This window comes from Cryptomeria japonica, chromosome 10 (genome assembly GCF_030272615.1).
Source record: "Cryptomeria japonica chromosome 10, Sugi_1.0, whole genome shotgun sequence".
Lineage (NCBI taxonomy): Eukaryota > Viridiplantae > Streptophyta > Pinopsida > Cupressales > Cupressaceae > Cryptomeria > Cryptomeria japonica.
In genome coordinates, this window is record NC_081414.1 from 492,424,659 (window position 1) to 492,496,747 (window position 72,089).

The following is a 72,089-nucleotide window of genomic DNA, read 5'->3' on the forward strand; positions in this document are numbered from 1 at the left end:
ATTGCAAGTGGGATGTGTCGTCGCGATTCTCTATCACTTGCTTGTTCTATATATGTATATGTATATGTTGTGTTATCATTTTGTGGTTGCAGGATTTTGCAAGTACCAGACATCGACTCCACCTGGCTTCACAGGTCTGAGCGTGTCTTTAGTTCCAATGGCTTATGTGGTTTGGAGATGGCATGAGTTTCCCCTCACATACTCTAGGTCTAAGTTGTTCACCATGTTTAGTCAGCGTCTTGGCATAATTCACCATGTCAGTTAGTAAACTTGGACCTTTGGTATTGTGAGTCCAGTTTATGCCGATTGATTTACTTGATGATGTTAGAATAATTATGTGTAGTTTTCTATTTGGAAATGTTTATTTTAATGTATTTAATTTATAAGTTTTCAATATTTAATTATTTGATATTTATATTTATTTGATAATTAACATTTATTGATTTTATGATTATTTTAATATTTGATAAGCTTTATTGTTGTTTAATATTTATTTAATATTTGTGATTTAATCTTTAATGGTTTTTGACTATTTAATTATTTATTTGACTTTCTATGGTTTAACATTTATTTGATATCTTTTATCTATTTGGTTCTTTAATTTATTTTATTAGCTTTTGGTTTATTTGATTTTAATTCCCTTTTGGATTAAATTTATTTTCATCTTATATTTATTTAATAGTTTGAATTTTTATTTCTAAGTGGGGTATATGAGTACAATAAATTAAATAAAGAAATAAAAACAATCCCACTTACTTGAATAAGTATATTTTATTTACTTTACCTACCCTTCACTCTCATTGGTTAAATTCAAAATGGGTGAATAAATTATATTATATGGTGGGTTGGTAAAATATACTCCAAAATGGAATATTTTGATTGGCTGAAATTGAGGCTAGGGTTTTTGGATTATTGTTGCTTTTAATTTTCATTCCCGTGAAGTTTTTCGGTGGGATTTTTGCTATTCTCTGGAAATTTCTCCAGAAAGTTTTCTTCCTTGGTTTTGGATTGCTGTACTCTTTTTTTTTGGCTGGAGCTTGATTGGATTTTGGTTTGGCTTGTGGGAGCTCTTCTTCAACTACAAACCATCACACAGGTTGCAGGTTGGAGGCATCTCCTTTGGTTTCTTGTTTTGCTTTCAAAGTTTGAAACTTGTATGCTCCGTGTTTGATTTGATAAAAAAAAAAAGATTTGGGTTTATGCATTCTCTTTAGTATTTCTAGATTTGGAATGGGTAGCCATGGGATTTTAGATTCTTTGCTTGGTTTATAGTTCTGGAAATAATGCTTCATGTGCATTGTCGTGAATGTTCAACATGAGGAATATCTTGCAGATTTTGTATATGTCTTGTGTGAACTATTTTAATAAGATTTCTATTGTATATTAAGGATATTTTAACTTGGTAGATGAGATCTTATGGAGATAGTGAATCTGGGAAAGAGGAGAGTCTTTGTGAGCTCCCAATCTGTCTCTGTTGTAGAGGAGACTCACAGGACCTTTTCCCCTTTTTATTTTCACACATCCCCTTGTGTATGGATGTTATTGGTTATGTGGAATGTCTTTTAAAATGTATTTGAGTCATATATTATGCTTCCTATATTTTAGATTCAAGGTTGTAGTATTTCCTCAGTTTTTGACAGTGCTGGAGATGTTGTTCCTCCAAAAGTCTGCATTATTTTTTCAATTGGAGTTCCTTGGGTGAATTTTATTATTTTATTTTGTTCACATATTCTTATAGTTTATTTCGTGCTAATTCCAATGAGTATAAATACATCATATTTGGCTATTTATATTTTGAGCAGTTTTGATTTCGCACTTAAGTAGTTTTCTGCGAAAATTTACTTTTTTTATGCGCTAAAACATCAGTCATATGTGCCATTATGTGTATTTTTAAGGTTTTGTCTAGTTTGAGGTCTGTTTGAGGTCAGTTGGATTTGGGGTTATACCAGAGGCTTTTTTAGGGCATTTATGATGTTGTCTAAAATTATTTATGATTGGTGATGTCTTCATATGATTTATTTATTTTTGTTTTGTATGCATTTTACTCCATTTGAGTTGTTTGTGCTTCCTCTCTTGTTGATACACCAAGAGAGAGATTGAGATTCTTGTGATTATGTGCCAGCAAGTGGATAGGCCTTTCTGACATTATGTGATGATTCATTTCAGATTTGATGGCATTTCTTATGGCCTTGATATGTTTATTTGGCCAAGAGGCTCATTGATTTTTGGTTCTCATGATGTTAACTTTCACATGTTTCATGATTATGAGATGATATTGTTGTTTGCATATGGATTATTTGTGATTTTAGATTTATGTATGTTCTCAGATCCAATTATGATTCTAGAGCCTCTTGTGTTTTCATGTTTGAGACCATGTTAGGGGAGAGTGGGCTTCCTTGTGATGACCGAGGTCACGAGAGATAGACTTGCATGAGGTTCCTTGTAAGGATGCATGAAGTCTAGACCACCAAGGCACATTGGAGTTTTCCGTGATTTATAAATAAGTGATAACCTAATAATTGATGGGTTGGGTAGTTAGATTAATTAATAAGATGATAAATTGATTGTGCCTCATGACTTAGTCCTAGGGAGGATGTTTTAGGACAAGCATGAGAAGGCTGTGAAGATGGTAAGCTAATCTCCCTTAGTCTCTCATAGGTTGAGATGGCTCCACATGTCCATCAGGCTAGCGCCTTGTGTTATTATGTTATTGTGTTATTAGGATGGCATGTGATGACACTCCACTCCTACATGTGTTTCCCCTTTACAATTTATGGTTATTCTTATTGGATGCACTTATGTCTTGATGAGTTTTATGCCTCTGGGAGTTCATTCTTGTTATATTGTGTAAGTTCTTGCTTGAGAGTCTTTGTGTGGTTAGTCTCCCTGGTTTTAGGTTCCAGCTTAGGTTTAGAGTGTGTGTTGGGACCTTGTGTCATCTCCTAGCACGGGGGGCAGTTCCTTTGGTTCCACATGGTTGGGAGGTTGGTGCTTTTTAGCCATTGGGATGTTCTTTTGGATTCTACTTGTGTGGACATGGATTTTGTTGGCAATATTGCATTATAATAGACAATGAAAGATTGTTGGTATTTCATGAGGATATTGAGAAGGTTGTTGATAATTATGGATATAACTGATTAAAGATGTTTTACTATCTTGATATTATTATTTTGTCATTGATGTCAAGAAATTAATTTTCTAATTCAGTATGATGTTGCCATATCTTGAGAAGTATGATATGAAGATTATAAAGATGTCGGTAAAAGACACAAGAAAGAATATGATGAATAAGGGGATGAATAAGGTATTCAATGGGCAACTACTACCGAGTCAGACAATGATGAGATCATGATGTTTTAGATTGTTTTAACATCATACATATGTTGTAAAGTGTAAAGGTTAATACTATACTATGTTATCAACCAAAGAACCTAGTCGGTAAACCCTAAGGAACCTAGTCGGTAAACCCTAAGGTTATCACTATCGGTTAATGAAGGCAGAATGTCTACTGAGTGAAGTTTAGTATTCACCGAGTTGTAACCGAGCTATAATAGAATGCATTAAATGTTTACATGCAGTATTTAATGAAGGAAGCTGATGAGCTGGAGCGGATTAAATGATTGGTATGCCGTGGAAGAAGTTTGTTAACGAATGTAAGGCAATGAAAAGTCGACATGAAGATCTACAGCTCAAATTGAACCGCAATACCCTGGCACACGTTCCAAGACTAGTATGCAAGTTCCAAGGTGGGGTAAAATGTTTTCAGATCGAAAGATGCATTGAACCTGGACAAGATTGAAGATCTGATGGCTATGATTGATCATGGGAAATGTGATCAACGAGATTAAGCGGTTCTCTAATTGTTTATAAATAGGAAACTGTTGATAAACAATGTATGTGGACAAGTGTATGCACAGAGATGCTACATAGTGATTACTGAGCATAGAAGCTTGAAGACCTGTTAGAATAACAGAGTATAGAAGCCCAGCAGATAGACAAGATTAGTTCTATGTCTAGATTGTATTGAACAAATAGGAATCTGCTTTAGCATTTTAGATGTGAAGTTGCAGATAGATTTTATTACTGTTATTTTGTGAAAGTGAAAGAAAATCTCTTAATCGAGTGGACTTAACAGTCTTATTTGTAAAACCCTCTAGCAAGGTGACATTCTGATTGAGTGTTTGAAATCCTTTAACAAGGTCACTTCTAACAAGGTGAAGATCCTAACAGATCTGAGGGAAATCCCTTAACCGGGTCACATCTAGCAATGTGTTTGTAATCTTTAACAGGATTTTCTTTTTACCGAGCATACTCTAGAAGAGTATATTTCTTAGTGGGTCCAAAATCCCACAGTGGTTTTTCCCTATTTGGGTTTCCATGTTAAATCTGGTGTTATAAGGTTTATATTGTTCATATGCTTTTGAGTTTGCATGTTTAACAATTTTGGTTATATTGCTGATATATATGCTACCGAGGTTGAATCTGATGTTTTATGGATGATTAAGTTTGTATGATTCACCCCCCCCTCTCATCTTGTTGGCTATTGGATCTGTACTTATATTAAGTATCAAAACTATCAATTGGTATCAGAGCTTTGGACTCCGAAAGGAAAGTTTAAAGGCACTTGATTTAAAGATCCAAAGATGTATAAGAGGGATGCACCAAAGCTAAACAAGTCAAGTTTCTCTACATGGCAGGAAAGGATGAAGCTACATCTATCAGGAGTTGGAGAATATGTTGTATACTATCTGGAGAATGATTTTGTTGCACTGAGCACCTATCCATTGACTATGGAAGAGATAAGGGCAAAGCAATAACATATTCAAGCAATGATTGAAATAACATCTTCATTGACCGATTCAGAGTTTAATGATCTAGAAGGTTGCAATGATGCAAAGGCAATGTGGGATAAGCTCATATTAGTATATGGAGGAGATGAACATGTTTAAAGAGCAAAAGTAGATAGTCTGAGAGGACAACTTGAATCTATGAGGATGAATAAAGGTGAGAACATAACTCAGTACAGTACAAGACTAAAGGAGATTGTCAATCAAATCAAAGGAGCAGGTGGAACTATTGAAGAAAAGGATATAACAAGTAAGTTGTTCAGAACCCTTCTACTAGCTTATGCAATCTGAGTCTCTACAATCAATGAATTGAGGTCTGTACCTAATATGCCAGTTTCTTTAGATGCTACTATTGGTAAGCTACATGCATTTGAGTTAAGTAATTTTGATAACAGTGGATCTTCGGTAAATAAAGTTGAATCTGCATTTAGTTCTTTTCATCTTGATGAATCTAATGATTACAATGAAAGAAAATATAAGTACTCTGAAGGAGATCATAGTGGAGCAAGTGAAAGATTTCAGAAGAACATGGAAGAAGTACATAAACTGTATGAAGAAATCAGAAAGCAAGAAAAGTTTGAAGCACTATTAGCCAAAAGGTTACCAAGAGGCAAAGGTAAGTATAAAGGAAAACTACCTTTGAAATGTTTCAATTGTGATAAGATAGGACATATGGCTTCTAACTATCCTGACAAAGATTTTACTGAAAGAAGAGATTACCGAGATGATAGACAGAAAGATAATCATTACAAAGGACACCGAGACTTTAGAAGAAGAGATAGAAAGACATGCTTAATAGTTGATGAGGAATCCAATGATGATAAATCAGATGAGACTGATACAGAGGAAGTAGTTTATGTGGCTATCAAGGATGGATCAGATGAAGAAAGGTATGAAGAAAAATCCCTAATATCTCACATAAACACTAATGATTCTTGGATTATAAATAGTGGATGCTCACATCATATGATAGGAGATAAACACAAGTTTGTTATATTAGAAGATTATGATGGAGGCTATGTTAGATTTGGTAATGATGCACCATGTCCGGTAAGAGGTAAAGGATCTATAACACTTCTTGATAATGCAAGATGCAATGATGTTTATTGGGTTGAAGGTTTGAAATACAATTTGTAGAGTGTAGCACAGCTAAACAACATAGGTTACCGAATAGAATTTCAGAAAGGAATTGTCAAAGTTCATGACAAAAATGGAAAGTTAGCTACTACCGGGACACAAACAAAAGGTAATACATTTCACCTTGACTCAACTCGGAATAAGTGTTTGCATGCAAAGATTGATGATACCTGGTTATGGCATAAAAGGTTTTGTCATGTCAATTTTGATAATCTAATCAAAATAAGTAAGAAGCATAGAGTAAGAGGTCTACCGAGTCTTGAAAAACTTGAGAATGCTATGTGCCAAGGATGCCAGATGGGTAAGATGACAAGATCAAGCTTTACAAGTAAGTCTTACACTTCTAAGGGAATTTTAGATCTAGTGCACACTGATCTTTGTGGTCCTATGAAAGTTCAAAGTTATTATGGTGATAAGTATTTCATATTATTTGTGGATGACTATTCAAGGATGATGTCAGTAATGTTTTTAAAAGAAAAATTAGAAGCTTTTCAAATGTTTAAATGGTACAAGGCAAGAGTTGAAAATGAAACAGGGAGACAACTGAAATGTCTTAGATCAGATAGAGGAGGAGAGTTCACATCTGATGAGTTCAACTTATTTTGCAATGATCATGGTATTAAAAGACAAGTCTCTGCACCGAGAACTCCACAACAGAATGGAATAGCTGAAAGAAGAAACAGATCTATTGTGGATTGTGCTAGAATACTGATGATTGAAAAGAAGTTGCCACAAAAATTTTGGAGAGAAGCAATAAGCACAGCTGTTTACACCTTGAACCGAGTTCAATTGAAAAAAGGTACTTTGAAGACACCATATGAAATCTGGTATGATAATAAACCTAATGTTAGTTATTTTAAAATCTTTAGAAGTAGGTGCTATGTTCATAAAGATGATAGAAATGGCAAATTTGATCAGAAAAGTGAGGAAGGAATGTTTTTAGGTTACTCTTCTAGAAGCAAAGCATTTAAATGTCTGATCAAATCATCTAACAAAATAGTAGAAAGTGCAAATGTGAAAATTGATGAATTTGCAGAAAGAAATGATGCAGGAAAATCCAAGGAACCAGAAGACTATGATGAATTTGTCTATGTTCAACCAAGAAGTCCTATTGAGAAGACTGTTGAAGAAAATGAAGAGAATATCCAGTTATCGAGTGATGAAGAAGATCATACAGAGCCTACCGAGCATGTAGTAGCCAAGTATGTCAAAAGACATCATGCACCAAGTCAGATTATAGGAGATAAGGATGATCCAGTGATGACAAGGAACAAGCTGAGACAGAACACATGCTTGATATCTGAATTTGAACCGAGAATAGTAAAAGAGGCATTTAACAGTGAAGATTGGGTAAATGCTATGACATAAGAGATTGATCAAATCAAGAAGAATGACACATGGACACTAATCCCAAGGCCAAAGGACAAAAATGTAATCGGTACAAAGTGGATTTTTAGAAACAAGCTAAATGAAAAAGGTGAAGTCATTCGAAACAAAGCAAGACTAGTTTGCAAAGGTTATGCTCAAGAAGAAGGAATTGATTATGGTGAAACTTTTGCACCTGTTGCTAGACTTGAAGGAGTTAGAACATTGTTGGCCTATGCTGCTTTCAAGAACTTCAAGATATATCAAATGGATGTCAAATCTGCATTTTTGAATGGAATATTAGAAGAAGAAGTTTTCATTGAACAACCTGAAGGATTTGTTGAAGACAATAATAAAGATTAGGTATGTAAATTGAACAAAGCTTTATATGGTTTGAAACAAGCACCAAGAGCATGGTATGAAAGATTTCACTCTTATTTGATTAAGATTGGTTTTATAAGGACAAGTGAGAATAGCAACATGTACATGAAGAATGATGAAAATGGGATACTGATCTCAGCCATATTTGTTGATGATATTATATTTTGTGGAAATGACTCTTTATGCAAGAACTTTGGAAATGAAATGAGCAAAGAATTTGAGATGTCATTAATCGGTGAGATAAAGTATTTTATAGGTTTACAGATACTGCAAATGAAAAATGAGATTTTTATTACTCAATCCAAGTACATAAAGGAAATCTTGAAGAAATTTGGAATGGATGATTCAAAACCAATAAGTACTCCTATGACTACCAACTACAAATTATCAAAGAATGATGAATCTGCATCTATTGATGAGACACTCTATCGATCTATGATTGGAAAACTACAATATGTTGTTCACAACAGACCAGATATAGCACATGCAGTAGGTATTGTTGCAAGATTCTCTGTAGATCCTAAGGAAACACACATGACAACAATCAAAATATTTTTTAGATACTTGAAAGGCACAGAGGATTATGGCTTAGTATATCATAAAGGAAATGATTTTGATTTAAAAGTTTATACTGATGCTGATTGGGCAGGCAACATTGATGACAGGAAAAGCACAAGTGGAGGAGCTTTCTTTTTAGAAAAAAGACTAGTGAGTTGGCTTAGCAAGAAACAAGGATGTGTTTCATAGTCAACAACAGAAGCTGAATACGTTGCTGCAGCATTGAATTGTACCGACATTACATGGATCAAACAACTATTGGGAGGTATAAATGAGAAAGTTACCGAGCCAGTAACTACATTCTGTGACAATACTAGTGCCATTAATATTTCAAAGAATCCTGTTATGCACTCTAAGACAAAGCACATATCTATCAAATACCATTATCTTAGAGAAGAAGCTTAAGAGAAGAAAGTGGTGTTGGAATATGTTAGCACAAAGGAGCAAATAGCAGATATCTTCACCAAGCCACTACCAAAGGACACTTTTGAATATCTCAGAAGTCAGTTAGGGGTCCTACCTGTATCTTCTACTCACTGACTGAGTTTGGTGAAAGCATCAATCCGATGACTCTAATGAATATCTTTTGGGAGTTGATGTTGAGTTATACACTTTAGGATGTTTTCTAAAAGTGTACTGGAATTAATATAGGAAATATTACAGGGAACAAGAATTGAAGACAAATGCTCTGACCGAGACTCAGTTGATACACAAACAACAGGAAATAACTTCTTACAGAAAGAAATTATTTTTTAGTTCTTTACTTTTTGGCATTGTTGTCAAAGGGGGAGAAGACTACTATGAAGGATAGACAACTGAGAGAAGACCTATCAGGGGAGAAGACTAAGAGCAAACTACAGATTGGAAAGAAGACAAAAATGAGGAGAAGTCTAATGTATGGGGGAGATCATTTCAGCATTTCAGAATCACAGCAATCTGAATCTATTAAGGTCAAATTAATTGGTTTTGCCATCAATGCCAAAGGGGGAGATTGTTGGCAATATTGCATTATAATAGACAATGAAAGATTGTTGGCATTTCATGAGGATATTGAGAAGGTTGTTGATGATTATGGATATAACTGATTAAAGATGTTTTACTATCTTGATATTATTATTTTGTCATTGATGTCAAGAAATTGATTTTCTAATTCAGTATGATGTTGCCAAATCTTAAGAAGTATGATATGAAGATTATAAAGATGTTGGTAAAAGACACAGGAAAGAATATGATGAATAAGGGGATGAATAAGGTATTCAATGGGCAACTACTACCGAGTCAGACAATGATGAGATCATGATGTTTTAGATTGTTTTAACATCATACATATGTTGTAAAGTGTAAAGGTTAATATTATACTATATTATCAACCAAAGAACCTAGTTGGTAAACCCTAAGGAACCTAGTCGATAAACCCTAAGGTTATCGCTATCAGTTAATGAAGGTGGAATGTCTACCGAGTGAAGTTTAGTATTCACCGAGTTGTAACCGAGCTATAACAGAATGCATTAAATGTTTACATGCAGTATTTAATGAAGGAATGAGCTAGAGTGGATTAAATGATTGGTAAGTCGTGGAAGAAGTTTGTTAACGAATTTAAGGCAATGAAAAGTCGACATGAAGATCTACAGCTCAGATTGAACCGCAATACCCTGGCACAAGTTCCAAGACTAGTATGCAAGTTCCAAGGTGGGGTAAAATGTTTTAAGATCAAAAGATGCATTGAACCTGGACAAGATTGAATATCTGATGGCTATGATTGATCATGGGAAATGTGATCAACAAGATTAAGCGGTTATCTAATTGTTTATAAATAGGAAACTGTTGATAAACAATGTATGCGAGCAAGTGTATGCACAAAGATGCTACATAGTGATTACCGAGCATAGAAGCTTGAAGACCTGTTAGAATAACAGAGTATAGAAACCCAACAGATAGACAAGATTAGTTCTATGTCTAGATTGTATTGAACAAATAGGAATCTGCTTTAGCATTTTAGATGTGAAGTTGCAGATAGATTTTTATTACTGTTATTTTGTGAAAGTGACAGAAAATCTCTTAACCGAGTGGACTTAATAGTCTTATTTGTAAACACTCTAGCAAGGTGACATTCCGATTGAGTGTTTTAAATCCTTTAACAACGTCACTTCTAACAAAGTGAAGATACTAACAGATCTGAGGGAAATCCCTTAACCGGGTCACATCTAGCAATGTGTTTGTAATCTTTAACAGGATTTGCTTTTAACCAAGCATACTCTAGAAGAGTATATTTCTTAGTGGGTCCGAAATCCCATAATGGTTTTTCCCTATTTGGGTTTCCACATTAAATCTGGTGTTATGAGGTTTATATTATTCATATGCTTTTGAGTTTGCATGTTTAACAATTTTGGTTATATTGCTGATATATATGAGCACCGAGGTTGAATCTGATGTTTTTATGGATGATTAAGTTTGTATGATTCACCCCCCCCCTCTCATCTTGTTGGCTATTGGATTTGTACTTATATTAAGTATCAGAATTATCAGATTCTTCTTCATGATGTACTATGGATGTACCTTATAGCAGATTTATGTAATGGATAAGATAAAATGTATGTAATGTAACACTTTTTGTATATCATAGATAGAATCTTGTAGTAGAAAGAGCTATGCTCATGATGTATTTAATGTACTTATATTTATAGATGAAGTGTAGTTGGAAATTGGAATTAAGGCCTAGTTGTATTGTACTATTGTAGAGAGGTGATCTTATGAGTCATGGAAATGAATGGATTATAGTTGGAATAGAATGGAATTGCATTATGGATCAGTTGTATTATCTCATGGGATGGTTAGAGGCTAGTTAGAATGTTAAATAATCTTGAAAGAGGAATGTTCATGGAGTAATAAATGAATATGTTATAGGATGTTAAATGGATTTAGTAAACATGTATGATTCATATAGATGCATTGGTAGAAAGAAAATTATGCATATCATGGGAAGTAAGTAATGTTGTAGGTTGCATATCTCATCAGTAGATAATTATATTATGATGCAATTATGAAGGTGAAATATATCTTTCACGTGCGTAGTATGCTATTGTGGAAATGAATTTAAGTAATGATGCTAAAGTACCCTAGGGAAAGATTAATGATATTGTGATATTTCCGCTTGCGTTAATTCATGAAATGAGTAATGATATATGTTCACATTGGTTAATTGATGAACGAATGTAAATAGATGGAGATGTTATGTGTTGCATTAATTGTTATTAGATGTTAATTAAAAAAAAAAGTATCTCCATTTGTATATTATTGTTTAGTTTCTTTAGGGTATTTTGGTGGGCATTACACTGCCAACTGATTTTCATTAAAACTTTGGTATTATAATACTGCTATACTATCTTTCCCTAAGCCCCTTTCCATCTGCATGTTGTTTCATCCATACTTAATGTTTTTGCATACTTTCACACTTGAGTGCTATAATTTACAAACCTACTTCCGATGTGCCAAGTAGTTAAATTGTGCTCCATACTGTCTTGTATCTAGCTACTAGTCATGATTGGGTTGCACCTTTCTCCTTAGGTTCTGAATGAATATAAGTTAATCATTCCTATATTATAGGACCATGATTCTTCTACACTCCTTGTACTTCAATAGGGATTTTTCATGATTCCAAAATTCTCTCTACTCTCTTTGCCATTATTTAATTTCTCCAAGATTATCTTCCCATAAGGGAACTAGTTGAGGCTTTGCTTGCTTGCTTCCCCAATAATAACCACTGATGAACTTAGGGTTTATTGCAATTATGTGTTTTAACCCGAGAAGTTCATGTCTCCTCTCTTCTTATTCAATGCATCTATAGTTTTACTAGGGTTCACTTATCAAGGAGATTTCCATTCATCATATTAGTCCTATTCTTTAGGGTTATCCAACACTAGCTTTTCTACATTGCTATGCGAATTGTCTAACCAATGTCCTTAATAAGAAACCTAGCATGACCACATGCTTAAGGTACTTATTCTTTAGGATAGGTTAATGCTTCTTTCTGAGATTCGCAAGAGTACTTCATATCTTTTCTTCATTGGTGCCTCAAATGGCGGTCCTGGTTCTCGAACCACCAAAATTTTCGTATAGCTAAAAAGGTTAACTTGAAATGTCTCTATCTCAAACATCTTGTTTATAGTGCCTTCCTCTCATGTCTAACTCTCTCTTGCTTGACTTTCCATGTCAAGAACATACCTCGATGGATGGTATTCTCTTAGTTACCATCAAAGCTATTTTGTTGTAGAATTAACTCTTCATACTTGATTTGATTAGGGCGATTATTGCGTTTAAATTCCAATTGAATGGTAACCTCATAAGTAATATTGATCTAAAATTTGTTATTAGACACCCAAATATACTTTCATATAAATAATTAATTTGAACATTGCGTAGCCTTTGGGGTCTTATTATGCTATAAACATTATGACTAATAAGTTTCAAATTTCAGGGCTTTTGGTGACCCTTGGAACCCCTTGAATTGGTATATGTTGATCTGTTGGTTTAAAAGAATTTTCAATTCTGTTTCACTTTGTTATTCCACAAGCTTCCACCTAGGTGTTATTCTTCGAAGCCATAGTTCAGTTCAACTAAGTTATGAATGTAGCCCATGTTCACTAGTGTATGAACCTAGGGCTCTGATACCAAAATGTCATGCCCAAACTTTTGGGCAAAAACACAAACAATTTTTTTTTTGAACACTTAATTACATGCAACCTAGACTTAAATAGTTGTGACAACTTAACAAGTTGTTCAAAACAAATTCTTAATTGATATTAAAATGGGTTCCTAAAGAGAGCGATGAAATAAAATTTAACTAGAAGCCTTAGTTTTCGATATACTCCTAGACGATAGAATTAGATTATTACTTAGGTAACAATTACGATAACTCCTATTATCAAGCTGAACAAATTAATTTTATAAGGACAATAATAAATACACTCAAATGTCCCTTTTATTTCAGTTGCGTTTTATAATATTTAATTAGATAAAAACACCTAAACTCTTGAAATAGTCTACACTATAAGGAAAATAATTGAACTTTGTTTTAACTAAGTTGTAAGTGGAAATGTTTACTAACATTGGGTTAGCTAACTCACATCAAAAGGGCGACATTAAAATGAGGGCTAATTATTCCCTAAGAGGGTCCTCGCAATCTTACTAGGTAATTTAATCAGCTTAATTAATTTGCCGCTAAATAAAGTTGAGGGATATCTAGATATCTCAAATGCATTTAAATTATGCCGAACTAATTGAATGATGATGGGGATATCTTAAATTAAAAATTTAATTAATCGAGTGCACGCAAATTTCGTTATTTAAATCTAACCGGTAAGGGTTCAAATTCAATAATGTTATTTGCCAAATAAATCTAATTTTATACTATAGTCAATTTTAATTTCCCCTAAACCTTCAAATTTGACGATTTAAATAATCTGGCCAACATTGGCCTCGTAGGTTAAAAATTTATTTAAATTAATTAATAATTCTCGTTTACAAATTTTTCCTAAATTAATTTCCATTTGATGCCCATATTGATTGAATATATAAAATAACTATATACTTTCCCTAGTTAAATAAATTAAATCAATTATGTGATTAATGTAACCATATAACATTAATCTCCATTTTAAATTCTACAAATAAACTATATTAAAATTAATTTTCTCCCAAATCGAATAAAGAGTTTTAAATTAATAACACATATAGCTAAAATTAAATGGGGGGAATCTTTTTCAAAATTTAAAAAGTATTTCCCCCTCTTCTTATTTTAATTAATATTTTAAATCTCAAACCCTAATTAGGGTTGAGTAATTATCTTCTCCTATATTTTATTTAAATCAATTGAATAATCCCTCTCTCTTTTTTTTATATTATTTGCTAACCCTAACCTGAATATGGGCTAGGGTTGCAATTCTATTTTTCCTTTATTATTCAAATGCTAACCCTAACCCAAAATTGGATTAGGGTTGTATTTTTAACAACTAAGATTCCATTCTTTCCTTCTTTATTGCTTTTACCCTAACTCAGAATTATGTTAGGGTTTATTATATTTTTATTTTTTGTGTGTGTGTCTTGTGTGTTATGCAGGGTCGAACTAGGGCATGGCAGCGATAGAATTAGGGCAAGGCGGCAACCGAATGGAAGGGCGAAGGCCGAGAGGAGGTAAGGTTTTATAGTGCGGGGCTCCCCCCGGATGCCACTGTGCGTACACACAGTGGCAGACGGTGTCGTCCACTGTGTGCACCCACAGTGGCAGGTGGTGCCGTCCACTATGTGTAAGCACAGTGGCAGCCGTGGGCCATCCACTGTGTCTACACACAGTGGTGACACCTCCCGCATCGTCCACTGTGTGTAAACACAGTGGCTCAAGTCGTGAGCCGTCCATTGTTTTAACACACAGTGGTTCGGCCCTATGCCCCAAATTTTTGTTTATTATTTATTTATTTTTTCCTTTCCTAGTTACAATGTTTTAAAATGTGAATAAATAAATAAATAAATATAAATATGTGTGTGTGTGTGTGTGTGTGTGTGTGTGTGTGCATATCCAAACTCTTAGGGTTAGGATCTTTTTTTTTTTTGAAATAAATTTATACATAATCATGCAGGAATGATAGAAATGTACAGGCAACCCTTAGATAGATATAGTTGTCTATTTTGTTTTTTTTTGAAGTGATTAATTTAATCAGGTTAACCTGTACCTTCATTGCCTAAGACTAAATCTGGATATATTTTTCTTTTCTCTAATATTTTTTTTTGTTTATAGGTGCAAGAAAAGACATATATCTAACTACATACTAGGGTAGATGCATTTCAAATTTAATTTCTATGTCATAAGGTCATTTGTAGGAAGAAAATAAAACTATCTACTTTAGCTTTCTATTTTCCCCTTTCTCTTTTTTTTTTTTTTAAGAAAATGACAGTAGTAAATACATTTGCAGCAACATATACATAGCACAGAAAATACTTATAACATTAACACATCATTTTCTGCATTTCCCTTCTTTTTCTTTTTATAAAATTTGCAAAGATAAATAAATAATAGATTTTTAGTTTAAGGCAAATTTAAATAAAAATTAACAACAACATAATATATTACAAAATTTAAATAAAATGCTTTTCTGATAAAAATGTGTGAACTCAAGTTGTCGACTTTTACAAATGGGGAAAAATACCCACTTAGTCTCTCATCCCTAATAGATGAGGACTTAACTAAATAATACACTTCATTCCTTCAAAATAATTATAATAATTACATTTTAATTTCTTTCTTTCTGCAACTAAGTAAAATCTGCAACACCTAGCTTTCTTTCCTCTTTCCAGGCAACCTGCATACAAAACATAAGGTTGTGACCATGGGGTGCTCACCTCCCAGCCTATGCTTACTAGAAGCCACCCCTGAGCTTGGAGAACCAAGTCCTAGATAGGTTACACTCAAGCAACACAAACAAGCAAGGGAAAAAAAAAACACAACAGACACATTCCCCTTTCCAAGCTGAAACTTCATCACATAATGTGATGTTTTACTAGGGTGGAAGTGGACCAAGTACCTTTGAGGAGATCTCCTAGATAATAACTCACAACCAACTCATGGCATCCAAGAATACAACAAGACTCATCTTAACCCCATATCCTTATGACCCCCAAAGGCATACATGCCATATTTTCTCCCCTTATGACCCCCGAATGCATAAACAGAACTATGCAACAAGGTTCACATGGACAAACCCTTGAGATCACTCTCATGATGAGAGCCTCTCACTCTAAGGTTGTCAAACTCCTTCCACCCCCAAGACCATTTTGCCATCCCAATGGTAAGATGGCCTTGGATACTCCTAAAGCATAATAAAATGCATAAGAAAAGTAAAGGGAAAAACCACATAAAACTTTCACAATTACAATACAAAAAAAAATTACAATATTTTCATTCAAGCATTCTAAAAACAAATTTTAACTTATAAGCAAGAAAATGCATCTACCTTGAATCTCCCAAGGGTATTCTAGGGAAATCTTGGAGAAGAGTAGCCCAATCCACAAAACTTTTCTGCAACACTTAGCCAAATTTTCCTATTCTCAAACTAGTTTTTTCCTCCAAAAAATTGTCCAAAATCTCCAAAGATAGAGAGTGGGTGATTAGCTCACTAAGCCTCAATCTCTAGCCTAAGAAGGCTTCTCTCACTCCTTCCAACCTCTTGGATAGAGTGAGGGACTCCCATTGGTTGGTCTTGCCTAGGTCTTACACACTCCCTAACCAAGGCACCTCAAGAAGAGGAATGGAATGGGGAAGAGGAATAACACTTACCAAGAAGGTTATCTAACCAAGAATGGCACTCCTAAAGATGAAATTCGACCATCTAGAAAAAACCACTTTTTTGGGTGGTTAAACAAGCCCTAGGGGAAAGACACATGGCCAAATTTGGCCTTCACCCATAGGTACCCCATGAGGCCTAATAAAAATGCTCCAAAACTGACTCTAGGAGTTGATTTAACCCTTAGAAAGTCCACCTAAAGTTAACCTACGGGTCAACTCTGGGTTGACCCTCCTTATAGCTCACTATCCTAGATTTCTTGGTACCTTCAAGGATAATTTAGGAATATATTAATAAAACAAAAGTAAATCTCTCAAAAAGGTGACATGACCATTGCCAACACAACATACAACACGTGTCAAGTGACACTACAAAATAATTCGACATCACAGAAGCACATGTGGCAATTGTCCCTTGAATGATTTAAACAATTTAATAAATACAATTTACACACATGCAACATTTACGTTTACGAATAAAATACAATACATATGGGGTGTTGTCTCTCCAAATAGACAACCCCTGGTTTTACGAACGCACATAAGCCTAGGCTTGATTCTCCATAATGTTTCCATGGTCACATGGATAATTTTCCTGTGCATCTCAATTACACATTAGTAATCCCCAAATATCCTCATATAATATTAAACACATTAATAAGAATACAAATCAATCACTTTGCATACAATTGACATCATACAAATCAATTTACCATAAAACCAATGCAATCCATATAAAGCAATTATCATAATCGTCATAAATTCCAACCATTCATAAGGCATGCATCATAATTTCTAACATCATAATAAAGTCCTGCAAATTCAAATATAGCTGACATACGTCAGATCAAGATTATCCAGCCAGTGGATTATATAGGATTTCAAATCTATAACACATCAAAATGTACACCGCAAGGTGAAAAGATTCTGTAACTTGGTTAAATTACTTTCTCACCAATCTATCCGTCTAACATAGCCTATCATATTGAATTAAAACAGTTATTAATAAGGTCAACCATGGTCAACTAAGTTAACCAGAGATTGATCGGGGAGGGACTCTACATATTTGTAAAGGAAAAAGAGATTTTGCATGAGTATGAGGTGTTGGCGAGGGAGGAAATATTTTGGAGGCAAAAATCCAGGGAGACCTAGTTAGCAGAAGGAGATAAAAATTCTAAGTTTTTTCATAATATCACTAAGATGAGGAGAAGTATCAATAGGATTTTTAGATTGAGAGGAGATGGAAATCTCATAGAATAATAGAAGGGTATTGCTAGAGAAGTAGTAGCCTTCTTCAACAACATTTTAAACAATTAGGAAGGATCATACTCATCAACCCAAACATCATTACTGGGAGATATTCCTAGGCTAGTTATGAAGGATCAAAATAAGATGCTAAATTGCTAATACATAAATTCTATTAAGGATCATAATTATGGTCGTCTATTAAGGCAACCTTGGAGAGTGTAGGTGAAAAAATTAAATTTACTGTGTGTCCACCGTATATTTTATTGGCGAAATCATCGCATAGAAACATTTAATTGCATAAAACATATGGCGATTGAGTCGTGACTTTGACGGAAATTGATAATGTTCTGGTGACATGGCCACCCCCAGTCAATACAAAATATTCACCATTTCCCAAGTCTCCAACATGAAAAATTCGCCATTGGCGAATATTCACCACTAAAGTAATCTCTAATGCTAATACATAAATTCTTGGTTATGGAGATTGAAATGGCTCTAATACAATTGCATCTAGATAAAGCTCATGGACCGGATGGCTTCCCAATTGGGTTCTTTCAAAACTACTAGCATATCTTGGGGGAAAAGCTGGTGGATTCTCTCAAAGTTGCTAGATTAGTAGGGAGGTTCTTGAGAGATATAAATAACACCTTTGTGGTGTTAATTCCAAATAAAGAAAATGCTATGAGCCTAGATGATTTCAGACCCATCTCTCTATGAAACATGCTTTATAAAATTTTGGCTAAAGCCTTGACCAATAGACTAAAAAATATTCTTCCAACAACAATTGCTGAAAAGAAAACATGGTTTGTGCTAGGGAGATCAACTGTTGATGGGGTGATAATAGCTCAAGAAGCTATTCATTCCATTCAAAACAACAAATAACAAAGTATGTTAACTAAGCTTGATATTAATAAAGCTTATGATAAAGTGGATTGAAGATTTCTAAGTGTGTGTTTGGAAGCTTTTTTTTTGTAGGCAATGGATTAATCTGATATGTTTCTACATTTCTAGTCCCAAATTCTCAATTCTTGTTAATTGCTCCTTTGAGGGATTTTTTGAGTCTTACAAAGGTCTAAGGTGGGGGGAACCTATCTCCCTATTTCCTTTTATCGTTATGGCAGAGGCTTTAGGTAGATTCATTACAAAGGCTCAAGAAGCAAGCTTTATTAGAGGTATTAAGGTTACAAAATATGTGCCATCTATCTCTCATCAATAATTTGCAAATGATACTATCCTTTTTGGAGAAGGTAATAAGCTAGAAGCAGGTTGTTATAAGAAGATCCCCAGACTTCATTTGTGCTACCTATTTTTTCACAATTTTAGGTTCAAAATGGTTATTCAAAGTTTAGATCAAACAAAAGGTTCAAAATGTTTAATATATTAGGAGTCAAAAGTTTTTCCTATTCCTTTGACTGGTGTTGTTAAGTAAGTTAAATATAATGATGTCTATTTTTTTATATTTAAGACTCCAAAAATATTCAAAAGGATAATACTCATGTTGAATTGAATCTAGTTGGAGGGAAAAAAGATTTCAATGTTTCAACTAGTTATGAATTAAGCAGCTAACTGAATTTTCTCCAAGATCAAGCTCCTACATAGAAGGAAGGGAAACCCTAGTATTTTTGGGAGACATGTCACAATTCATAGTGGCCAGTATGGTTTGGATCTCTAACAAAGGCTAGAGGAGCATATATATGTGTGTCATCACATGTTTACCTTCGGTACATATGTCAAAGATGAGACAACTAAATGCAATTTTAGTTTTCAGGGGGCATACACATGTTGTTTCAAGAATTATTCAGGTAGAATGAACTTTATGTTAGATATTGGCTGATATTTTGTCTTTGATGTTTTGTCATTGATGTCAACATATGTGGAGATTGTTGATGAGGAGATTGTTGGAAAGTTTTCATCTGTGTATTTTAGTGTTGCAGTTTGATTGGATGAGTTGGTTTATCCTATGTATTGCAGATGAGATGATGCAGTTTAAAGGATTTCTAGTATGTTGTCTATAGATGGTTCATTCCCATTTGCAAAGGTCCACAGGATGATTTGATCGATTTATGAGATTCGGTATTGGGATGCTATGTAGTTGTTTGTGTTATTCGATATTATGGTTTGTGCTCTGTATTGCTTTGGAATTGCTATATCTTTGGTTGCAGATGAATGGAATGTGTTTTGGACATTGATGTGTGTCCTTAGTTAGTTTGGTCCATGATTTGGATATCCACAAGCAAATATTTCTGGTTGATAGTTAGTTATGTTGATGATTCTTGTGCTCCAGTAGAAAGATGATGATGATTATGGTAATCCGAGTTGTTGCGGTTGTTGTGATACAATTCACATTGCTTGTGAATGTCTCTAGATCATTTTCTATGCTTATTGTGCATGCTATTGATGATTTTCCTTGTCCGATTATGTTCTTTGTGTTATGCGACATTCTTGGTGGCTGTAGCACATTGTGGATGATCAAGGCAAAATTCTTGGAGGTGTTTCATATTTGCGGTATTGATTTGGGTCTAGAGTATGTCTTAGCTGACATTGTTTTGGTCTACATGTATTGTTGTAGCATGTGAGGATATTATTTTGTAATTTGTATTGAGGGTTTAACCGACCTTGAAATACAGGTTGAAGGTTTTGTATAAATAGATGTAATAATCATTGAAAGTTATCATGCTATGTGTGAATATTGTATCAATCATTCAGTAGTAGGGAAGTTGTGTGAAGTTATGTGAAGAGAAGTGTTGTAGAGCAGACTGTGTTCTTAACTAGAACTGTACTCAAGCATATAGAGATGCTATTCTCATAGTTTATATGATCCAGATTGCAATTCAAATGTTTTTGTAAGTTAGTGAGATTTCCTGTAAGATAGTGAGCCTTCCCTTAAGGTTATAGCCTTTCTGGGTTTCTTATTTTGAGCAGTGAACTCTAGGCAGTATGCTTGAATGCATGTGCATTCCCATTGTAATATTTATATTTACTCCTAACATGGTATTATCTCATTGTGGGTAGGTTCCCACCGTGGTTTTTCTCTTAACCAGGGTTTCCATGTCAAAAATCTTGGTGTTATGTGTGTTATTGATGTGGTGTTGTTTAATGCTTTAACTAAACATTATCAGATCTGAATTATGGTTCAAGTTACAATAGTTTTTGGTGCAAACTGATTCATCCCCCCTCTCAGTTTGTTACATTATTGCCAACACTTTGATGATCATGGAAAGATCATTGTAAATCATGCATATTATTATCATCAAGCAATGAACAGATAGATCTTCCTATCTCAACAAAAGCCTTCTTATTTTCATTTACAAGTAAAGTAATGGTTTGCATACATGTGAAGGTTTTTCCTTGTTCTTTCTTCTTTTGTTCCTAAAATAAAGGTCATAACAAAGCATAGTTCATTAAGGAATTTTGAAAAAGATAGTGGGGCATATACACCGATGACCAACTTTAGAAAAAGATAAGTAGCAACCTCAAAGAATCATTTTTGGCCATCGAAGACCATCTAATCAAAGGACAAAATGATGATGTGAATGAAAAGCCAAGATCATCCATAGTATAATAGTCAAAGAAACAAGATTGCATTTGACATCAATGATAGTAGATATGCAGGGGGTTTCATAAGTGATAGACAAAGTTCAGCTACAACCAAAGAATGAAAGCTAATTGAAAGGTACAAACTAGAATGGAAGCACTGCTTTATAAATTGAAGAAAAATACAATAAAAGAGGCTAGAAAGGTCAATGAAAAGATACCGGGAACAAAAATTTGAAGGGGTATTGTAGCACCACCTATAATGATCAAAATTCATTAGAAAAAATTCTAGAAGTTAGAGCAGTGAATTACAATCATGACCCATCCACACCATTAAAAAGAAAGGGGTAAAGACATCTAATCACCATGTGTTTGAGAAGTCATCAAAAGATTATAGAGAAAAAAAAAAACACATGGCATTCAAACCAAGAATAGTCCTGTCATAGTCTTGGTAAGATAGTCTATAACAACACCATCTCCTAAGAGGCTAAAGAATAGTAAGGAGATAATTATTTTCAAAAAATGGTATTTACAAGCATTCCAAAGACAATGAGTAAGAAGTTTAAATGTCATGATAATCAATAAGATTCCTCACAACCCTATGAAAACAAAGAGGGAAAATCACAAGCAAAGACAATCATTGTCTGAGACAACAAAGGGAAAGTCTTCACCAATAATGCAGTCAATGAAGTAAGGGATAATAGTGTTTTAGAAGGCATGCTATGGCAATGCAAAAGATAGTCACAATTAGCACAAAGAGATGGTAAGAGATAGTAAGTATTGGAGATAACCCTGAGACTAAAGATATTCTACCTAGATGTATCATCTCTCACTCAAAGACATCTTCTTGTGCAAGATTGGAGAAAGAACAGTCCCATTCCAATGATAAGGAAGGAGAATTTGCAGTCCTTAGGGTATATTTTAGTCATAAAGATTCAAAATGGAGACATTTAGTGAATGAAGCAAGCCACATTTTGACTTTTACAAAGGATGAAAGATAGTAGCAGTAGTATTTGACAGTTTTAAGATCAAAGAAAGATAAATATCTTCTTGCAAAAGTAATGAATGAAGGCATGATTGCATTCATTATGGTCAAGAGCATTCATTTGATAATGAAAAAAAGGTGGAGTTGTATATTAGCGAGTCCATGCATTGGAAGAGATAGGTCTACAACCAAAAGGACATCCACCTTAAAAAGGGCATTAACAACTTAAAGATTACAATACAAAGAAGACACATACTTTGTCAACAAGTCACAGAAGTAAGAGAAAGGATATTATACAATATATAAAGACAATAAGCTAAATCTCAGAGATGGAAAACTATAGGGTTGACATCATGACACTAGTATGGATAGGAATATAAATTTATAGGCAATAAGGCCCTCAAAAAGCTCACAAAGAACATCCATGCATGACATTCTCAAAGATGTTACACTAATACAAAATGCAGTCAAGGTTGCAATCATATCCCAAAGAACAATATTAAAGGCTTGGAAAGGTCTATGGCAGAGGTTTGAATATGATAGCAGCCTTTGTGGAGGCACATCCTCGACACAAAGCATACATTTGACAAAGGATACAAAATCCTCTCAACAATAGTCATCATGAAAACAAGGGAGCACTGTCAACATATTAGTCCAAGCTTGGAGCTACATTGAAGATTAATAACATTATATCTTAGTCAAAAAGAGATGATCAACGATTTTAGTATGATTGCATAAAAGAGGATTCAAAATCCTTATGAAGTCAAATACAAATTAATGTTTCAATCTCAATAGCCACTATTGCAAAGAAATCACAGTCAATACATCAGAGAGAAGAACATAACACAAAGGAGATAATGTGATTGAAAAAGGAAGTCATCAATTTTGATTATAATATTAGTTTAACAATCTTGAGTTAGGACAACTATCAAAGATGATAGTGCTTAGAAGCAATAGACCTAATTCAAATAGAGTAGTAATGAAAAACAACCCTAGCACAAAATGTATGCATAATGTATGAGGCATATTCTCAAATTGTGACAAGGTTGTCATACAGTCATAAAAGAAGTTACAATAGTATAAATTAGAGACAATAGAGACTAGTGATAGCGATGCATAAGATAGTCTAGTCAAAATATTTATAGAGCCTCAAAAGTATGACAATGTATTCAAAAGGCACATGGGTGTGAAGATTAAATAATGACAGTATAAAAAGAGCTCAAGAGTAGTAAAGGCGATATATATGGCAATCAAATCAAGGACAATGAAATCTAGGTTTGTAAATTCATGATGCATCTAGAATAAAAAATCATGAAGATAAGGATTACAGTGATGATGTGGGCATTCTCAGATATCATAACAATGCAAAGATACAAAATTTAGAGCAGATCAAGATAAGGATAAAAGGGCATAAATATTAGAATATGATAAGAAAATCTTGAGTCATGTGGTAGTTTAAATCCTCAAAGGAACTCTACGCTTCATAAGGCTAAGTGAACTTTAAGTTCAATACAAGCTTCTATTCATACAACAAGTTGAAGGTATCACCTAAAAAAGAGGATCTTGAGAGAAAATATAGCAGTTTACCCTCATTTCAAGAGCCCCTCATGGGTTATGCATCAGTCAAGGAGGATTTTGAGGCCACAAGCAGCTAGTTTACATTAGTTTGAACACCTATTTTTGGAGTTTTTTAAAGGTGAACAATCTAAGAAGCCTTCTTCATGCAACTCAAGCAACATTATAGGAGGTCATCAGTCAGTTGGATCAACTTTCAAGGAGGTCTTTCAGTTCTCCTTGGTTTCTTCTTTCAGTTGGAGTTAAGTCCTCTTTTCTATAAGGCATCCTTGAAATTATTTTCTTAGTAGTTCTTTTCTTCTTGGATTTTTCAGTTAGTAAACCAGAAGACATTATAGCTCTTATGAAGCATTTTCAAGTTGTAACAAAATTCCTTTTCTTTTCAATAAAGAACAACAATTTTCCTTCTCATTTCTTCTCCTTTTCTATGATGAATGTGATTTTTTGATGCAATTTTTGTGATTCAATTCTAAATCCTTAAGTTTTGTATCATTCAGGTAAGGTTAGAGAAAGGAAGTTCATCATTATTGTAGGTCATAGGTTATATCATTGGATTTTAATGTATTGGAATTGTGAGAATATCTGATTTTCCTTTAGACAAACATTGAAATGAAGTCTTTCATATGAAATATTGATGCAATAGATGATTCAATTGAGTTATGGTAGACAAAAGCTTTTTATTTGAAATTGATTGTAAATTAGAGAAGCTGATTAGGGTTTTTCAAATATTTGGTGCATCACCTCCTAGGATAGGTTTAAATTCCAACAAGATTTCTATCCTTTTTCCCATACAATCCATACTTTTAGTAAGTATTCATCAGGAGAACCAATTTTCTTTGGAGATCACCTTCATTTTGAGCAACCCACTGACTCAAAGGTGTTTCTATGTTTCATAGGATTGCTGAGTTTTATACTTAGCATTCAGAGTTCAATCATCATAACAACAATTTTTGGCATGCTCGGTGGGACAATTTGTACTATTTCAATTCAAAACTCTTCCATGCATTTTTTATTTTTGGTGTATAAATCAATTATTTCAGCCTTTGGAGGCAAAATCCATACACACCTAGCAACTCCAAGTTTAGATCTATTAGTTCCAAGCAGATTAAGTGTTGGTATGTTTCAAAACAATCCTTTATTTTGATTTACAACTTTTTGAATGATTAAAAAATGTCAAGTTTTCATGGACAATATGTATACCCTCCACCATATCATGAGAACGTTGCTCCTACACCCACTTATCAACCTTATCCAAGAAACTACAATGCTGGTTTTAGTCCAAATAGACTTGCTACAAGAAGTAACTAGCATGCACATCATGTTTGCCACCCATCCACCTTCTCTTAGTCTTCTTGCAACCTAACAAAGATTATAGCTAGTCTCAAGTAGACTATCTTGTCCTAGATCAACATAATCACATTCTCAAGCAATTGCAAACGGATTATTTTTGGATTAATGATGTAATAACCCACCTTAATTAACCCAACAAAATTGACCATTCTTTTTTTTTGTTTAATTTAATCATTGTGTTTGATTCAATTGCATACACTGGGCATCCATCCATTTGGATTAGGCATTCATCCATTCGGGATGAGCATCTAACCATACGGGTTAGGCATCGGTCCATACAGGACATAAGATTTCATCTATCCAATACGGGATAGGCATCTACCCATATGGGGTAGGCATCTATCCAATCAGGATAGGAGGTGCTCTGGCTAGAGACTTAGACTCATCGGGACCATTGGGGTCCTGAGCCAATCACTAAGTACTACACTCTTCTAACAGAAGTGCACCGAGGTCACCGTCCTTAGGAGTAATTAAATAACATAATACAAGCTTGAATTTTGCCTCGGAATTTGTCTTAAAGCCTCGGGAAGTCAAGCGAATCCATATGGGATTCCTTCCGAGTATGCATTGAATTACTTTTTCCATTCTATTATACTTATCTTTCAAATTAGGTTTCTTACTCAATCCTTCTCTTTACCAAGCCTAGACCCCACCCACGAACGCCTAAGTATGAGGGACAACTCCATCCCAAGACTGCCTACATACCCGCTTTGGCACGGGATCAAGGCGTAAAGTATGTAGTTCTATTTTCTACTCTATGGTTTGATGTAAACTGATTAGTGGGTACACAACCCTTTCTAGGGTCAATGTCCCAAACAGTTTCTCTGTGGTTGCTACCCATGGTGGTAGCGCTTAAACAAAGGCTCAAGATGGCCTATTGTTTGTGGCCTAAAACAACTACATCCTAACACCAATCATAAGCATCACCCTTGACCAAATTGTCAATCACCAATATCTCTTCAAGATTAAATCAATTTCATAAAAGCATTTTACTTAATCAACCCTAAAGGGGGTTTACTATGGTTTAACTCAATGGATGTAAAATCATTTAAGGATTATCTTGTTAGATTATCGATCCAAGAGGGATTACTCGCCCCTTGGATTTTAACCTCCAAGTGTCCCTTATTACTCCCTGATGATTTATAGGGAGGATGCCATAGACATTGTTGATGCATCTTTATTAGGCATTAAGTGCAGTAGTTCAACACGATGACATTACCCATAAGCATGACCTAGAGGCACCGTATATACCGAACGCTGCTAGGTTTTGGTTTTCCAACTTCCTTTATTTAGTTTTCTAACTAAGAAGCTATGAAATCATCAGGCTTGAAATTAATAATGAAATGAATGTACATAATTAGGCATTGCGAAGTTTAACTACTTCGATGGCAACCGAGTACCATTTGATAAAAAGAAATACCATTCTTCTACAACTAAACTAATTAATATATAATGGTATGATAATGACAATTATGAAAAAAACATTTAACTTGCATGAAGATAATGGAAATGTAACTTGCTCATCAATGAATGCAATTTAATATATAAGCAATATGCATGATGCAAAAATAGTGTCATTTACATACAAAATTAAGCAATGTTTACTTCTATCGTGAGAATATTTAATTATAGAGTTACTAGTTCCAAATGAGTAACTAGTTTATACTTTTGGAAATTTTGGATCGAATCATAATAATAAGACTTATTTGTTTTTAAGTGAGCCTAAAATCATCAATCAAGTAATCCAATAAATCCTCAAAGGGATTGAGACAAAAATTTTAAGTTTCAAATCTTTTACACAATAATCCTAATTTTATTAACTTAAATTTTAACTAAAGCAATTATTAGCAATTACTTAAAATTTAACCCAAAGTAATTACTAAAATTCCAAATTGCAATTTAAAAGGAATAAATTAAAAAAACTAACTATAAAAATAAAATAAGCGAATTGTTTGTTTTAATAGTAAATGGGGGGTGGGGGGGTGGGGACCATAGGTCCCATCACCCTTGCGGTCCTGCATGCGCAGGCCCGTAGGGTTGAGGGGACACCATGGGCCCCTCCACTCCCCCTGCGGCCACTGCCATGATAGTGACCGCAGGGGTAGCGGAGGGTACCACTGCCCCCGATGGTTACAATAACCCCCGCCCTTGCATGCCATCCGTTATTCATTCAAAATAATTTTTGAATACCGTGTCGTTGCTAATTTATATTCGCCTTGCAACATTTAATAAATTTTAACGTTTGAAATAAATTATATATATATATAAATATACATACATATATACATACATACATACATATATATATATATGTATGTATGTATATATGTATGTATATTTATATAGATGAGGATTACATTTCCAGATTATTAAATTACATAAAAGAAGAGTATATAACAGGTATGTGTATATATAAAAAGAAAACATTAATGTAAGAGTGAGAATAACAATTTAATCCTAGGGATGAAAATATAACAGAGAAATTAAATTAACAAAGAAATAATTTGCTCCAGCTATGCACAGATTATCAAAGAAATAGGAAGATGTTATACTGAGAATACAAAGCTCACACAAAGGGATTTATATTCTATTTCTCAACTAATGTTCAAAGAGGGGGATTTATTTCTTCATTCACAGAGAGATTTATTTCTTCACTCACAGAGAGATTTATTTCTTCACACAGAGAGATTTATTTATTCATTCATAAAGAGAGAGATTTATTTATTCATTCGCAGAGAGATTTATTTATTCATTCACACAGAGAGAGAGATTTATTTATTCATTCACAGAGAGAGAGATTTATTTATTTTTATATTCAATATCATCTCTAGTTTTCAAGAGAAAACAAAAATGCAAAAAATCTGATTTTCTACCTTTTAAATAGATCAAATAAAATATGCAAGAGAAATTTGCATTTGTATTTAAAAAGAGAAAGAATTATATCACTGCATTTCTTTAAGGAAACAAAATAGATTTTCTTCCTATCTAGCAATTACGAAATGATTTCTTCCAGAAAACTATATTCAACGAAAGAATCTAGAAACTATATATTTTTTTGATAATACAAATTCCTCATATGACAAAATGAGAGAACCTGGTTTACTGAAGCTTGATGTTGAATCCTCTAGCTATCCTTTTGATCCTTCCTTGCAACTTGAGAGAAATCCTTCAAACAACAACTTAAAAATCCTGCAACGAAAATGAGACTACCAAAGAAGATCCTACTACTAAAACTTGGGAAATTTCCTTCAAAACATAATCAACTCCCTTCTTTGAAACTTGCATACAATTTTATAAGAAAAATCCCTCAATTCCACTATCTAGAGAATTTAATTAAAAAAAGAGATTCTTTTCCAATATTGGACTCATGCAAATTGATTAAACTTAGTGGGGGAGTTACATGCAAGGTGGTGGAGATTCCTCTAGAAGCTTCTTATTCTTCCTACAACATGTGCCATAATTGGGAGTGGAAAATAAATAAATAAAAATAATGCCTTTTGAATTATATTCTCCAAGTGTGTGTGTGTGTGTGTTCATTTTATTATTTTATAACATTTATTCAATCATTTTAAGTAGTTTAACCAAAAACATAATACAATTGTATTTAAATCAAAAAGTGATAAAGGAGGGTTGTGACATCCTCCCCCCCTTAATTTGTGCATCGTCCTGATGCACTTATTGAATGTATCCAAAAGAGTCTATAGTTCATGATTAAAACAAAAAAGGAAACAACTACTGCATTTCCTTAGTATCCTCCCACATGGCATTCTTTTCATCATACTGATTCCATTGCACTTTTCATTGATCAACCTCTCTATTGCGCAATTGGCACTGACGCCTCTCCAAGATTTTGAATGGCTCTATCATTATTCCTCCCATTTCCTGGACCTGTAAAGCATCCCAATTCAAAATGTGTTTCTCATCAGGTACATACTTTTTAAGAAGAGATACATGGAAGACATCATGGATTCAGCTCAACTAGGGAGGTAAGGCCAATCAGTATGCAACTGGATTAATCCTTTCCAATATTTCAAAGTGTCCAACATAGCGAGGTGCAAGCTTGGTCTTTTTCCCAAACCTTATCGAACTCTTGTGTGGCCTAACCCTTAGGAAGACTCTCTCTCCCACCTCAAATTCCCTTGGAGTTCTATTTTTGTCTGCATAACTTTTCTGCCTGTCTGAGGCTTCCTTCAATATTTGCCTAATTTCCTTAGTTTTCCTTTCCATTTCCTTCAACATATCTGGTCCAACAATTACTCTATCTTCAAGACTATCCCAACTCAAAGGTGTTCGACATGGTCTACCATACAATGCTTCGAAAGGTGTCATTCCCAAAGATGTTTGATATGTATTATTGTAAGCAAACTCTACCAGAGGTAGGTACTCTTCCCATTTCTTCTATTGGTCCATGCAGTACATGCGAAGTAGGTCTTCCATAATCTGATTTGTCCTTTCTATTTGACCATCGGTTTCAGGATGGTATGCAGTGCTAAAATTTAGTTGAGTTCCCAGAGCTGATTGAAGAGTTGTCCAAAACCTTGAAGTGAATCTAGCATCTCTATCTGATATGATTTTCTCTGGCATTCCATGCAACCTAAATATTTCCTTAACAAAGTGCCTAGCCAAGGTAGGTGCATCATCCATCAGGTTCCATGGTATAAAGTGTGCCACCTTAGTGAGTTTGTCAATTACCACCATTATTGTATCATGCCTAAAAGGTGACATGGGCAACCCTTGCACAAAATCCATGCTAATAACTTGCCACTTGTGTTGAGGTACATCATGTAACTGTAACAATCCAACTGGATGTCTATGTTCTGCCTTTACTCTTTGACACTCCAAACATTTAGCCACATATTTGACTATGTCATTCTTCATCCCTTGCCAAAAGTATATCTTCTTCAGGCCTGCATAAAGTTTGTTAACTCTCGGGTGCCTTGAATAAGGGGCATTGTGAGCCTCCGACAAGACTACTTCCCTTAAGTCTCCTGAATTAGGAATATAGATTCTATTATTGTATCTGAGCAACCCATCTTTGTCTAATGTATACCCTTCAATCTTGGGATCGGTTGGATCATGTTCTAAAGTCAATTTGACTTGCTCATACCATGGGTCGTGACCCTGCTCATCCATTACTTGCCTTTTGAACGAAGTTTTGAATGTTGCTATAGTCATCAAGTGTCTCCTCCTACTCAAAGCATCTGCCACCCTATTTTCCTTCCCCTTAATATATTCAATTTCAAAATCATATTCACTTAGAAACTCTAACCACCTTCTTTGTTTGGCATTTAAGTGGGGTTGTGTAAAGATGTACTTTAGTCCTTGGTTATCTGACTTTAAGTCAAAGGGCTTCCCTAGCAAGAAGTGTCTCCATTTCTGTAGGGCATGCACAATCGCTGCTAACTCTAAGTTGTGGGGTGCATAATTGACTTCATGAGTCTTTAGCTTCCTAGATTCGTAAGCTACTACCCCTTCATCTAGGACAAGTACTCCTCCTAAACCTTCAATAGAAGCATCAATTACGACTATGAAGTGTCCATTCAGATCTGGTACCTTTAGAATGGGTGCTGAAGTTAGTTTCCCTTTCAAAATTTGGAATGCCTTATCACTTTGTTCCATCCACACAAACCTTTTACCCTTCCTTTGTAATGAGGTGATGGGGTTTGCTATCTTAGAGAATCCTTCCACAAACCTCCTACAATAACCTGCTAGCCCCATAAAGCTTCTTACCTCTAAAACATTTTTAGGGGTCGGCCATTCTACTATTGCCTTTATCTTATCTGGATCAACTGCTATTTCTTCCTTTGATATTATATGCCCAAGGTAGTGAATCTTTTCCTCAAAGAAGGCACATTTTGACAATTTCTCATATAACTTATGTTCTCTCAACCTTTGCAAAACAATTTGTAGGTGTACTAATGTTCCTCCTCATTCCTAGAGTAAATCAATATGTCATCTAGAAACACCAAAACAAATTTGTCCAAGTAGTCATGGAGTACACTATTCATTAGGTTCATAAATGCGGCTGGGGCATTGGTTACACCAAAAGGAACTACTGTGAACTCATAATGCCCATATCTAGTCCTAAAAGCTATCTTCGGAATGTCCTCCTCCTTAATTCTGAGTTGATGGTATCCTGACCGGAGGTCTATCTTTGAGAAAACTGCTGCTCCTTTCATTTGGTCAAAAAGATCCTCTATTCGAGGTAAGGGATACCTATTCTTTATTGTGACCTTGTTCAACATACTATAGTCGATGCATAGTCTTAAGGTTCCATCCTTCTTCTTAACAAACAATACTGGCACTCCCCATGGTGATACACTTGGCCTTATTAATCCCTTAGCTAAGAGTTCCTCTAATTGCATCTTGAGCTCTTGCAATTTAGTTGTGTTCATTCGGTAAGGTACCCTTGATACTGGTTCAACTCCCGGTAGTACTTCGATAGAAAAGTCAAACTTCCTTTTAGGAGGTAAGCTGAGTAATTCTTCTGGAAATACATCCTTGAATTCTTTTAAGAAAGGGGTATTTTCAAAGGTTGGGGTGTTTTCCTCTTTTCCTTCATCAATTTCAACCATATAGATTTGGCCTCCTCTCCTTCTTTCCTTCTTTAATTGCATGGCTGATATGGTTTCTATATTAATGGGATTAAACTTTCCTTGGATTTTGACCCTTTTTCCTCCATCATCCAAACATTCAACAACTTTGCTATAGCAATCTACATTAGCTTGATGGTCTGTTAACCAACTCATTCCAATAATTACATCATATAATCCTAGGGGTGCCACATAGAGATCTACCCTTGTTTCAAACTCAGGAAATTGTACTCTTGCCCTCGACAAACACTTAGTTACTTCCCTAGTTTCCTTATCCCCATATTGAACCGTCCATGATGAATCCATTTGATTAACTTTTAATGCATATTTGCTTACTAATTCAGGTGAGATGAAACATTCAGATGACCCAGTGTCAATTAGAATTGAAATTGGTTGTTCAAATAGTGTACCTGTAGTTTCCACGGGAACATTCTGGTATCTTCCTCTTCGGTTCCTAACTACTGCATGAATCCTTTGTTGGGGCCGTTGTTGGGTTTGATTGGCCCTAATCTCACCTTGCATCTTGGGACACTCTCTAGCAAAATGGTTTCCCCCACACATGAAGCATCCACCTGGAGGACCCCTCCTACCTTGATTCCTAGGGGGATCATTCCTTGCTTCATTGGCCTTGGGTGGATAAGTTATCCTGTTCTGCTGGTCATTCCTGTTATAGTTGCCCCTGTTATTATTTCCCCTGTTATTATTGTTATTTCCATTCCTCTGATATTGGTTAGGAGGTGGTCTTCTTTCAGAAGAATTATTCCTTTGACCTTTGTTGAAATTAGTATCCCCCTTGAATTCCTGCTTCCTTTTAAAAGAGTGGTTCCCATTATAGTTCTGCCTTGCTAGTGTTTGAATCTTCCTCTCTTGCCTTAGGGACTTTTCAAGTACTTCATTCATGTTTTTGGGTCTATGCATGTCGACCTCTGCCCCCATGTTGGTATTTAGTCCCAAAATGAACTTCCTTGCTTGGCCTTCTTCATCTTTTTGGTACATAGGAACATATTTAAGCAATTTGGCGAACTTATCCCAATATTGTTGGACTGATAGGGGCCCTTGATGTAGATTGTGGAATTCTGTCACCTTCTCATCAAAGAACAATTGAGGGAGCCACCTTTTTCGGAAGTGGCGAACAAATTGATCCCATGTGACCGTATCCCTGCTATACCCATTTTGCTCCTTGGTGTTGGTCCACCAACTAGCTGCCTCCCCTGTGAGTTGATAGGAGCCCCATAAGGCTTTGGTTGTTTCACTAAAATCTCTTAGTTCAAAATACTTTTCCATTTCATTTAACCAATTCTCAACTCCTTCACCAATTTGCCTCCCATCGAACTTAGGAGGGGTGATTTTCTTTAAGTCCTTGGAGAGCTCCAATATGTTATTTTCTTTTCTATTACCCACCATATTCCCCTAATTGCTACCTGGGTTTCCATTTTCGATACCACTTCGATTTTCAAAGTCATTCTGCCTTTCCCTAAGGTCCTGCATTAATTGTTCCAAGAACTTGATTTTATCTCTTTGCTCGGTTAGAAGGTTGATTATAGCTTTGACTCCATCTTCGTTATTCCTTGGGTTATGTTGATCCCCTCCATGGTCTTCCTCATGGTTTTCTTCCCTTTGACTCCTAGTGGTAGTACGTCTTCCATTACCCCTTCCTCTTCCTCTTCCTCTTCCTCTAGCCATTCTAGGTTTTTACCTGAAAGTTAAATTATGTAGTTAGTTCTTGATTTAGGATTTTAAAATTTAATTTCTACCATTGCAAAACATTCCCTTAGTTGTGTAAATTGAAGTGTGTCATGCCCAAAATTTAGGGCAAAAACGGAACAAATTTTTTTTTTAAAACATACTTAAATTAATTAACAAGTTCACTCTCACGACAAACGTTAATGAAATTTCCATTATTAAATTCAAGCTAATTCTGATACGAACTAAGCATCGATAAATTGTTTAATTTTAATTGCGGAAAACTAATCGTTTTAATTTTATCTCCAAGAGATACTCAGTCATTAAGTTTATTAAATTAATCAAGCTAAAGGATATAGGAGAGAAAAATTAATTTATTCTCCAATATGACTATACAGTCTAATCAACCATTTATAAATTTCTCTTTATTATTTATTCCAAATAAAAAATCAGGGTTATATATATATATATATATATATATATATATATATATATATATATATATATTTGTATATACATATATATATATATTTATAATTTAAATACTTACCCAAAATTATGATCAAAATTCATATATATACATATATATATATACCCATATATATATATGGATACATATATATATATATATATATATATATTTTACTTATATGTTAAATATTTTAATTCTAATTCAAAAACCATTTTAACCTCCTAAATTTAATCCATTTTTCCCCCCAACCCTAATTAGGGTTCTAATTTTCTCACTTATAAAATATCTAAACTAATTAATATTTTTATTTTTAAAACCGAATTTCCCTAGCCCCATCCGGGCTAGGGTTTAACCCATGTATTTTTTTTAACAGTCAAAATTCTTGCTGGGCCGAAGACCCCAAAGGCGGGCATGAATTTCTTTATTGCAGGTCATGGGAGGAAATGGAGGCGGGTTGGCTGCGCGCCACTGTGTGAGCGCACAGTGGGCGCCGCGACACCACTGTGTGCCCACATAGTGCGCGCCGCTAGCGGCTCCCCACTGTGTGGCCACACAGTGGGAGCCGAAAGCGGCTCCACTGTGTGTGCACACAGTGGGCGCCGCGCGGCCCTCCACTGTGCGTACACACAGTGGAGTCCCGCGAGGACCCAAAACAAATTTTTTTAAAAAATTTTTTTAAAAAAAATATAATATATATATATATATATATATATATATATTTATATTTACTTAACTTTAATAATCATAGTTAAACGGATGAAATTTATTTCAATATAAATATACATATATTTTTAAAAGAGAATTTACATGCAAATTTTTTTTTTAAAACTATTATATTAAAGGGAAAAACATTAAGTTTAATCAAAGGTATATATATATATATATATATATATATATAAAATAAGCTTTCTAAATCAAAGCTAACTGAAAACAATTTTGAATACTTTTTTAAAAAAAAAGATACAATATACTTTTCTAGAATAAAAGGAATTTCATTGATTTTTTTCTCCTCTAATAAAATATTTCCATAAAACAACTTTTTTTTCATTAAAAATACTTAAAATCTTTCAACATCAATAAACTTCTATTTGCCACAAGTGAAATATAGATAAATTCTAAATGAAAATAATTCTCTTTCTTTTTTTTTTATAATTCAAAGAAGCTTTTGCATGCAACTCTAATTAACTTTTCTTTTTCTAAAAACCAGAAGTAGAAACAACAAGCTTTTCTTTTTAATAACATCTCTAAGATATTCTACCAAATTTTCAGGATGTTTCTCTGAATAGTCACAACAATAAAAACTTCAAGTCTACTTTCACAATTTACAACTTGCTTCTCTTTTCTATGAATGAGGCATATTTCTATAACAATTTTAAACAAACATCTACAACTGAATTTAAGAATCTTCAATAATAATCTTTAGTGTCTTTTTCATGATTCCTATTCTCATTCTTCTGAATTTCCTGCATAATAGAAAACACAAATATGACCACGGAGTGCTCACCTCCCAGCCTAGGCTAACTGGTAGCCACCCCCGAGCTTGGAGAACCAAATCCTAGATGGGTTACAAACAGGAAAACACATAGAAAGCAATGCATACAGATTCTTTTCAGACACATTCCCAACTTGGCTTTCACAGCACCACACTTTGGTGATGAACATTTCAAAGGGTGGTAGTGGACCAATTACCCTGAGGAGAATCTGCAAGTATGAAATAAACAAGAAGCCACCTCATGGCACAATAAAATTATCAAGAATCTCAACCCCTTATTCCTTATGCCCCCCAAAGGCATTCTAGCCTTATATCCCTCCTTATGACCCCCATTGCAAAAACAGGCCATGCAGCAAGGGTCACACAAAGATCCCTTGTGATCGCTCTCAAAAGAGAGTCTCTCACTCGAGGGCTGTCACTACTACCACCCTCAAGATCCTCTTCTCTCCCAAGAGTAAGAGATCTTGAGAAAACTCTCAAAACACAACATTTTCATAAAGCAAAAATACCAAGAGATTTTCAAACATAAACTTTCAAGAATGCAGATTTCTTATACAAACAACTTCCATACATAAACAAGAAGAAGACATTACAAATAATAATTGAAACCAACCTTAATCTGCCCAAAGCTTATTATGATATCTGATGAAGAGCTGCCCAATCCACAAATCTTTTTCCTTCTACCCTTATTCAATTTCTCTATTCCATAACATTATTTTCTTTCCAAATTTCCTTCTGTCTCCAAAAATGGAGAGTGGGTGATTACCCTGCTATTCCCAAAAATCCTCCTTAAGAAGCACACTCTCTCAGTTCTCACAGGATTCTAAAAAAAAACAAAAAGAAGAAAGAAGGCAAAATGCAAAAAGACTCTCCTTCCAAAAGGAAAAATCTTGATTTGATTTAACTTCAATTTTCAATTTTCGCTCAACTCAAAAAAGCCAATTTTTAAAGCGTTAAAAAGATCATTATAAAGTAGAAACTTGCCTAAAATTACCCCTAACCCCTAGGTATACCTTATGGGCTTTAGGAAACCCTATTAAACTACCCCTAGGTGTTCATTTAACCCATTTTAAACCCCTCTGAAGTTTATTTTCGGGTCAAACATAAGTTGACCACTCCAAATATTATATTCCCAAAGTATTTATGACAACACATTAATTTATTTAAGAAAACTATAATTAAACACTTTCCCACCAAGAGACAAAATAAAACATTTAAATTTAAATACACACGTGTCAAGTGACACAAATAAAACACTTTTACAAAAATAAAACATGAAATTGTCTCTTGAGGTTTTTACACAATAAATTTAAATAACACTTAACACTCATGCAGCATATACTGTTACGAATAAAATACAACACAAACGGGGTGTTGTCTCTCCAAATAGACAAACCCTGGCTTACGAACATACATAAGTCTAGGTTTGATTCTCCGTAATTTTCCATGGTCACATGGTAAATTTCCTGCGCATCTCAATTTACACATTAGTACTTTCAAATATCCAAATATAATATAATTCAATAATATAACAATACACATCATTACTTGCATACAATTTTTATCTGCACAGATTGAATACATCTTTATCAAGCAAATTCACATAAGCAAATTTCATCCCAATTCACAAAAACTAAACATACATCGTAGTTCTATATTCAGAGTAAAGTCCTGCAAATTCAATAATGACAGCTATCATTGCAATATCATTCTATCTAATAATCATGTAGTGTTCTATCTCATAAAGCATGTAAGTAAATCATCAAATCATAGCAATGTTATCCAAATCCTGAAATCATATAAGTTCTAAGTCTCAAAATGCATCAAAATAAAGTATCCATAATAGTCTAAAATATAAAATCCACTGAATGTCAGACTGAGTCGAGGTGAGGCCTCACATCCTCCCCCTCTAGGCATGAACTTCCTCCTGGAGTTCATCAAAGAGGTGAGGGTACTCTGATCTCATATGTGCTGCGTCCTCCCATGAAGCCGTAACCTCATCATAACAATCCCACTAGACCCTAACCTGGTCCAGCTCTCGACCTCGAAGGGCCAATGTCCGGCGTGCCAAAATGCAAATGGGCGCCAAAGCTAGCTGCCCGTCCGACTCCACCTGCAAGGCATCCCAATCTAAAAGGTGAGACTCATCATAGATATATTTTCTCAAAACTGAAACATGGAACACGTCGTGGATGCATGACAGGCTAGGTGGCAAAGCTAAACGGTAGGCAACTGGGCCTATCCTCTCCAGAATCTCAAAAGGTCCTACAAAGCGAGGTGCGAGCTTAGAACCCTTTCCATAACGGATTGGACTCTTATGTGGTTGCACTCTCAAGAAAACTCTGTCTCCAACCAAGTAACTACGATCTATCCTCTTTGCATCGGCATACTTCTTCTGTCTATCTTGAGCCTCTCTGAGACGCTGCCTAATCAAATCCACCTGCTGTTCCATATCCCGAACTAACTCAGGACCAATGGCAACTCTATCCTCTATGCGATCCCAACTCAAGGGCGTCCTGCAAGGCCTGTCGTATAATGCCTGGTAGGGTGGCATTCCCAAGGAAGTGTGATGCCCATTGTTACAGGCAAACTCCACTAAGGGAAGATACTCCTCCCACCAGGTCTGATGATCCATGACGTACATACGAAGCATATCCTCTAACACCTGATTGACCCTCTTTGTCTGACCATCTGTCTCCGGGTGATAGGCTGTACTGAAATTGAGCTTAGTGCCCATAGTTGCCTGTAATGACTTCCAAAAGGTAGAAGTGAAAAGAGAATCCCTGTCAGAAATAATCTTGCGAGGTACGCCATGTAGTCTAACAATGTCTCGCAAGAACACCTGTGCTACTGCTGGAGCTGTGAATGTGGTACGAACTGATGAAAAGTGAGCTACTTTGGTCAACTTGTCAACTGTCACCAAGATAGCATCATGGCGACGAGAAGACATAGGAAGACCAATGATGAAATCCATGGATATAGTATCCCACTTCCACTCTTGTATAGCATGAGACTAGAGCAACCCACCTGGATGGCGGTGCTCTGCCTTAACCCTCTGACACTCGAGACACCGAGCTACTATCTCAGCAATGAGCTGCCGCATTCCCGGCCAATGATACAACTACCTCAAGTCAGCATGCAACTTCTTAACCCCGGGATGCACTGCATAAGGAGCTCTATGAGCTTCCGTGACAATGAGCTCTCGCAACCCTCCGGAGGAAGGTACATAAATGCGCCCTCTGTGGTGTAACAGTCCATCGGACTCCAAAGAATAATCCACATATTTCCCTTCTAGAGTAACCTGAGAACATAATACCTGACAAACCTCTGCATACCATCCATCCTCTGACAAGTGCCAAAGTATACGGTCTCTCAAGTCTGTGCCCATGGATATGGTGTAAACCTCATGACATCTCCTACTCAAAGCATCTGCAACTACATTTTCCTTTCCCTTGATGTAGTGAACGTCAAAATCATATTCGCACAAGAACTCCATCCATCTCCTCTGACGTGCATTAAGGTTCGGCTGAGTGAAGATGTACTGAAGACTCTGATGATCTGAATGCAACTCAAAGTGATGTCCTAAAAGGAAGTGTCTCCACCTCACAAGTGCATGCACTACTGCTGCGAGCTCAAGCTCGTGAGTGGGATAATTAAGTTCATGAGTCTTAAGTTTCCTAGACTCGAAAGCTATGGCCCTACCATCCTGCATAAGAACTGCCCCTAAACCCTCTAGGGAAGCATCTGTACAAACCATGAAGTCAGCTGAAGGATCTGGTACAACAAGGATAGGAGCGCTAGTAAGTGCCTTCTTGAGTTCCTGAAAGGCCTTCTCGCACTTCTCTGTCCACTCAAATTTCTTCCCTTTATGCTGAAGAGAAGTAATAGGGTGTGCGACTCTGGAGAAACCTTCGACAAAATGTCGGTAATATCCTGCTAAACCCATGAAACTCCTGACCTCTGTCACACTGGTAGGCGCTGGCCAATCCATAATAGCCCTAATCTTTGATGGGTCAACTGAGATCCCATCACTGGAAATAACGTGTCCAAGGTACTTGACCTCAGATCGAAAGAAAGCACACTTTGATAGGCTGCCAAACAACTAGTTATCCCGCAAACACTGCAATACCTATTTCAGGTGCTCCTCATGCTCCTTCTCATTCCGAGAATATATCAGTATATCATCGAGGAACACAATAACAAAATGGTCCAGAAAGGTACGAAACACCCCATTCATGAGGCTCATAAAAACTGTTGGGGCATTCGGAAGTCCAAAGGGGACTACAGTAAACTCATAGTGACCATATCTAGTGCGAAATGCGGTCTTGTGGATATCACTTTCCACTATCCTCAACTGATGGTATCCTGACTTCAGATCTATTTTGGAAAAGACTTTGGCACCCTGAAGCTGGTCAAATAAATCATCAATTCTGGGCAAAGGATATCGGTTCTTGATGGTTACTTTATTTAGCTGCCGATAATCCATAGACAATCGGAGAGATCCATCCTTCTTCTTAACGAAGATGACTGGTGCACCCCACGGGGATACGCTAGGACGGATATGACCCTTCTCAAGAAGTTCCTCAAGCTCGATTTTAAGTTCATTAAGCTCATTTGTGGTCATTCTATAAGGTTCTCTGGAAACTGGCTTGGCTCCTGGTACAAGGTCTATATGAAAATCAATCTCTCTACGGGGAGGCATTCCCGGTAACTCTAAAGGAAATACATCTGAATATCCCTTAAGGATAGGATGGTCATCGAGCGATGTTTCTTTTTCCTCCTCTTCTTCTCTGTCACTGATAGTGATAGAAAAAAGCTGACATCCCTTCCGCATGCTCCGCTTAAGCTGCATTGCGGAGATCATACGAAGAGACATGGGCCTCTGAATCCCAGTGATGACTATGGGCGAACCATGATCATCCTCACACTCGATCCTTTTCAGGCGGCAATCCATCTTGGCTCTATGGGCATAAAGCCAATCCATGCCAAGTACAATTCCGTAAGATCCAAGTGGAGTCACTCTAAGGTCTACTAAAGTGGTGGTCTTGCCAATCTACAGCTGACATGCCCTAACCTCTGATTCCACTGACACTCTAGCCCCTGAAGCTAATCCCACTTCCCAACTGACATCCTGCCTAGTTGCCACTAGCCCGCAACGCTCCACAACCGATGGAGATATAAAGGAGTCAGTGGCTCCTAAATCAAACAAAATAGATACATTGTTACCTCTGATTATACCTGAAGATTCGATAACCGTGGCCTGATGATCAGCCTGGCAGTTGTCAACCGCTACAAATACTCTATGGGACCTGCCCATATCACCAACTGTTGGTTCTGAAGTGGCCATCCGCTGACTCCTTGCTACTTGTCCCTGAGGGCAATCCCTCGCCATATGCCCCATGGCTCCACATGTAAAGCAAGCACCCCGTGCCTAGAACTGGGCACCCTAAGGCCTAGAAAAAGCCTGACCTCCTGATCTACTGGATTCGTTGTACCCACCCCTGGAGGACTGCTGAGTCCCCGCTGACTGTGTGTACTGCCCCTGTGCTCTCTGATCACGTTTCTGTCCCTGAGTCTGCCACTGCTTGGGCTTGGAGCCCTGCAGATACTGTGGAGGCTTCTACCTCTGGTTCTGTGGTGTCTGTTGTGGAGGAGGGGGTTTGGAGAACCCCTGAGAATTTCGGTTGTTCCCCTTCCAATGTGGTTTCTGGAATCCATAAGTCTGAGGTGCGGGATTTCGGTTCTAAAACCGATCCCTATTGTCCTGTGGTCTAACCTGAATTTCCTTGGCAATCAGTGCCTTCTCTACAGCAACCTGAAGGCTCTCTGGAGCGGACATCCTAACAGGCCCGGCTATACCGACATTCAATCCCCTGATGAAGCGGTTTACAAGAAGTTTCTCATCCTTTAGATAATCTACATATGGCAACAACTCAAAGAATTTACTCTCATACTGGGTTACTGACAAGCCTTTTTGTTGGAGATCATGAAATTCGTCTATACGACGCTGCCTGAAGTGCTCTGATAGGTACCTCTCATGGAACCTCTCTATGAATATCTCCCAAGTGAGTGTATCAGGAACTAATCCGCATTTGTACTCTTCCTGTCTCCACCAGGTGGAGGCTGTCCCTCTCAGAAGATGAACTGCAACACGTGCTTTCAAGTTGCTCTCATATGAACGCAACGCAAAGCACCTCTCAAGACTTAGAAGCCATGCCTCGGCATCTAATCCATCTATAGAACCTCCGAAGGATGGTGGTTGGAGGCGCATGACCTCCCTGATGAGATCCCCTTGATCTCGACATCCTCTCTCAAAATAAACTGGTTCCATCGCAGGAGGTGGTCCTGGCATATGCACTAACTCTGGCTCATTACCACCCTGACTCTCTACAGGAATCAGAGCTGGGCTCCTGCTTCATTCTCTATCAACAGATCTATGACTCCCAGAGTCATGACTCCTAACCTGAGGGTTCTCTGCTGGGATCCTTTCCTGAACAATGCCAATAAGATTCTGAATGGCTGCTAAGAGGTCTCGGTTAGGTTCATTTGGCTGTTCGGGAGGTGCTTCTGGGTTCTCCTCTGGAACTGATGCCTCCCTCTCTACCTCATCACGTGCTATGCACACACGTCTAGGACCCCGTCCACGCTTGCGAGCTTGTCGCGTCAACGAAGGCATCCTAAGAGGAAAATAAGACAAAACAATTAATTTATTTCTTTTAGAATTAAATTCAATTAAATTAAAATTTTCATTTAACAAAATAATTTAAAATATTCCAAGGAGAAACGTAAGTGAGTAAGGCTCCTAGTGTGGAAACCTTGCTCTGATACCAAAATGTCATGCCCAAAATTTAGGGCAAAAACGGAACAATTTTTTTTTTTAAAACATACTTAAATTAATTAACAAGTTCACTCTCACGACAAACGTTAATGAAATTTCCATTATTAAATTCAAGCTAATTCTGATACGAACTAAGCGTCGATAAATTGTTTAATTTTAATTGTGGAAAACTAATCGTTTTAATTTTATCTCCAAGAGATACTCAGTCATTAAGTTTATTAAATTAATCAAGCTAAAGGATATAGGAGAGAAAAATTAATTTATTCTCCAATATGACTATACAGTCTAATCAACCATTTATAAATTTCTCTTTATTATTTATTCCAAATAAAAAATCAGGGTTATATATATATATATATATATATATATATATATATATATTTGTATATACATATATATATATATTTATAATTTAAATACTTACCCAAAATTATGATCAAAATTCATATATATACCCATATATATATATATATGGATACATATATATATATATATATATTTTACTTATATGTTAAATATTTTAATTCTAATTCAAAAACCATTTTAACCTCCTAAATTTAATCCATTTTTCCCCCCAACCCTAATTAGGGTTCTAATTTTCTCACTTATAAAATATCTAAACTAATTAATATTTTTATTTTTAAAACCGAATTGCCCTAGCCCCATCCGGGCTAGGGTTTAACCCATGTATTTTTTTTTAACAGTCAAAATTCTTGCTGGGCCGAAGACCCCAAAGGCGGCCATGAATTTCTTTATTGCAGGTCACGGGAGGAAATGGAGGCGGGTTGGCCGCGTGCCACTGTGTGAGGGCACAGTGGGCGCCGCGACACCACTGTGTGCCCACACAGTGGGTGCCGCTAGCGGCTCCCCACTGTGTGGCCCCACAGTGGGAGCCGAAAGCGGCTCCACTGTGTGTGCACACAGTGGGCGCCGCGCAGCCCTCCACTGTGCTCCCCACTGTGTGGGCACACAGTGGGAGCCGAAAGCGGCTCCACTGTGTGTGCACATAGTGGGCGCCGCGCAGCCCTCCACTGTGCGTACACACAGTGGAGTCCCGCGAGGACCCAAAACAAAATTTAAAAAAAAAATTAAAAAAAAAAAAATATAATATATAAATATATATATATATATATATTTACTTAACTTTAATAATCATAGTTAAAAGGATGAAATTTATTTCAATATAAATATACATATATTTTTAAAAGAGAATTTACATGCAAATTTTTTTTTTAAAACTATTATATTAAAGGGAAAAACATTAAGTTTAATCAAAGGTATATATATATATATATATATATATATATATATATATATATATATATATATATATATATATATATATATATATATATATATATATATATATAATAAGCTTTCTAGATCAAAGCTAACTGAAAACAATTTTGAATACTTTTTTTAAAAAAAAGATACAATATACTTTTCTAGAATAAAAGGAATTTCATTGATTTTTTTCTCCTCTAATAAAATATTTCCATAAAACAACTTTTTTTTCATTAAAAATACTTAAAATCTTTCAACATCAATAAACTTCTATTTGCCACAAGTGAAATATAGATAAATTCTAAATGAAAATAATTCTCTTTCTTTTTTTTTTATAATTCAAAGAAGCTTTTGCATGCAACTCTAATTAACTTTTCTTTTTCTAAAAACCAGAAGTAGAAACAACAAGCTTTTCTTTTTAATAACATCTCTAAGATATTCTACCAAATTTTCAGGATGTTTCTCTGAATAGTCACAACAATAAAAACTTCAAGTCTACTTTCACAATTTACAACTTGCTTCTCTTTTCTATGAATGAGGCATATTTCTATAACAATTTTAAACAAACATCTACAACTGAATTTAAGAATCTTCAATAATAATCTTCAGTGTCTTTTTCATGATTCCTATTCTCATTCCTCTGAATTTCCTGCATAATAGAAAACACAAATATGACCACGGAGTGCTCACCTCCCAGCCTAGGCTAACTGGTAGCCACCCCCGAGCTTGGAGAACCAAATCCTAGATGGGTTACAAACAGGCAAACACATAGAAAGCAATGCATACAGATTCTTTTCAGACACATTCCCAACTTGGCTTTCACAGCACCACACTTTGGTGATGAACATTTTCAAAGGGTGGTAGTGGACCAATTACCCTGAGGAGAATCTGCAAGTATGAAATAAACAAGAAGCCACCTCATGGCACAATAAAATTATCAAGAATCTCAACCCCTTATTCCTTATGCCCCCCAAAGGCATTCTAGCCTTATATCCCTCCTTATGACCCCCATTGCACAAACAGGCCATGCAGCAAGGGTCACACAAAGATCCCTTGTGATCGCTCTCAAAAGAGAGTCTCTCACTCGAGGGCTGTCACTGCTACCACCCTCAAGATCCTCTTCTCTCCCAAGAGTAAGAGATCTTGAGAAAACTCTCAAAACACAACATTTTCATAAAGCAAAAATACCAAGAGATTTTCAAACATAAACTTTCAAGAACGCAAATTTCTTATACAAACAACTTCCATACATAAACAAGAAGAAGACATTACAAATAATAATTGAAACCAACCTTAATCTGCCCAAAGGTTATTATGATATCCGATGAAGAGCTGCCCAATCCACAAATCTTTTTCCTTCTACCCTTATTCAATTTCTCTATTCCATAACATTATTTTCTTTCCAAATTTCCTTCTGTCTCCAAAAATGGAGAGTGGGTGATTACCCTGCTATTCCCAAAAATCCTCCTTAAGAAGCTCACTCTCTGAGTTCTCACAGGATTCTAAAAAAAAACAAAAAGAAGAAAGAAGGCAAAATGCAAAAAGACTCTCCTTCCAAAAGGAAAAATCTTGATTTGATTTAACTTCAATTTTCAATTTTCGCTCAACTCAAAAAAGCCAATTTTTAAAGCGTTAAAAAGATCATTATAAAGTAGAAACTTGCCTAAAATTACCCCTAACCCCTAGGTATACCTTATGGGCTTTAGAAAACCCTATTAAACTACCCCTAGGTGTTCATTTAACCCATTTTAAACCCCTCTGAAGTTTATTTTCGGGTCAAACATAAGTTGACCACTCCAAATATTATATTCCCAAAGTATTTATGACAACACATTAATTTATTTAAGAAAACTATAATTAAACACTTTCCCACCAAGAGACAAAATAAAACATTTAAATTTAAATACACACGTGTCAAGTGACACAAATAAAACACTTTTACAAAAATAAAACATGAAATTGTCTCTTGAGGTTTTTACACAATAAATTTAAATAACACTTAACACTCATGCAGCATATACTGTTACAAATAAAATACAACACAAATGGGGTGTTGTCTCTCCAAATAGACAAACCCTGGCTTACGAACATACATAAGTCTAGGTTTGATTCTCCGTAATTTTCCATGGTCACATGGTAAATTTCCTGCACATCTCAATTTACACATTAGTACTTCCAAATATCCAAATATAATATAATTCAATAATATAACAATACACATCATTACTTGCATACAATTTTTATCTGCACAGATTGAATACATCTTTATCAAGCAAATTCACATAAGCAAATTTCATCCCAATTCACAAAAACTAACACATACATCATAGTTCTATGTTCAGAGTAAAGTCCTGCAAATTCAATAACGACATCTATCATTGCAATATCATTCTATCTAATAATCATGTAGTGTTCTATCTCATAAAGCATGTAAGTAAATCATCAAATCATAGCAATGTTATCCAAATCCTGAAATCATATAAGTTCTAAGTCTCAAAATGCATCAAAATAAAGTATCCATAATAGTCTAAAATATAAAATCCACTGAATGTCAGACTGAGTCGAGGTGAGGCCTCACAAAGTGAGCACAAGGCCTAGAGTTGAACCTTTGCTCTGATACCACATGTAATAACCCACCTTAATTAACCCAACATAATTGACCATTCTTTTTTTTTGTTTAATTTAATCATTGTGTTTGATTCAATTGCATACTTTGGGCATCCATCCGTTTGGATTAGGAATTCATCCATCCGGGATGAGCATCTAACCATACGGGTTAGGCATCGGTCCATACGGGACATAAGATTTCATCTATCTAATACGCGATAGGCATCTACCCATACGGGGTAGGCATCTATCCAATCGGGATAGGAGGTGCTCTGGCCAGAGGCTTAGACTCATCGGGACCATTCGGGTCCTGAGCCACTCACTAAGTACTACACTCTTCTAACAGAAGTGCACTGAGGTCGCCATCCTTAGGAGTAATTAAATAACATAATACAAGCTTGAATTCCGCCTTGGAATTTGGCTTAAAGCCTCAGGAAGTCAAGCGAATCCATACGAGATTCCTTCCAAGTATGCATTGAATTACTTTTTCCATTTTATTATACTTATCTTTCAAATTAGGATTCTTACTCAATCCTTCTTTTTACCAAGCCTAGACCCCACCCACGAACGCCTGATTACGAGGGACAACTCCATCCCAAGACTGCTTACATACCCGCTTCGGCACAGGATCAAGGCGTAAAGTATGTAGTTCTATTTTCTACTCTATGGTTTTATGTAAACTGATTAGTGGGTACGCAACCCTTTCTAGGGTCAATGTCCTAGAAAGTTTCTCCGCAGTTGCTACCCACGGTGGTAGCACTTAAACAAATGCTCAAGATGGCCTATTGTTTGTGGCCTAAAACAACTACATCCTAACACCTATCATAAGCGTCAGCCTTGACCAAATTGTCAATCACCAATATCTCTTCAAGATTAAATCAATTTCATAAAAGCATTTTACTTAATCAACCCTAAAGGGGGTTTACTATGGTTTAACTCAACGGATGTAAAATCATTTAAGGATTATCTTGTTAGATTATCAATCCAAGAGGGATTACCCACTCCTTGGATTTTAACCTCCAAGTGTCCCTTATTACTCCCCGACGATTTATAGGGACGATGCCACAGACATCGTTGATGCAACTTTATTAGGCGTTAAGTGCAGTAGTTCAACACAATGACATTACCCGTAAGTGTGACCCAGAGGCACCGTATATACCGAACGCTACTAGGTTTTAATTTTCCAACTTCCTTTGTTTAGTTTTCTAACTAAGAAGCTATGAAATCATCATGCTTGAAATTAATCACAAAATGAATGTACATAATTAGGCATTGCAAAGTTTAACTACTTCGATGGCAACCAAGGACCATTTGATAAAAAGAAATACCATTCTTCTACAACTAAACTAATTAATATATAATGATATGATAATGAAAATTATGAAAAAAACATGTAACTTGCATGAAGATAATGGAAATGTAACTTGCTCATCAATGAATGCAATTTAATATATAAGCAATATGCATGATGCAAAAATAGTGTCATTTACATACAAAATTAAGCAATGTTTACTTCTATCATGAGAATATTTAATTATAGAGTTACTAGTTCCAAATGAGTAATTATTTTATACTTTTGGAAATTTTGGATCGAATCATAATAATAAGACTTATTTGTTTTTAAGTGAGCCTAAAATCATCAATCAAGTAGTCCAATAAATCCTCAAAGGGATTGAGACAAAAATTTTAAGTTTCAAATCTTTTACACAATAATCCTAATTTTATTAACTTAAATTTTAACTAAAGCAATTATTAGCAATTACTTAAAATTTAACCCAAAGTAATTACTAAAATTCCAAATTGCAATTTAAAAGGAATAAATTAAAAAAAACTAACTATAAAAATAAAATAAGCGAATTGTTTATTTTAATAGTAAATTGGGGGGGTGGGGACCATGGGTCCCATCATCCCTGCGGTCCTGCATGAGTAGGCCCGCAGGGTTGAGGGGAAATCGCGGGCCCCTCCACTCCCCCTGCGGCCACAGCTGTGACAGTGACCGCAGGGGTAGTGGAGGGTACCACTGCCCCCGACGGTTACAATAACCGCCGCCCCTGCATGCCATCCGTTATTCATTCAAAATAATTTTTGAATACCGTGCTGTTGCTAATTTATATTCGCCTTGCAACAATTAATAAATTTTAACGTTTGAAATAAATTATATATATATATGTATGTATATTTATATACATGAGGATTACATTTCTAGATTATTAAATTACATAAAAGAAGAGTATATAACAGGTATGTGTATATATAAAAAGAAAACATTAATGTAAGAGTGAGAATAACAATTTAATCCTAGGGACAAAAATATAACAGACAAATAATTTGCTCCAGCGATGCATAGATTATCAGAGAAATAGGAAGATGTTATACTGAGAATACAAAGTTCACACAGAGGGATTTATATTCTATTTCTCAATTAATGTTCAGAGAGGGGGATTTATTTCTTCATTCACAGAGAGATTTATTTCTTCACTCACTGAGAGATTTATTTCTTCACACAGAGAGATTTATTTATTCATTCACAGAGAGAGAGATTTATTTATTTTTATATTCAATATCATCTCTAGTTTTCAAGAGAAAACATAAAAGCAAAAAATCTGATTTTCTACCTTTTAAATAGATCAAATAAAATATGCAAGAGAAATCTGCAATTGTATTTAAAAAGAGAAAGAATTATATCACTGCATTTCTTTAAGGAAACAAAATAGATTTTCTTCCTATCTAGCAATTACGAAATGATTTCTTCCAGAAAACTATATTCAACGAAAGAATCTAGAAAATATATGTTTTTTGATAATACAAATTCCTCATATGACAAAATGAGAGAACTTGGTTTACTGAAGCTTGATGTTGAATCCTCTAGCTATCCTTTTGATCCTTCCTTGCAACTTGAGAGAAATCCTTCAAAAAACAACTTAAAAATCCTACGACGAAAATGAGACTACCAAAGAAGATCCTACTACTAAAACTTGGGAAATTTCCTTCAAAACATATTCAACTCCCTTCTTTGAAACTTGCATACAATTTTATAAGAAAAATACCTCAATTCCACTATCTAGAGAATTTAATTAAAAAAAGAGATTCTTTTCCAATATTGGACTCATGCAAATTGATTAAACTTAGTGGGGGAGTTACATGCAAGGTGGTGGAGATTCCTCTAGAAGCTTCTTATTCTTCCTACAACATGTGCCATAATTGGGAGTGGAAAATAAATAAATAAAAATAATGCCTTTTGAATTATATTCTCCAAGTGTGTGTGTGTGTGTGTTCATTTTATTCTTTTATAACATTTATTCAATCATTTTAAGTAGTTTAACCAAAAACATAATAGAATTGTATTTAAATCAAAAAGTGATAAAGGAGGGTTGTGACAAATGACATCAAAAATATATTGCAAGACTAAAATGAGCAGATGAATTGGATCAACAAGAGTTTCATTCAAGAGCAGGATGAGTGGGCTTATCAAGCCTATCTTCATTAGTAGGAGGAGTTGGATTTTCAAGCCCAACTTCATAGGTGAGAATTGGAGGCACAAGGTAGGTTGTTTGCAAATTTTTTTGCAAGAGAGTTAGTTGCACAAAAAGAGAGATATGAGGAGAAACTTGCAAAGTTAGAGGCACAACCAATTTGTCCTTCTTAATTGCAAGAATATATACTTCAACAATAAGTTCACCCACCAATTACCTTTCCAAACCCATTCTTTGGTAAAGATATTCATGTGTTCAACACCATATGCTTCATGCAAGATGAGCCCATTCTTTATCAAGTTCAACCTATAATCCTTGAAGAGTAGCCTCTTGAAGAACCTATTTGCCTTCTAATAGCCCAAAAATATTCATAAGCTGATCTAGTGGGTCCTATTATATCCCATGAGAGTTGTTATATTGAGCATAGAAAGTTGGAACATCAAGGTAAAGAGAAAGAAAATGATGATCAACATGAAATTTTGTTTGATTTGTTCAATGAACTTTCTCTTTTTGTTGAAGAAGAGGAGGTTGTACCATGTTCAATACCAGCAAATCGGTTGGGACATCAAGATAAGGGTGTAAAGGAAGGTAATGATGTTGAATTTTTTAATTTCTTAATTGATGAACTTTCTTGTTTCAGTGACTAGGATGAATAAAGAATATCCATATCAATGCCAAATAAAGCTCATGAGCAATATGAAGGAGAGAATGATGATACTTATGTGCAAGAGGTTGTTTTGCAAGTTGACCAAATTCTCAAATCAGAGCCTATACTTCAAGAGGACATTGTTGATGATTCATCAAGCCTTGAAGGAAGATGTAATGAAGTCAAGAGAAATTCTCTTATACATAAAACTAAAGAAGAGATAGAGGAAGACTTCTTTTGGGATGATTTGGAGAGATTTTTTTCAAATATGGAGAATAAAACAACACCTTATAGGAGGCAATTCATGAACAACAAGAGAAGGATGATCAAGAAACCATGGTTCCTCTCAAACGACATGAGCCAATTCATTCCAAGAAAGAAAATATGGTTGAAAAAGTAGTTTGTCAGCTTGAGACTAGCAAGTAGAGTTCAAGTTTCATTCACACAACAGGGTGTCTTGTAAGGCATCTAGTCCATTCGGAGGCCAAGAAGACAACACAAGACAAGATTACATCCAATCACAAAGCATCAACAAAAGGTCATCATTCTCAGCTTGCCTATGCCCTTTTAGGAAGTAGTATGTGTGAGAAAAATAAAGAGGTAAACCATGTTGTATTCATTCTTGGAGAATTATTGCAGCATTGCGAGAATCACCTCTTCATTCTTTATCTTTTCTCAACTATTTATAAGATTTTGAAGCATTCCAAATTGGGAAGAAAAGGGTGTTATTTTAAAAAACCAATGAATGGTTTTATTTGAGTCATCATATTGTCTTTAGTTTAGGACTAGGTTAAGTCATGTCATTCTTTTAAGTGCTAATGCACATGTTTTCATTCAGTTTAGTCTTTCCCTTCCCTAATTTTTGATACACAAGTTTGTAGGTTAGTTTCCAGTTTTCTTGTTGTTGTTCAATGCTTCTTATAGCAAGGTTGCAAGTCAAATTTGATTTTGTTTCAAGCCCACATACTGACTACTATGCCCAATGGATGCTAAGGTTACTGGTTCTTCATGTTTAGTTGGAAAACACCCTTGAGAGGTCACCATAATGTTACCTATTTTTTCACACTTTTAGGCTCAAAATGGTTATTCAAAATCTAGATCAAACAAAAGGTTTAGGAGGTTTAATATATTAGGAGTCAAAAGTTTCTCCTATTTCTTCGACTAGTGTTGTCAAGTGAGTTAAATACAATGATGTTTATTGTTTTACATTTAAGACTCCAAAAAGATTCAAAAGGATAATACTCATGTTGAATTGAATCAATTTGGAGGGAAAAAAAATTTCATTGTTTCAACTAACCATGAGTTATGGAACTAACTGAAGTTGCTCCAAGATCAAGCTCCTACATAGAAGGATGGGAATCCCCAGTTTTTTTGGGTTACATATCATAGTTCATGGCAACCAGTATGGTTTGGATCTCTAACAAAGGCTAGATGATCAAATATATGTGTGTCATCACATGTTTACCTTCATTACATCTGTCAAAGATGATCCCGCTCAATGTAATTTTAGTTTTCAAGAGGCATGCACATGTTGTTTTAGGAATTATTTAGGTAGAATGAACTTCAATGATGGTGGAAAGATCATTGCAAATCATGCATATTGTTATCATCAAGCAATGCATGAACAAGTCTGCATATCTCAACAAAAGCCTTCTTATTGTCACTTACAAGTAAAATAATGGTTTGCCTACATTTGAAGAGTTTTCCTTACTGTTCTTTCTTCTTTTGTTCCTAAATTAAAGGTCATAAAAAATATAGTTCATTAAGGACTTTTGAAAAAAAGATAGTGGGGAAGATACACTAATGATCAACTTTAGAAAAAGACAAGTAGCAGCCTCAAAGAATCATTCCTAGCCATCGAAGAACATCCAATCAAAGGACACAATGATATTATGAATGGAAAACTAAGATCATGCATAGTATAACAGTCAAAGAAAAAATATTGCATGTCTCATCAATGATACTAGATATGAAGGGGGTTTCATAAGTCAAAGACAAATAAGCTACAACCAAAGAATGAAGGTTGATTGAAAGGCACAAGCTAGAATGGAAGCACTGCTTTGCAGATTGAAGAAAGATCAAATAAAAGAGACTTGAAAGGTCCATGAAAATAAATTGGTAACAACAGTTTGAAGGGGTATTGTAAAACCACCTATAATGATCATAATTCATTAACAAAAGTTTAATAAGGTTAGAGCAGTGAATGACAGTCATACCATTAAGAAGAAAGGGATAAAGATAGATAATCACCACGTGTTTAAGCAGTCATCACAAGATCATAGAGAAAACAACAAACACAAGACATTCAAACCAAGAACAATCCTATCACACTCTTGGTCAGATAGTCCATAACAACATCATCTCCTAAGAGACTAAATAATAGCAAGGAGACAATTCTTTTCAAAGAATGGTCTTTACAAGAATTCTAAAGACTGAGTAAGATGTTTAAATTCCATGATAGTCAATAAGATTCCTCATAGCCCTATAAACAAAAGGAGGGAAAATCACAAGCAAAGACAATCATTGTTTTAGATAGAATAAGGAAAGTCTTCACCAATGATGCAGTCAATGAAGTAAGGGATAATATTGTTTTAGAAGGCATGCTATGACAATGAAAAAGATAGTCACAATTAGCACAAAGAGATGGTAAGAGACAATAAGTATTGGAGACAACCCTGAGACTAAAGAGATTATACCTAGATGTATCATCTCTCACTCAAAGACAAATATTCTTGTGCAATATTGGAGAAAGAAAAGTCCCATTCCACTAATAAGGAAGGAGAATTTGTAGTCCTTGGGGTATATTTCAGTCATAGAGATTCAAAATGGAGACATTTAGTGAATGAAGCTAGCCAGATTTTGATTGTTCCAAAGGAAAAAGGACAATAAAAAAAGTATTTAACAATCTTAAGATCAAAGAAAGTTAAATATCTTCTTGCAAAAGTAATGAATGAAGGCATGATTGTAGTCATTATGGTCAAGAGCATTCATTTGATAATGAAGAAAATGTGGAGTTATATATAATCTAGTTCATGCATTGATAGAGCTAGGTATACAATAAAATGAAGGAAAACCACCTTCAAAAGGGCATTTACAACTTAAATATCACTATACAAAGAAGCCACATACTTTGTCAACAAGTCACAGAAGCAAGATAAAGGATATCATATTGTATATAAAGACAATAAGCTAAATCTTAGAGATGGAAAAATAAAAGGTTGACATCATGACACTAGTTTGGATAGGAATTTGAATTTATATTCACTAAGGCCTTAAAAAATATCTCAAATAATAGCCATGTATGACATTCTCAAATATAATGCACTAATACAAAATGTAGTCACAATTTCAATCATAACCCAAAGAACAACATCAAAGGCTTTGAAAGGTCTGTGGAAAAGGTTTGAATATGATAGAAACCTTTGTGAAGGTACACCCTCAACACAAACAATCCATTTAACAAGGGACAAATAAATCTCTCAACAATAGTCATCATGAAAACAAGGGAGCATTGTCAACATCTTAGTCCAAGCTTGGAGTCACATTGAAGATCAGCATTTTATCTTTGTCAAAAAGATATGATCAATTATTTTAGCATGATTGCATAAAAAAGGATTCAAAATCCTTATGAAGTCAAATGCAAATTAATGTTGCATTCTTAATAGCCACTATTACAAATAATTCACAATCAACACACTAGAGAGAAGAACATAACACAAAGGGGACAATGTGATTGAAAAAGATAGTCATCAATTTTGAATGGAATATTAGTTTAATAGTCTTGAGTTACGAAAACCATCAAAGATGATAGTGCTTAGAAGAAATAGACCTCAAAGGACCAATTGCAAATAAATAAGTAATAAAAAAAAATCCTAGCACAAAATGCATGCCTTAGATTGTGACAATGTATCATACAATTAGGAAAGCAGTTACAACAGTATAAATCAGAGACAACAAAGACCAATGATAGAAATGCATAAGACAGTCTAGTCAAAAGATTTATAGAGCCTCAAAAGCATGACAATTTACTCAAAAGGCACAAGGGTGTGGAGATTAAACAATGACAATATACAAAGGGATCAAGAGTAGTAAAGGCAATAGATATGACAATCAAATCAAGGACAATGAACTTTAGGTTTGTAAATTCATGACACATCTGGAATAGAAAATCATGAAGATAAGGATTACAATGATGATGAAGGCATTCTTAGATATCATAACAATGCAAAGATACAAAATTTAGAGCAGATCAAGATAAGGATAAAAGGGCATAAATATTAGAAGATGATAAGAAAATCTCAAGTCATGTGGTAGTTTAAATCCTCAAAGGAACTCTACACTTTATAAGGCTAAGTGAACTTTAAGTTCAATACAAGCTTCTATTCATACAACAAGTTGAAGATATCACCTAAATAAGAGGATCTTGAGAGAAAATATAATGGTTTACCCTCAGTTCAACATCCCCTCATGGGTTATGCATCAATCAAGGAGAATTTTGAGGCCACAAGAAGCTAGTTTACATAAGTTTGAACACATATTTTTGGGGCTTTTCAAAAGTGCATGAAATAAGAAGCCTTCTTCATGCAACTCAAGCAACAATATAGGAGGCCATCAATCAGTTGGAGTGGCTTTCAAGGAGGTCTTTTAGTTCTCCTTGGTTTCTTCTTTCATTTGGAGTTAAATCCTTTTTTCTATAAGGCATCCTTGGTCTTTTTTTTCTCAGTAGTTATTTTCTTCTTGGATTTTGCACTCAACACACCAAAAGATATTATAGCTCTTATAAAGCATTTTCAATTTGTAGCAACATTCCTTTCCTCTTGAATAAAGAACAATTTTCCTTCCCATTTCTTCTTGTTTTCTATGATGTCTGGATGTTTTTTTGATGCAATTTTTATGATTCAATTCTGAATCCTTAAGTTTTGTCTCATTCAAGCAAGGTTAGAGTAACAAATTTCATTATTATTACAGGTCATGGGTTATGTCATTAGATTTTAAAGGATTGGAATTGTGAGAATATTTGATTTTCCTTTAGACAAACATTGAAACCGTCTTTCATATGTAATATTGATGCAATAGATGATTCAATTGAGTTGTGGTAGATAAAATCTTTTGATTTGAAACTGACTGTAAATTAAAGCAGCTGATTATGTTTAATTATTTATTTGGTGCATCACCTCCTAGAATAAATCCTTGGGAGCCAAATTGGTTTGGAAGATGTATAAGGACCCTCATCTTAAGTGCATTCATATCATGCAAGAAAAATATTTTGAGGATGGAAGTCCTAGTGGCATTTTCAAATCCACAAATCCACCTAAAGGGTCTAGAGTATGGAACTTTATGTTGAAAACTAGGGATATCATAACTGAAAATCTATCTTGGCACATTGCTGATGGTAGAAGTGCATTATTTTGGGAGGAATCATGGGTGAATTATGCATTCATCACATCTCTAATCAATTTTGATAGGATTAGAAATGTATTGGAGAAAGAATGGGGGCTCTACATGATAGAGATTATGTCAAGTTTGTCAGTGTTGAGTCCTCTTTGGGATGGAGGTGGAAATCTCTCAAGAAGATTCCTCTTTAGGGAGAGGATGTAAGATAATTAAAATAATTGAAGAGCATAATATTAGCATTCCACAATGGCTAGGAAAAACTTGTTTGGGTGGGAGATAATCTGGTAGATAAAACTCTAAGGATGGATATAGTGCTATTATCAAAAAACAACAATTTCAACAATCAGACATTCCAATTAAGTTGTGTTGGAAAAAATGTGTCCTCCTAAAGCAGGTATTTTTTCATGGGCATCTTTGCAAGGTAGAATACTCATAGTAAAGTGGCTCAAAAAATTGGTTTTGAAGGTCCATCAAGATGTGACCTTTGTGAACAAGATGAGAAATCAGTCAATCACATTTTACACCCCTTTTCGTAGAAATGTTGGAGGTGGTTATGTGCAAAATTAGGGTGGATTAAAACTCTTCCCAATGATATTATGAGTCCATTCAAATGCTGGCCATGACTGAATAAGAATTGTTTGTATGGTTGCATTTAGGTTGTAGGCCCTTCTCTAGTTTTGTAGGAAATTTGGAAAGAGAGAAACCACATAATATTTAGGGACAAAAATATGGAGTGGGGTTATTTTATTAATAAATTAGAGGCAACGATTATGGAAGTGGTCAATTACAGGATTGAAGAGAATCCAATTAAGGATCCTCAATTCTCTAATTGGGATGGGATAATTAGGGGTCGGTGGAATGGTTTAAGGATATTGCCTTTCTTTGGAAAGGTGGGCAAAAAAGAAAAAATGATAGGGAGAATAGTGTGTGGTATCTCTTGAAAGATGGATGGTATAAGTTAAATTTTGATGGATCCTCTTAGGGAAACATCAGGGTTTTAGGGGCAGGATGTATGATTTATCATTGGGATGGATTGATGGTGGCCAAATTGTCTAAGATGCTGGAGGAGGATACTAATAATATGGCAGATAACAAAGAACTCACAAAGGGGTTACTTTTTTCAATACATCTTAGGATCAAGAAAATCAAAATTGAAGGGGAGTCAACAGTGGTGGTAAATGCACTTAGGATTGGTTTCACCCCAAATTGGAAACTCAATACCTTTTTAGGTAGAGTTTTATAGTTCCTCAAAACTATACCAAGCTAAATATATGCAACTGAGAATTACAACATTGAATTTAAAAATTAATACTTGAGTACTGAGAATTACAACATTGAATCTTAAAATTAACACTTGAGAATTTAGCTAGCATTTTTTGTTTGAAATAAAAGAAATGAAATTATCTAGAAAGTATAAATAACACTTATTCAAGATTGGTTTACATAAGCATAAAAAAATAAGAAACATAATTGATAAATTTACTAAACAAAAGATACAAGAGAGGTTTAGTGTTTATAGCTTCTTGGATACAACTTGAACCTTTAGATAATATTTACAACCCTGATAAGAGGGAAAGTATCATTAGGGTTGTTTTTTGCCCAAATACAAACTTAATTGTCCTCTGTGCCACTTCCAATTGGAAAGGCCCAACTCTTTGCGAGTAATGAATAGATGTTGGATCTAATGCCATCTAAGATCATTTTTTGACCCTACACAACCCAGTCGATCACACACTATAGGTAACTCCTAACTAGTATGACCTTTGATTGGATTGCATATCTGGACCAAATGAACTGACTAATTCATACACTTTGTAACGTCACCTTGGCCAAAGGTTTTAATAAATTGCAACATGATAATGCATGTAGTCACTATTCTTCACCCTACTTGGCTAGACCAAAACAAGTGAAGATTTCCTAGCCATTAAGTCTATCTCTTATGCTAACTACATAATGATTCCTTTGAAGCTTACTAGGCTTACTCATGTGTTTAGACTCAAAAGAAAACATATTGGTCAAAATAAGCTCATGGTTTATTTTCTTTCTTATGGATTAACCTTTCATTTGTTTAACTACTTGGTTGAATTTATCTGTTGATTCCATGCTTGTGTTCACGAGCTAGCATCCTACTCTCTCATATTCACAGGTATGAAATCTCAGCTTGATAAGTATGTTGAATTATCTATTCCTCATAATTATATTTCAAATTCCTCATCAGGTTGAAGTAATTTTCAACTTGGAAAAGTTTTGGGTAATTACAACTTTGCAACAATCATACATTTGTATGCTAATTATTTCAATTAAAGAATTTCATAGGTGAAATTTGATTATTTATTGAACTATTCCAAGTAGAATTTTGTCAAGCATGTCTCTATCTCTAACCAAGCTATGTTTTACAACTCTGATTTAACTCTGTTATTGGCTTCTTCTATAAGCTGTGGTATTTTTTGAGCAAGATGATTCTCGTATTCAATGTTTCCCATTCTAAATTAGCAAGGTATTTGTTCCTGTGTAGGAGAAAAAGCGAGACTAGGCTAACATGTCCTAATCCTACCTTTTGACACACATTGTGGAATACGAAAGAGCCTAGAGGTATCACACAATTGGCTACTTCTTTTTGTGAAAGAGAGAGCCACCGACTACCTATTAGGGTTTCTATTCCTTTGTTGTAATTGAAAGATAAAATGATGCAACTTCAATCCCAAAATGCAAGCATGAACTAATAACAAGATTGCAGAATTGAAGTTAAATAATGGAAAGCTGTAAACACCAGGACAAGACAAGAATGCAGCTGCATACCCGGAGTTAAAATCTGAGTGGAAATGTTCAGGATGGGGGCGTGGGCGCCACTGTCCTGATTCTGCTCCTGAAACTGCACCTGAAACTGCTATTTTACAACCTGGAAAACAGTCAGAAATGCTGTCTGACAGAAGGACCAGGGCACCCAGCGCCCCTATCCCAGGGACCAGGGTGCCTAGCGCCCCTATCCTGGTAGGACCAAGGCGCCCCACACCCCTGTCCTGGTATTTTTCTCTGAAATTTGGTGTGAAGTTCAGTCTCCATCTGCTTCTGTCAGATTTGCAACTTGCAGCGTCGTCTAAATCCTGAAACCTGCACTTATATCTGAAAAGGTATGGTGGGCGGCTATATAGGGTTTTGCCTTAGTCAAACCCCCGCTTTGGTGATTTCCACCTCCACGAATAGCCAAGTTGTATTGTAAAATTAGTGTGTGTGCAAGATCCTAAAATGCAAGTAAGCAAACTAGAGCAACCTAGAAAGTAAACCCTAATTGTTTGTAAATGATAATGTAAATGCTCCAAATCAAGATGCAAAGAGATCTAAAGCATGAATACAAGTGATATAATGAGGTTTATGCAAAGACATGAAAACAACATGAAATCATACCCAACCCCAAGGGAGGGGTACAAGCCAATCTTCAGTCGGTGATCCCTTATTGCTCTTCAATGCCTTCAAAGCCCTAAATGGATGAATGAAATTGATGAATGCTTGATGGATGGATGTTGAATGTTGTTGAAGTCTTCAAAGATCTTCTCTTTCGCTGCATAGAAGGTCCCTGAAACCCAAAATTCCCAATCCTTTCAAATGAAGAAAGAGAGCTCTTATATACGAAACCCTAGGTCTTAATTTCAACTTTTGGCCAACCTAGAGATTGAATCTCCTGCCAATTTCTTGGGGTTAAGCTTTATTTTATGATTGGATTGCACTCCTAAAATTTTGGGGAAAATGTCCGGGACCATGTGCACTCCGGGCGCCATGGTCCCGACAACTTTTCACCAAATTTTCAGGGCCGTCGGATATGATGATTTTAGAGAGAATCACGAAGTTACAGGTGATTTCGAGATGTTTTGACCCCCGAAATCAAGCCCCCAAGTTCAAAATAGGACCTAATTAGGGTTTTTGATTAAATGATGTATTGGAGGAATAAAATGAAAGGGGCACACTTTAATGAAAGGGCCCGACTTTATGATGTGGAAGATGATGAAGTAGAACCTTAGACCTAATTAATTTGATTAATTAAGTGCTAAAGGGGAAATGCAATGCAAAATGCAAAATGCGCCAAGGCGAGTGCTAACTAGGTGTGAAATTGTACTGCTTTAGCAAGTGCGTACAATTTACGACGTTACATTTAGCCCCCACTTTAGCGGTCATATAAGTAGTACGTGCATATGCAAGCTAAAGTACAGGGAAGTAAACATTATTTGAAAAAGGATATATCCATAAGTCCGTCGAACAAAGCCCCCAGCGGTATCTGTAGTACACAGTTAGGAACCGCACCCTACAAAACACACGTTAGATCACAAAATCACCTAATGCTTACTAAGGAAAGTGATGAAATTTGCGAGTAGCTATATGCCTCCCCTATTTCGGCTTGCTTATTAAGGAGGTGAAATAGGAAAGCATGTTTACTTACGACAAATTGTGTGAGAGATTATTGATGAGAGATGATCACTAAAGAGGCTTCATCAGAGCACATTTTGGAACATCAAGGGAGTAAGGGAACAAAAATACGATTCTTACGCAACAAACGGTTCGAAAATCGCATCTCCCAAACCCAAGTTATGATGAAATGAGTGATAGAGGAAAATTAGGGTTTTGAAACCAAAATGAAAATATATACCTTGAAAGTGACTATTGCATTTGTCACTTTGTTGATTTCTAAGTATTGTTCATTGCAGCGGAGCCCACATAGCCATCATCATGCCTTCACGATGACCGGAGTGTCCCACGAGGATGGAGATCATGCGACAGGCCGTGATCGGCGATGAGCCACTGGACGAGGTGAGTTGACTGAACTTTGACTTTGACTTTCTGCATTTCTGTGGACTTTGAGTTTCTGTGATTGAATGCGGGCCCTGGAATCTGACCCTGGGTCCCACCCAGGGTGCCATGGTCCTATCAAGGCACCATGGTCCTTGAAGGGTGCCATGGTCCTTTCAGGGCGCCATGGTCCCTGAAGGGCGCCATGGTCCTCTCAGGGCGCCATGGTCCCCTCAAGGCGTCATGGTCCTCTCAAGGCACCATAGTCCCTGAAGGGCACCATGGTCCCAATCAAGACTTGGCAAGGGTTAGCTTTCGATGTTCGACAGTTTTTGTTTTTGGCATAGATGATTTTGATGATTGAGTACTGATGACACTGATGTTTTTGTATTGCAGGGTCTCCCATACATGAGAGAGCACATGACGAGGCAGATTCTTCGCAGTTTGTGAGATCAGATTCCCTGGCTGACTCAGGTAGAGAGAGATACATTATCTATAGTAGGTTTGTGGTATATGATCCTTATGTTGGCCATTCGATTCCATCTTGCGATGCTGATGGCATTTCTGGAGCGATGGGATCCTGACGCATGTACATTCTAGCTCCTAGTAGGAGAGATGATGGTTACACTTGAGGATGTGTACCGCATACTTTGCCTACCTATCAGAGGAGCTACCATGACATACGCGACCGATCGGTCAGCGGAGGACCATCAGAGGGAGCAGGTATACTGCATAGGGAGAGTCATGCCGAGTGAGACGAGAGGTCGCATCATGGTCAGTTGGCTCTTACATCCTACAGGAGAGGTGCCCCTCATGAGACGTCTTATGATTGCCATCATTGCACTAGCCGTCTGCCCTAATGGGTGAGGTATGCACATGCATGGGGGTCTCACATGGTGCATCAGGGCTATGGAGAGACATAGGAGAGTATATGCCTGGGGTCGGCGTATGCTTGCACATCTCTATCACGACCTCGAGGAGTATGTTTTTGGACAGGGTTGTAGCTTGATGACATGCACACTTCTGCAGGTGTGGATATTTGAGCACTTTACATGCATCAGGCCTGTCGGCTATCCGATGAGTGTGGCTAGCGAGCGACCTAGGGTGTTTGCTTATCCACTTACCAGTGAGTGGAGATTTGGGGATCTACTATATTGGAGAGTGGCATTCGATAGATTGACAGCTGAGGTGACAGTATGGAGACCATATCTGCGGATGCACAGATGGGATGGAATGGAGAGGCAGCTAGCATGCTTACAGAGGAACCGCCTACTGAGAGGATGATACCCACATATCATAGTCCCATTCTACTTTGATTGAGTACAGAGGCAGTTTGGGCTAGAGCAGTGTGTTCCAGCCGATGTACCCATCTACACTCGACACTCACGAGTCCTTCCCAGACCCAGAGCAGTAGTGAGACCTACAACAGATGATATCGAGATCATAGATATAGAGGGGTCCGATCAGGATGTGGTCACTGATTATGCCGCAGAGCTCGGAGCATAGCGCAGGTATCTCTCATGGTTTGTGAGGACATACCCGGGGCCTATCTTTCCACCAGATTACCCGACAGGCCATCCAGGTCCATGGAGACATGGAGACCAAGATGAGGATCAGGGATTCAGATTAGAGGAGCTAGAGGAGGGAGAGGGTCATGAGGAGGCAGGAGATCCTGATCCACCCATAGGAGATCAACCTAGTGTCGAGGAGGAGGAGGATAGAGATGATGAGGAGGAGTCAGATGCAGCTCCCCACCATTCAGGAGATGATACCATAGCCTTGGATCCTCCTCTTATTCCCCAAAAGGGGGAACACGAGGCGATTTGAAGACCTATACCCATCGTGCATAGATCATTTGAGCGTGGGGAGCCTAGTAGTTCCTAGTCACAGATGCTACCATATCACGATCCCTACTCGCGCGAGGGAGATCCAGGTATAGTAGGTTTATATTGATTGATTAATGTTTTGATGACATAGAATGGTACTAATACAAAATTTGTTCTACTACTACAGCTAATGTGCAGGAGTGGTGTTCCTTGATCTAGCAAGCAGTGACAGATATTTCCATGATGGCACAGATCCCTAGTTCCTCACAGGTTGCTTATAGGCCTCAAGGGAACGCGGGTCGGCATGATGACTTGTTTTCCCCATTTCAAATACAAGTGGAAATATGGAGGGAGAGAGAGAGAGTTCTATTAGAGGACCTTCAGTGGGCACAGCGTGACCTAGTAGCAGCTCAGGCCGAGGCTACCTCGTATCGCGCGATCCTTATGGATAGGGATCGTAGGAGTTCCTCTCAGAGTCATTCACGGTCTATATCACGCTATACACCTATGGGTCCACCTTCACGGCCGGATCAGGAGGGAGCGTCTGGTCGTCACTCTCCAGCCACTAGCCCTAGGGATAGAAGATGATCTCATGATGTAGGATAGGTCGCATTTTGGATGTATAGTGACCTACTTTTGTATATGAACACACGATTCACATATATATATATATATATATATATATATATATATATATATATATATATATATATATATGCATGCTTCTCTTTGTCTCAAATGTGTTATCTTTAATGCCTAAAACAATGTATATTTTGATTAAAGTTAATACATTTGGCAGATGTACATGTATGATCCGAATTTAATTTCCATGTGATTGATTTTTCAATGCTCCATGATTAAATTGATACATGTGTGACTTAATTAAAATATTTAATCAAGTACTACATTGATGATAGGGAAGAAATATGTGTTAAGCCTAAGAATCATATAAGTAATGTGATTTAATTTAAACACAGCATGATACAATTCTACTTAACACATAAAGACATTGTATAATATGCCAGCATAATGAAAATGTAAATCTTTTGCAATTTACATAGATGAATTCAAGACAAACCATAGAGTAAAGAAACACGCTTGTGAGGAACAAAGCAATATAGATTAAACAAAACATCATTTAATTCTATTTGCTCTAACAAAGATATGCTAACCTATTATCCAATTTCGAAGAACTACAAAGAAGATAGATGAAATGAAAGATAAGGAATGAGGAATTAAGCAAAGTATCTACGCAAGTGCATAGCATTTATAGGTTCTTTAAGAGGCGTACCATCTACACCCACTATTTTATAAGCACCTGATCCATAATTTTCAATAACAATATACGGTCCAAGCCAATTAGGACTAAATTTTCCCTTTTCTTCAGGTAAGGCATTCACATTGCGCTGATTCTCATAGAGAACTAAGTCACCTACTGAGAAAGAACATTGAATAACCTTATCATTATAGCTTCATTGTAGAGTTTTGTGATACGCTTGAATATGCTCAAGAGCATTTATACGCTGTTCATCAAGCATCTCAAGTTGTTGAAGTCTTTGTTCTCTATAAGAGTCATCATCTACTATACCTTTGAGAGAAACTCTAAGTGATGGAATCTCTAATTCTAAAGGCATAATAGCATCAGCACCATAAACAAGATTATAAGGGGTGGTTCCTGTAGCAATTCGTACACTCGTTTGGTAGGCCCAAAGAGCATAAATTAGCTGAGTACTCCAATCCTTACCATGCTTATTCACGGTTTTGTGAAGAATTTGTTCAATTATCTTATTGGATGATTCGGCTTGACCATTTGATTGAGGATAGTATGGTGTAGAAAATCGATGTTTGATATGATATTTCTCGAGGAATTTCTTCACGTCCTTGTTCTTAAATGATGTCCCATTATCGAAGATTATAGTGGAAGGTATCCCGAATCGAGAAATAATGTTTTCTAGAAGAAATCGACAAATCACTTCAGCAATAGTAGAGCGAAGGGGAACAACTTCTACCCACTTTGTAAAGTAATTTGTTGTGGTTATAATGAAAGTATGTCCTTGAGATGAAGGAGGAGAGATTTTACCAATGAGATCCAACCCCCATGCAGAGAAAGGCCAAGAAGCTACATGAGAATGAAGTTCTTGGGCAGGAGCATGAATCAGATTATTGTGTTGTTGACATTGATGACATTTCTTAACAAATGAAAAAGAATCCTTCTGCATAGTTTGCCAATAATATCCTATACGAAGCAACCTTTGAACCAAGGATTTGCCTCCAAAATGCCCCCCACAGGCACCTGAATGTGCCTCTTCAAGAGCAATAGGGATTTCTGATTTGTTAAGACAACGAAGGAGAAGACCGTTATAACCCCTTCGGTAAAGAACATTAGAAAGAATGATAAATCTAGCGGACAGCTTGCAAATTCTAGCCCTAGTGTTCCTATTGGCGGAATCAGGAAAGGTACCATCGGTCAAGTATCTTATGATATGCGAATACCATTCATCTGAGTCTATAAAGTCACAGCATGTCACCAGGCTAGAATCATCTACAATAGCTGGAGAAATAAGGTTGTAAATAACAAATTTAAGATCAACCACAGGGTCCTCTAAAGATACCAGAGAAGCCACACATGCCATTGCGTCTGCATGTCGATTATCTTTTCGAGGAACAGGTTCCATGGTATAAGAATCGAATTTTTGTAACAAAGAGATAGCAAGGTCTTTATATTGTGATAATTTGTCTTATTTTGCTTGATACAGTCCTGTTACTTGTCTTATAATCAATTGAGAATCTCCATAAATATGTATGTGCTTTACATTCAAAGCCAAGGCTGCCTTTATTCCTGCTATAAGAGCCTCATACTCAGCAATGTTATTGGTGCATAGGAAATTGAGACGATAAGATAAGGGAATGGATTTCTTTGTAGGAGAAATCAGAACAACACCTGCCCCCGATCCCGTACGACACTTAGAACCATCAAAGTACAACTCCCAAGTTTCATCTTTCTCTGTACAAAGAATGAAGTCGTCAGGAAAAGACTCAGGGTTAGGGAAGGAGAAAGGTGAAGGGGCCTCAACTAAGTGATTAGTCAATGCTTGCCCTTTAATTGCTCTTTGTGAAACAAATTTAAGGTCAAATTCAGTTAACATCATAACCCACTTAGCTAGGCATCCTGATAAATCAGTTTTAGAGAAAAGATGCTTCAAAGGATCAAACTTTAGCATGACGCGGACTTCTGAATTTAAAAGATAATGTCTCAATTTCTGAGTCGCAAACACCAAGGCCAAGCATTGTCTTTCTATCGCAGAATATCGGGTCTCATAATCAAGTAAGGTTCGACTTATGTAATAAACTAGACACTCCTTACCATCTTTATCATGTTGTGCCAATAATGTTGCAAGAGCATGAGAGGAAGCAACTGTATAAAGAAGAAAGGGCTTAGAAGGTTCGGCGGGTTGAAGGATAGGAGGATTAGCCAAATATACTTTTAAATCTTCAAATGCTTGCTGACAATCTTTGTTCCATTGAAAAGTGATATTCTTTTTGAGAAGTTGAGTAAAAGGAAAAGTACGATCCACAAGTTGAGATACGAACCTACGAATAGCTTGAATCTTTCCTTGTAAGCTTTTGAGTTGAGACACATTTCTAGGAGGTGGCATGTTGACAATAGCATCTATTTTCTTAGTGTCCACCTCAATCCCACGATGCGAAACTATGAATCCTAATAGTTTTCCACTATCCACACCAAAAACACATTTTCGAGGATTCAAGCGCATGTGATATTTATGAATTCTTTCAAAGATTTGACGAAGGATCTTAATGTGATCTATACGGAGAATGGATTTGGCTAAAATATCATCAACATAATCTTCTAAAATCTTATGCATATAATCATGAAAGATAAGGGTCATCGCTCGTTGATAAGTTGCGCTGGCGTTTTTAAGTCCAAAAGGCATCATCACCCAACAAAACGTACCCCAAGGAGTGGTGAAAGTAGTTTTAAATTGATCTTGAGGATTAATAAAGATTTGATTATATCCTGAAAAACCGTCCATGAAGGATAACAAAGCATGTCCTGCTGTAGAATCAACTATCATGTCAATGTTTGGGAGAGGGAAATCATCTTTCAAAGAAGCCTTATTTAAATCTCGAAAGTCAGTACACATTCTTATTTTATTATCTAATTTAGCCACAATGACAATATTTGAAATCCACGGGGAATAATCAATAGGGCGGATAAATCCAGCCTCCAATAATTTTTCAATCTCAGTCTTAACAAGCAAAGCTACCTTAGGATTCATTTTTTGAATCTTTTGTTTCACAGGCTTAGCATCGGGAACTAAGACAATATTATGAGTAACAATCTTAGGATCTATACCAAGCATGTCCGAAAATGTCCAAGCAAAGATCTCAGGGAATTCATGCAATAAATCTGCATATTGTTTTTGTTCTTCTTCATCTAAACATTTTCCAATTTTAATAACTTTTTCTTCATTGCAAGGATCCATCTTAACATCAATGGTGTCACTTATAAGAAGATTACTTTGTTGAGGAGTATCCTTTAACTGAGGGAATTCTTTCACAATCTCATCATTATCAATCTCTTTTCCAAAATAAGCTTCAGTGTTCAAACAATAAGGAAATCCCCTATTGTGATGATAACGAGGAAGAGTATCATATGCTCCTAAAAACTCAGCTAAAGCATCATTGGTAGGAAAGACATCCAAAGCATAGGCACACGAAGGATCCCCATCAATATACTCAGGGTGTCGCATTGGTAGAGATGTAGAAATAACATTAACACTAATACATGGTCTTTTAGAAGCTTTAGTGCGCTTGTAGGGATTATAACCAAGTCCAAAGGTCACATCATAAAGATTATTCTCTAGAGGAACCTTTATCCCTTGTTCGTGAGCACCACAACCATTTCCATGATACCCATGCTTAGCTAAAATATGAAAACCACGACCATAACGATCAGCCATTTCAGAAAGAGAAGGTGGTTTTTCATAAGACAAAGAATCAAATCCTTCAAAATTAGAGGTGTGAGGAGAAGAAGTTTGAGAAGCAGCCACAAAATTATTGCTCATAGGCTCAAGTAATGTTGATTGATTTTTAGCTTCTTCCTTCTTTTCAACTTTAAGCTCTCTAGAAGGAACCCTATATTCACCTACAAAGGTGGGATTAAAATCAAGAGATCCCCAATCATCTTCTACGAGAACCTTCTCAGGATCAAAAGCCTTCTCATGTGTAGATTCAAGTCAAGAAGAATCTTCTTCAGGAGTTTCAGACTCATCCAAAGAATTTTGATCATCAGAGAGTGAACATTCATCGATAGGTATCTTGTTTAAAGAGTCATCACTAGAAGAGGAAGGCTTAGAAGAACCCCCTTTGGAAGTAGATGTTTGCAAACAAGCTTGTAAATTAGTATCACCTATCAAGGTATATGTCTTATTGTTATAAATAAATTTAACTTGTCTATGCAATGTAGAGGGGACAGCTTGCATACTATGAATCCAAGGTCTCCCTAATAACAAGTTGTATGTTAGATTTCTTGACATAACATGGATAGGAGTAGGCAGAGTAACAGGCCCCACTGTGAGGGGTAAGGTGATAATACCTAATGAAGACTTAGCCACATTATCGAAGCCTCGAATGGGACGAGAATCAGGCTCAATAAGGGATGTATCCACATTCATCTTATGCAATAGATTAATGCTACACACATTAAGGCCAGAGCCATTATCTACTAGTGTTCGTCTTATAGCAGTGTCATTTATGATAACCACAATCATCAAGGGATCATATTGATGTTGAATTTCACTAGTAGGCAATTCATCTTGAGTAAACACAATTTGAGCTTTAGGATTCATCACAGAGTTAACCAAAGACACTATATTACTAGATGTATTCGGTGGAGGAACATTCAAATCTTTCAAGGCATCTTGTAACATTCCATGATGAGCAGAAGAAGTTTGAATCAAATCCCAAAGGGATATCTTAGCAGGGGTAGCCTTAAGTTGTTCTATGAGATCATATTCCTTGCCAAGAACTTGTGAAATACGTGGAGCTTGTGGAAGAATTGGTTGAGGATTAGGAAGAGAAACTGGAGTAACAGGAGGAGGATTAGGCTGCCTATTATTTCTAGTATGATAAGTATGGGCAACCGCATGATAACTCTCTCTAGTTAATTGCTTGTCATAACTATAAGGACTTATAGGTTTTCTTCCTTGCACAGTGATGATAGGTTTATTCGGAGTAAGAAAGGAATTATGACCATACCCTCCTTGGAAAGTCAGGAGAGGTGATTTAGGAACTTGAAAGGTGGGAGAAGGATAAGCACCTTGGACTTCAAAGAGGGGCTTATTATGCTCTTTTAGGTTTATCATGTTAACTAATTTAGAAGTTTTGTTCTTGTTTAAAGATTTCGATAAAGCCACAAAGTCATCAAGAGCATCATCCAACAAAGCATGATCATATCGATTAAAAGGTTTATCTTTTGATTCAAAAGGAGACATCTCTTCATAGAGGGGATCATTGAAAACAACCATGTTACTAGATTCAGTGGAAGAGTTGATAGGAATGTACGCTTGAGAGGAATCATTCGACTTATCTTTCTCATCACAACAAAATGGCATAGTAACAAGGTTTATGAGTCTTTGGTAAAATGAAGGTTTGGCATCTTTAGGATTCAAAAACTCATCTAAAGCTTCATCTAATTCATCTTGGCTATACTCATAATCGACATAATTGCATACATCATCATAAATATGAACATCTTGCAAATAAAAATCTGACATTTTGAAATAAAAATTGCATAAAACTTAAACACACAATGCAAAGAAACAAAGAAACACACTCTTTCTTTTCCCTCTTTTTTTTTTTTTAATGAAAATGAAACTTAAATGAAACACACTAAATCTAGATCTAGATCCAACAAATGCAATGCAAGAGAAAGCAATAATAAGGTTCACGTCGGGTTCACCAAAATGTGTAGGAGAAAAACCGAGACTAGGCTAACATGTCCTAATCCTACCTTTTGACACACATTGTGGAATACGAAAGAGCCTAGAGGTATCACACAATTGGCTACTTCTTTTTGTGAAAGAGAGAGCCACGGGCTACCTATTAGGGTTTCTATTCCTTTGTTGTAATTGAAAGATAAAATGATGCAAGTTCAATCCCAAAATGCAAGCATGAACTAATAACAAGATTGTAGAATTGAAGTTAAATAATGGAAAGCTGTAAACACCAGGACAAGACAAGAATGCAGATGCATACCTGGAGTTAAAATCTAAGTGGAAATGTTTGGGACGGGGGCGCGAGAGCCACTGTCCTGATTCTGCTCCTGAAACTGCACCTAAAACTACTATTTTACAACCTGGAAAACTATCGAAAATGTTGTCTGACAGAAGGACCAGGGCGCCCAGCGCCCCTGTCCCAGGGACCAGGGTGCCTAGCGCCCCTGTCTTGGCAGGACCAAGGTGCCCCACACCCCTGTCCTAGTCTTCTGCTCTGAAATTTGGTGTGAAGTTCAGTCTCCATCTGCTTCTGTCGGATCTGCAACTTGCGGCGTCGTCCGAATCCCGAAACCTGCACTTATATCTGAAAAGGTATGGTGGGTGGCTATATAGGGTTTTGCCTTAGTCAAACCCCCGCTTTGGTGATTTCCACCTCCACGAATAGCCAAGTTGTATTGTAAAAGTAGTGTGTGTGCAGACCTTGTGTGTGTGCAAGATCCTAAAATGCAAGTAAGCAAACTAGAGCAACCTAGAAAGTAAACCCTAATTGTTTGTAAATGATAATGTAAATGCTCCAAATCAAGATGCAAAGAGATCTAAAGCATGAATACAAGTGATATAATGAGGCTTATGCAAAGACATGAAAACAACATGAAATCATACCCAACCCCAAGGGAGGGGTACAAGCCAATCTTCAGTCGGTGATCCCTTATTGCTCTTCAATGCCTTCAAAGCCCTAAATGGATGAATGAAATTGATGAATGCTTGATGGATGGATGTTGAATGTTGTTGAAGTCTTCAAAGATCTGCTCTTTCGCTGCATAGAAGGTCCTTGAAACCCAAAATTCCCAATCCTTTCAAATGAAGAAAGAGAGCTCTTATATACGAAACCCTAGGTCTTAATTTCAACTTTTGGCCGACCTAGAGATTGAATCTCCCGCCAATTTCTTGGGGTTAAGCTTTATTTTATGATTGGATTGCGCTCCTAAAATTTCGGGAAAAATGTCCGGGACCGTGTGCACTCCGGGCGCCATGGTCCTGACAACTTTTCACCAAATTTTCAGGGCCGTCGGATATGATGATTTTAGAGAGAATCCCGAAGTTACAGGTGATTTCGAGATGTTTTGACCCCCGAAATCAAGCCCCCAAGTTCAAAATAGGACCTAATTAGGGTTTTTGATTAAATGATGTATTGGAGGAATAAAATGAAAGGGGCACACTTTAATGAAAGGGCCTGACTTTATGATGTGGAAGATGATGAAGTAGAACCTTAGACCTAATTAATTTGATTAATTAAGTGCTAAAGGGGAAATGCAATGCAAAATGCAAAATGCGCCAAGGCCGGTGCTAAACTAGGTGTGAAATTGTACTGCTTTAGCAAGTGCGTACAATTTACGACATTACAGTTCCATTTTAAGATAGTGAACAATGCACAAAACCTTAAGCTTCCTTAAGTATTCAGGTATATTATAACATTTCTTGTCTTAGTATTAATTTTATTATCTAAGCCATCGAGCTAATTTATAGTTGCATTTTTTCCAAATTCCTATCTAATGCTTAAATATTTCAAATAGAACGAGTTTTGTGTAGTTTGACTAATAAGAAGGGAAATATTTCTTACATTTACTATGCATTGTCATTATAAATTCTTACAAAATAGAATAGAACCAGAGTACGCAACTTGGAAGATTGGTTGGCAAACTAGTTGTGAAGGACCCTTCTTTATGGTTGGAGAGCTACGCCTCCTTCTTCCTCAGCTGGCTATGGCAGAGTAAGTGCTTAGCCTTTCGAGTTTCTTTCACCAATAATAAGCTCAAAGCTATTTTATTTTTCTTCTCCAATGATGAGAATAGAAAATTGTGTTTTTAAACTAAAATCCTTTTCGTAATATATCTACAGACTCTAGATTACACTCCAATTAATAGATCAAAATCGGTTATATGCATTTTGAATTTTTTAAGCCAATTTAACTTCAATGGCACCGAATTTAATTTCCTTCATTGAATTCTCATCTATTACATCTATAGGGTTCATAGTAGCATTAGGTCCTTCATTTATTACCTCTCGTTTGTGGTGATGCTTTCCCTCCCTTCTTGGAGGATGACGATTTATGTACATCCATTAGGTCAAAACCATGTAGTTAGTTTGAAATCTTATCATAACTATAGAATTTATGTACATGATAAAAATTAGCTAATATAAACATAATGATTTAAAACCAAATCATTTGCATGTGCATAGTGAATCACTATCCAATAATATAAAGAAACTTGTATCGGTGCAATTAAACATTATCAAAATATTAGGGCACAAGTGGGATGTAACATATCCTTCCCCTTGTGAATCATTGTCCCTGATGATTTTAAATATCATGAAAGAAACATTAAGTTTAACATTGTTTTTCCAAGCATAATCAAATAAGTTCAGCTATTGTAAATATCCAACAAATGAG